Here is a 70,135-nt window from a genome sequence, read left to right on the forward strand (position 1 = left end):
GAATTCACTTCACCTTCGAGTCACTAAAAGCGAAGAAGATATACATGCACATTGGCCAACACAGCATACAGGGTGGAGCCAGGCTAGCCCAAGCCTGTCTAATGCAGTGCAATATGTTTGTGTTTGGGGCTACCCTGTCTAATGCAGTGCAATATGTTTGTGTTTGGTTGCTTGGTCAACCTAAGCTTGGCTAGTATAAGATTTTGTTTGGTTGGTTGTACATATTGTTATGATGACATTGTACAAGGCATAGGTGAAGTTACCATCCTATTTCATCCTCTCTTCTCCACCACCTTCGGCCACACCCTCTCGCTGACCTCCGGCCACACCCTCCTCATCACCACCGCCCTCTACCTCCCTCCTTTTCCTCCTCCCGCCCGACTTCTCCTGACAGGTGAGGCCCGCCCCGCCGCACGGCCGCTGCCAGCCACCGCGGGCAAGGTCCTCCACGTGGGACCGCTGTCGGCCGTTGCGGGCGAGCTCCTCCACGCGGGGCTACCGCCGGCCGTGCGGGCGAGGTCCACTGCGTGGGGCTGCCGTCGGATGTGCTGGCGAGGTCCGCCGCGTGGGGCCGTCGCCAGCCCCCTCAGGTGAGGTCCTCCGAGTGGGGCCGCCACCAGCCGCCGCGGGTGAGGTCCTCCGCGCGGGGCCGCCGCGGGTGAGCACCTCCGTGTGGGGCCGTCGCCGGCCGCCGTGGGTGAGCTCCGCCACGTGGGGCCACCATCGGCTGTGCGGGGGCGAGGTCGCCTCCTCCGTGCGGGTGACGGCGGAGTGAAGAGAACACCGGAGAAGAGAAGACCGGGAGGTGAGTCAACTTGAGGGGGTGCCTGCGCGGAGCCTGGCTCCGTGGAAACGTTGAATCTGGGCGGTCCTAGCAAGCCTAGCTAAGCCCCCCTCCTTGCATTTGTAGAGCCTACCTAAGAGGCTTATACAGGCAATCAAACATGAGCTGAGTTAGCCAGGCGACCAAACACACCCACAGTAGCACTGGAGCCAACTGAAACTATCATCATGTTGAAGACTAGCAAGATTCTTCACCAGGAAAATTTCGTCTCCTATTTGTTCATCGTGTCGTGTTTTCCATGAACACAAAAGCTACGAAAGAAGTGTATGTTCTTTAGCTCGATATATGTCAGGGTTTTCACGTCATCTCGATGTGTGTGGGGGTAGAGCACCCAAACGAATACAACTATATGGCAATGAGCCAAGATGTCAGCTGGTAAACGAGACTTCGTGTAGCACAATATGATTGCTGATAAGCGCTCTGGAGTACTCGTACGTGTTGGAGTTGCATGTGTTCGATCGTTTTTTTTGCAATATATTGTCTAGTGGGATTAGATGCAGGGGCAATAGATGAATACCATTCGATTGTTTAGTGTCAGCTAGTGCGAGATCTTTTGGTTGTGTCATATGATTATTGTATAAGCTGGTGTAAAGTTGCCACTTTGCTAGTCATGTGTATGCATGGTACGGTTCAGTTCGTCTTTTTGCGTAGTGCAACAGTTTTGCATTGTGTATGCGTGTGCTGTTGTTAAAGTGGCATGATGCAGATAAACAAGTGTCCTGGTTTAAAAAACCGAAGATTAAAAGAAACATCCGTATCTCGAAGAAGATCGATACAGGAGAAAAGCTACGGATTTCAGCGTAAATTTTGGAAGGACATTGTGAAGTTCAGCATCTTCTAGTATAGGCGTGGAATGCATGGATAGAAAAGGTATTGGAAGCTTTTTGACGAAGCCTTTCTTCTGACCGACAACTCCTCCAAACCGAGATTTTCCGTATAGAACATACTGTTATATTAAGAAACCTAATATTCCCAAACCCCAACACTTTGTGGAAGAGGTGAACAGCTAAGACATACTCCAGTAGTACGAGCATCTGATCCTCTGACCGCTGCAATTTCCATTTGGTTGTGTATCGATAGAAGTTGGTGTAGAAGGGAAAATTCGAGAAAGAGAAAAATGATAAAATACACACCGAATTAATTTTTTAAAAAACTTTTATTTATTATACTAGTTCATCAATACGTGCTCCTCCACAGGTAATATTTTTAAAAGTCAATGTATTTGAAAATTATTTAGAAATTAAACTCATAGCTAATAATTAAAATTGTTTGCCTACTACTCTCTCATTATTTCAATACTTCAACATAATACTCATATAGATATATACTTATCTTTATCAACTTATGATTAATTTTTAATTAGTAATTTTAACTCTATAGTTAGACCCTATAGATTGATTTTTAATTAGTAATTACCGTGAGGTTCAAGGAGTAAATCGTCCTACACTTGACACGACTTTAGACCAATAGTTAGACAATGGCTAAATATATAGTATTCTATAACCTTTCTCTCTTTCCCCGTACATAAACTCTCTATTTTTAAAAGCAATGAAATGACGTGGGGAACTCCCCCACAGTTTCACATAAAAAAAAGATTAAGATGAGGTGTTTACTTTAGATTATTTTTTATAATGGTAGCAATCGGTAATTCAGATATAGGTTTAGGGTTTATTTTAGAATATTTTGATAATGATAGTGGTGGGTAATATTTTAGAAAATATAATAGACTAATGACTATAATTATTAGAGTTTACATGATAGATGTTTGATGTTTCTGATTGTTGCCAGATTTTTTAGGATTTGTATTTTTTCTAGCGTGTCTTGTAAGAATCAATGTGGAGTCTCCTTTAAAAACAAAATGAGGTCTGCTACCTCTCATTCGTAAATATTCAAACTCAATACTTATATAGATATATATATACTTATTACATTCATTTGATTGTGATAGATTTTATTAGTAATTACTCTATAATGTTTTCATCCACATTTATAATCTTTAACTTTTCACTTCGCATCGCTAGGTATGCGCTTGAATTTATTTAATAGATCCTAAGTTTGAGCTATAATTTTAACATAGAAATCTATATTCTCATCAAATCCTCTATATCTTTATAAATGGTGAAATACATCATGCATTGTTGGTATTTCTTAACGTTATGAATAAATCAGCAAGCGCACGGATATACCGTTGTAGCATTTCACCCTGAGAGTATTCAAGGTATCATTATTTATATTTTTCCAAGGATGGCATTAGTGTAATGGGGCTTATCAGATACATATTTAGGACAATATGCTTAAGTTATAGACCAGAGTTCATACAGGGGTAAGTCATGATAAAGATACATGAGTAATGTGACACACACACAAACCAATTTCATGAATAAAGAATAAACAAATAAGCTTAAGATTAACAGGAGCAAGGCATTCAGGACGGACAGGGTTGTCACCACCTGCCACCTACCCCTACAGACCGTGGGGCATAGCCATATCCGAAGGTTGCCACCGTACCGAGCACCACGCTCGTGTATGTGATAACTACCCTAGCTCCCCAAGGACTCCGACCCTTTGGATCGACAAGCACATAGCTAGAGCAAGACTGAAGGCACAACGAACCGATGTTGTAACTTAGATAAACTAGCCTATCCACATACATTGCATAACTTGTGATAAAGCAAGACATGACATGATATACTATAGGAATAGCATAACAACCATACTCTATATTATGAATAAGATACCGATATGTTGAGTACAAATCCATACCGAGAGCCAGAGGTTACATCCCCTCCCGACCTGGAGAATAGCTTAGCACTAGAAGAGAGAAGCTTTAACCTAGCTCCACTAGCTTAAGGATTACAAGTCTAGCTTAAAAAGAGAGAGGCTTCAAGTGTGGTGTGTGTGAGAGGGAGCTCCTCCTCCTCTCTTTATAGGTGTGTAGGGGCGGTTTCCGAGAGGCATCTTTGAGGAATCTTCCTCCACCGCCATAGGGAGTCAACAGGGACTGCCACATGGAGGATGAGGATGAGGAGCGCTTGTCCAGGTTCAGCTGAAATTAGGGTTTGGCCGACCCTTGACTCTTGACTGGGCCACCTCTTCACTACCTTTGCATGGTGGGATGCCTAGTGAGCCTTGAACCTTTTCCTTGTGGACTCCCGCTGGATTGGGCTGGTTTTGCCGTATCATGTGGGCCCTTTGATATTTGTGCTTCGCGGAGAATGATCTTCGGCATGTTTCTCTGGCATTTGCGCACGTTTCTCTCCTTATGCAGAGTTGTATTTCTGAAATCACTTATTTGCCAATACATGTGGAACTAGGGTATTATAACTAAATATGTGAGTAAGAAAGGTTAGTTTTTCTTTATTCATTGAGTACACGGATTTTGAACTTAAGGACCGTCAACATGCATATATACCTTAATTATTATACAATATACCAATAGTGCAAGAAATAGACGATTTAGAATCACATATTAGTATATATTGTTAATTAAGGCGTTTTGGATTCAAATTTAGGGTTACCTCACATTATTTTTAATAATGGCATATGTGGGTAATATAGATGCAAATTTATGAGTTTACTTTTATGTTATTTTTTAAGTATAAGTGGTGGGCAATTTAGTTGCAAATTTAGGGGTTATTTTAAATTATTTTTATAATAGCATAAGTGGGTAATTTTGATGAAGATTAGGGGTTACTTTAGTTTATTTTATATAATGGTAGAGGTGGATAATTTAGATATAGATTTAGGGGATTACTTTAGGCTATTTTCATAATGGTATAGGTGGATAATTTTTTAGAAAATATAATAGATCCATGTTGACGCTCGTTATTGACACACTTTTAGTGCTATTAACTAGTGTTTTCATACTTAATCTTATACTAACATGCCACTTGAATCTGAAATAACCCCATTATTGCATATGCGTTGTATTTTGGAGTATATTGCATATGACAGGAAATACGACATAATCAAGGGGGTTTGCATAAAGAGCTTAATGGATATTTGGATATGGGTCGTCGAGGGAAGCCAGCATAAGGAAGGAGAGGACCAAAAAAGCCAGGAAGGGCCCAGACTGATCATCCTGGGACCCTCTGGGATAATCGGCCTGGCCAATTTCAGAGCCCGATCGACCTCCCATTTCTTCACTGTGAAGTCTACGATGATACCTAAAGTTTTTTTCATCGACATTGACCCAGAGCCGCCACCTATGGGAGACTATAAATACCCCCCCCCATGAACTTCAAGGAGAGAGTCGGGGAGTGAGAGGAGAAAACACCATCCACTGCCACCACAAGGAGGAAAAACGGAGAGAAGATTGGATCTACAAGAAGCTACGCAAAGAGGAGCACCAGAGGAGGGAGAAATCTCCCAAGCCGATCGGCTTGGAGGTGCCTAGGCCGATCGGCCTGGGGCTTTTCTGCCCCCGTTCGTCATCGACTTCGGTCCAGTTGATCTACAGGGTGATCTTTACCTAGAATTCTGTCAATGTGTAAAATTATGGGGTAAAGTCTCTGTTTGTTCTCAGGATTGCATGGAGATCTTGATTTGTAATCGTTGAACCTCTTGTTTAAGATCTGTTTGTTGTTTATCATATCTTGATGATCCTCTTTCATGTAATGGCTAGCCAGCGCTACTTTAGATTGCTTATTTGCTTACCTAGAATGATCATCAAGCCGTGTTCTTATCGTTCAATATTTGAGTACTCTCGTTTAGTGACAACATGCGAGAGGGAAAGTGTTGGGCATGGTTCACATCAACTCACAATAACACTTATATCCAATTTTTTTATGCATGGTGATTATATCTACAAGTGATCCTAGATCCCTAGGAAAATCATTTTATCTATCTTGTTTACATTTATATTCTCTATCTGCTTTAATTTAAATCACTAGTTCTTTTGTTAGATCAATCTTATCATATACAAAGAACCTTCGGTTACATAGATTAGTGCTTAGTTAAGCATGCAAATCCACTTGTTCCACGGATTTATAAACCTCGGGGATTACTCTAAGGGAAGAGCTACAACTGATCCGTACGCTTGTGGTTTATAAATTGACATGTTAACTGCCGTCAACAATCCAATGGTTATGGTCAACAATCTAATGGTTATGATAATTTGAGTCTACCAATTGATGACCAGATGTTTTGCTTTTTTTGAGAATTTTTAGGATTTCTCTCTTTTTTTTCTAGAGTGTCTACTTAGAATCCTATGTGGCTTCATCTGGAGGCTTCAAAAGGAGCTTTCAATTACGATAGCATCTTCTTAGTATATAAATGTAAAAAAAACGTTGTAGACACTTTATAAGGTTGATGAAAGATGTTCTTGTAACCGGCAGCTGCTCGAAAAAGTGAAATATGCCAGAATATAACAGTCCTAAGGAAATCAAATATGTATGCACGTTGTTCGCAATCCCACAAACTTTTGTAACAGGTAAACAGGCACCGGCTCAGTCGAAATACACAAAAGGCGTATCTTAGTTTTCAAAGAAGTCAAATTATATATGTTTCGTTAATCACCTCATATAACTATGATTATTATGTTGAGTATGTGAAGATTATGTGACTAGATTTACACAAATCGATGTTATGTTCTCGAATAAACAATAGGTAAAGCTTGAATCTGGAGTTCAACACAAAAGAGAGTCTCATTTAATTTTGAAGAGCAGATCGCGCATCAACTGCATTCTAGAACCGATGGGGCGCAATGTATATGAACACGTAAGCATGATTGGGGCAATTTTCTTAGTGATGATATTAATAATGTACAAAAGCAAAAGGGGATGCATGCAAGCTTAATAAGAATCCTAGCTAGACAAAAAACACGGAATTGCATGTGCTCGTATCACCGTGAGCCGACTAGAGCCTGACTGTCGGCGAGCGCGGCCGCGCGTCGTCGCTGGTACGGGCGCGGCATCTCAGCTCGCCCGGGTGGTGGTGCAGGGACGACACGGAATCCAGCTGCCGGTGCTGCGTAGCATAGCCGCCCAAGCTACCGAGGAAACCTCCTGGGAGCTGAGGCCTGATGTACCCCACCAGACAGCCAGACAGGCTCGGCGAATTGGAGCTAGGCTGCCGGGCTGGTAGCCGTTGGTTAGCACGACAGATCGATCGATCGATCAATGCAAGCACGCGGCGAGAAGTACAAGCGCATCCCACCGCTGCGCGTCAGGTCAGCGCCGGTGGACGCGCGCCGAGCACACGGATCCAGCTTGAATCCATCATCCATCCGCTCGGCCAACCCTCCACGACCCCGACCCCCTGGGCCGTCCGCTGGCACACATCGCCCGCGTGCCTGCGCGTGCTCGCCCCCGTTCGTTCGCTGCAGCTGATGAGAAGCAACCTCGCTAGTCAAACGATCGAGCGGCTGGTGACCGGCGGCCAGCGACGAGTCCGTGTGTGCGCGCTACCTGCTACGACCTCTCCGACTTCGACGTGCGCCAATGCAAAGACCAAAGCGTACATACATCTCGGTTTATCTATGCGCGATCCGTCCGTGCGTGCGTATGTATTACAACGGCTCCTGTCTCCGACTAATCTCCGCGATTGTTTTCGCCGCCCGTGGCTTCCTCCGACTAATCACGAGACCACCGCAAGACTAACAAACTAAGGTTGGTTTGCTAGTCTTGTGGTGGTCGCGTGATCGTTGGTCGATCCATTAGGTCTTGTTGCACTGTTGTTTGCTTGTCTGGATTTTATCTTTTTTTTAATATAATCGGTTGCTCTCCTGTCTAGTTCGTTTAAAAATAAAAAGCAAGTATGTAGGTGAAAATTTATTGACAGGACAGTCGTGTTTTGCAGGGTAATTAATTTGGTTCACAAGGAACGATAATTTTTTTGATAAATGCAAACCAAAATCATTGTTGCAGGTCTTGTTTAGGGACGTACTACAGTTGCAGCAGAGTGACGGCCGAAATGAGTTGTTGACTCAATCATGCCGCGTTCTTAATTCAGCGGCAATGCAGTTCTTCGTGCTCCCATAGATGGCATTTTATTATTAGAATTGGGCGTTAATTCTAAATGTTTTCTTTTGTGTATCCTGCAGTGTTTGTGAAGCACTAGCATTTACATCTAAGTATCTAACAATTTTGGAATGATTCCTCTCCATAAAAAAGTTGAAAGCGGAACTTTCTTCCATTACCTAAAAAGGGTATGTGGAAATGATCTGCATGTTCCGAGCTACGGAAATTAAGTATATATGGACACAAAATTTCTAGGGATTCTTTATATTTAGAGCCTGCTTGGTCGGGTTCCAATTCTTGCCAAGCCAAAATCAGGACATTATCTTGGTTGGGTTCCAATTTTAAGAAACTGAGTTGGTGTTCCAGCACTATGCAGTTCTCTGATGATATTGTGGGTGTAGAGAAAATTATCTTGTATGCTTCTTCGCTTGATGAATATAATGCACTTTGCGCTCTAGATACAATCTGATACAGGTTTCCCAGCCAATTTGTTGGTCATCAATTTGGAGACAATCTTAACAATGCTACGGGACAGACTGATTTTCCGATAATCACGTATGAGACTACACGTCCTGAAAATAAAGCTAATATATATGGTTTTAGATTTTTCTACGTAATATTTTACAGTCGATTTTCACTTAATCCAATTCAATAGTGACTTGATCAGCGATGCCACAATATTTCTGGCCACCGCAAACGTCTTTATAAGAATATCAATTAGACATATTACACAGGGTTTGAGCTCATTGGACCAAAATTGTTTGTACGGTATACTCAAAGTACGACGATCTAATTGATCATTGCTGCTTTTTTTTGAAAAAAAAAACAAAACAGGAGTGTTGCTACGCTGTTTAAGTAGGAAGTAAGAAGAAGCCAAGCGACTAGGAGGCTAGGATCATTGTTGTTCTAACTGCAGTTTTTCCATCCTCTACACCCAGTGTCGAATGACCCAATATACAACATGCTATCAATGGATATCACATCGAGAAATGCCATTTACCTAATTAGGGAAGGGTCTCTACTCTCTACTCTCTATCTTTTTAAAAGAGAGAGAGAAGAGAAGAAAATAAACCGGCAAATATTATCCTCATGAATTTTAGAATTAAATGTTGGCGAGTGGGTGCACTTAGATACATCATCTCTCAAATTATTTATTTAGGAACAACAACTTGGCAAGTGGGTGTGGATGAGTCACTCGGATGACACGTGGGTAAAAAAATACCACATATGCAGCTTTAGCGAATATTTTTTAAAAAAGTCCTTGCTAATCCTATCATTTATTTGAGTTACATTCCTTTCCAGGTTTCATACCATGCTTTCTTTTAACCTCGGAATGTTGTAAAACCTTAAAAAAGTCATATATTTCATGAAAAATAGCCAATTTTTGTGAGGTGAAATAAAATATTGTAAAGAATAAGGAATATGTTTTTGTTTACCACGTGCATTGTTTACCACGTGCATCGTATAAGCGCAAAATATTGATCTTTTGATTCGTTCCTCAAATGGACAGTTGGAAACTAGGCTGTGGAGTGTCACACCCTGAAATTTTTGGATTTCAGGATATGATTAAAAAGAAAAATAATTAAAAAATAATTTTCTCATAATTTTAAAAATTTTCCAACATTTATTTTCTTGAGTGGAAATTTATTATAGGAAAAATAATTGGTTGTTTTTCCAAATTAAATAGTATTGTTTTGTGTGTGTTGCATTCATGCCAATGCATCTTGGTGTTTCTTGAGTGCAAAATATTTTAATATGCATTTAGATGATGTCCAGACCCTTCTGAGAATTTTCTAGCTTTTTCTGGAATTCATTCTCATTTTTCCTAGAGCTAAATCTATTTATTAGAGGGCTCTAAATTTGCTTTCACGAGTTCCAAGTATTTTATTTGGACTTCTCACATCCCAATCTATCTCTAGGAATTTTCCTAAAATCTTAGGGATTTTATGGATATTTTTTGTGCTCTAAAAACATTTTCTAGAATTTTCTAGATTTGTTTTAAAAGTAATTTCGGAAAATGGTAAATCTATCCTATCTTTTTGGGCCGAGCTCATGGGCTCGATCCGCTCCAACCCGTTAGCCACTGGGTCCAATCTCTAGCCCAGCCTAGGCCCACCTGGGCTCGGCCACCAGCAGCCTTGGCCGAGCAGCTGCCTGGGCGCCTCCGCTGCCGCCGAACCTGGGTGTGTGCGCCAAGGCAGGCGCAGACCCACGCACCTATAAAAGGGTGAGTTCATGTGCCTGCGACTCCCTTGCACGCCTCTACCGTCCTCGCCCGCCGTCGCCTTGTCGCGGTGCGCCGCCGCTTGCGGGGACCGTCGAAGCAGGGCACCGCTGCCAGCCGCCCGTTTCGCTGCTCGTGGACGCCTTCGGACTAGCCGATGCCACCATGAGCTCCGCAAGGCCAAGTTGCACACCCACCGCCGCTCGTCGTCGGAGCGCCGCCACCGCATGGAGCCCCGTGCCAGCCACCGTTTGCTGTCCGCCGCCGGCTAAATTTCCGGCCGGACTCCACCTGTGAGCACCGGGGAGATCCCCTCAACCTCCTCTCTCGTTTCCCCTCCTCACCTTGGTCCCCAGCTTGCTGAAGCGTCAGCAAGCCGGCCGGCCAAAGCCGCCCTCGCGTGAGAGGAAGAATAAGCCCTGACCCTTATGCGTTTTGGCCCTTGGAAGATCCTCTAATGTTTAGAAGTTTTCTTGTGTCTTGCAAGTTTCCCATAAAAGCCCCTACATCTTTTGAATCCTTGCAAACCAGCCCCACCGGAGCACTTTAACAGATCTAACCCTAGGCTTTGACCTAATGGCAAGCACTATTCCATGTGTCTTGCCAATCTTCTCTGCTAGCCCCTGAGATCTATAGTTAATCCTGTTTCGGTCCTTAGAACCTTGTTTAATCCATAGATTTCACGTTTTAGCTTCGGCGTTAGATTCATATCAACTTAAATTACGCATTAGAAGCAGTGTTGATCATATTCTCTGTTTTGTAATTTATTCAAAAAATTAATATGATTAAGTACTTATATACTTGCTTTTTTCTAATTAAAATCTAATTAGAGTTCAACCCCGCGTTTTCATAACTAATGTAAATTTGGCTAATACTTATTTAAACAACTTTTCCAATTAAAAGCTAATTAGAGCTACCCCTCGGCATTTTCATAATTAAACTCATTTGATTAATGATTATTTGATTTGTTTTATGAATAGAAGCTACATAGGTTATATCTTGGGTTTTCCTTATTAAATGTTAATTTGACTAAAGTAAATATAAATGTGTTTTTATTATATTTGGTTAGTTCAACCTGAATCATAAAGCTATGCGCTTAGATGTTTACATATACTTTATTTTCAAATTAAATGTTTAATTTGCATAAATTGTACTTGAATGTTTATAAATAAAATTGGGCTAGGCTTTACATCGTCTTTTCATATGTAAATATGACTTGATTAGTTCCAATTAAGGGTATTTCTCTGAAATACCTTTACATTGTTTTTCTCAACTAAAATAAATGAAGCATGCAGCTCTTATATTTTCTTTTATAATTCAAATCGCTTGATAGCTATGCCTTTTCAACCTTAGTTCCGTTTTTTAAGTGTTTCATGCGTCCTCGCGATCCTAGAATCAAGCCTATCCTTTAATACGTTCTTTTAAAGCTTTTCTTTGATGGGTGTATTGTTCTTAGTTGTACTTGTTTGTTTGCTTGTATGTTTGTGCCGGTGATTGCTTCGAGTAGAAGGATCGCTGTTTGAAAGATTTGAAGATTAAGAGTTTTAAGAGAGTAAGAGCTGAATAGAAGTAAGAGTAACTTTTCTTTGGAGAAAGGCAAGTGTCCCAACCATCCATCTATCTATGCCTATTTTACAAGAATACCATGTATTAATTGGAACATGGAGTGACCATCTAGGAAAACAGTATAACCATAAGACCAACAAGCTATGATCTTAGCTTACTAATTTGAAACTCTGGTTTGTGGTGGTCTTACCGAAAGGGTAAGAGGGGGTCTTGTGATAGGGTATAGCTCGCCCCTTTGAGTGGTATTCTATTTGTAGATACTCACGTTAGGGGAGGATTATGCACACGCAATCGTTGAGACCTTAGCGGACTACTATCTACTAGGGAATCTTTGTAAAGGCTTCGTAGCATCCCTGTTCAGTCACACCTCGGTAGTGTGATAAGTGCCCACTTTTACATAGCATGGTTGGGTCTAAAGTTCTCTTGAACTTTTACACGACTTATGGTGAAAATGTACAACCTCTGCAGAGTGTAAAACTGATATATCAGCCGTGCTCACGATCAAGAGCGGCCGAGACTCTCACATGATTAACAAACTTGAAGATGAACTTCAATCGTTGTTTTGGTTATTTCTTGTGACCTTACTAAGTACCAACCATAAGTGTACTCACCCTTACTTACTGCTGCTCAGAAAAGGAAGGTGTGTGAAGTTTTTTGAAGATGATGCTGAGTTCTAGGCGTACACAGCCCCAAGTTGATTGCCTGTGAAGTTTGGAGCCTCCGTTTCCAGGATTAAGCTGTATATCTCTTATAGACTCGTAAGTCATAATTTATATTCCTTTACGTTATACTGTTACTATTCACTGATGATGTCATTATATGTATGAAACTTGATCTGGCATACATATAGATAGCACTTGGTTTTGCTTTAAAACTAGGTGTGACACGGAGAGCTCCTCGAATCTATTTCATTTGACTTTCTTTTTACTTGTAGTTTTGAACCTCAAATCATGAAGTTACATGTACGTAAAGTTTAGTTGGTAGAAATAATTTAAAACCTTATCCTCTCTCCTGATGCTTGACAGAAATAGAAGGGGAATGATTCCATCCCTCTTCTTCGACTTTCCCTATTTTATATTTATTCATGGCATACATCTTTCTTCTCACTCCAGTGCTGCTAATGGTGGCCAACAGCTCCTGATGTTGCTCTAGCCTCTGCCTGTTGCTGCTTGCCGCCCCTGATCCTGACTGCTACCGGTGTCCCTCCCTGTTCTCCGTTAAAACTTTTTCGGCAATAAAAACTACCTACGTGCCATCTACACACAATTCCAATTATAAAAGGAGTAAATAAACAAAAGACTAATTTGCACACGTAAGTGCTAATTGTGCGCATAAGCTACTTACGTGATATTTTTTTTGTCCATGTGTCGTCCTGGTGATCTATCCGCACCCACCTGTCAAGCTATTATTCCCAAATGAACAATTTAAGAGATGATGTATCTAAGCGCACCCGCTCGCTAAGTTTATATAATAACGACGCGTTTAACTCTGAATTTTACGTGGTAAAGTAGCAAAGCCCTGCACCCTCGCCGGCCGGTTTTTATCTGGGCCATTCCTGCCGCTATCCCGAATGTTCCTGTTGCCACAGGGGACGGGAACACCGCCGCGCGCTTGACATCTGATGTACGCCACCCTCCCTCACCCTGGAGCACGACTGGCGCCAGCCCCGCCACCACACGCGGCCGCCAGATTTTCCCCGGAAAAGTTGGGGGGCAGCCGTCAGGGAGCGCGCAACTCGCTCCGCCCGCCGCCGATATTTTTTCTTCCGCGCGCGCATCCCCCGCGGCAGCGGGTTCCTTTCCGCGTCCCATCCGGCGATCCCGGCCTCCAGGTTGTCCTAGTTGCGAAAGGCGACGACGCGAACAACAGCAATAGCGCGGCGTCGTCCCGCGCGCGTCGCTCACCTGCGCACGGCGCCACGGCCAGGATCAGGACTGCGGGATCCCACTTTTCTGGGGCCGGGGCGAGTGGCCTTGTTGGCTGCTGGCCCTTCCAAATATCGAAAGGGCGTAGCGTAGCTGCTGCTTCTTCTTCTTCTTTTTAATTTTTTTTGCGCAGATTCAGCAACGACACTCGACACGTAGGCTTGCTTAGCTGTGCTGTGCGGGGAAAAAAAAAGAGAGGAAAGATCTCAGGCGCCACGGAGGCCACTGGATTCTTCAGTTGTCTGGTTGATGATGCACTTGACGACGTGCGCTTCAACTCTTTGATCGTAGTTGTGTATACCTTGAAAATGCATAATTTTTAATGGGTTTGCACATGTACCACAATATTACTCCCTCCAGTTGTACATGTACTACATTGTTATGGGATTTATTAATTAACTTTACCTAAAACAAGAGATTGGTGCTAGTAGATTCAAAACTAAAAATGTGTTGACAACATATAGTTCTTTCAGTTATGAACGCCACACTTATATACAAATTGTAGGTGATTTTTTTTAACTTTGTGGAACACGTGCTACTGTTCAAATCAACATATATCCGACTGTGATCAGAGGGAGAACGGCATTTCTCGCAACTATAAATGTGGCATTGTGGAGAAGGCATCTTTGGAACCAGACCACTCCATTTCTTGAAAGTCAATATATTTTCTTCCATTCAAATAAGTATTAAACTATTTACCATCGACCTAATTATGCAATCTGTAATCATAACTTCACACTATAAATACAGAAAGCTAATGAAAGGAACAAGCAAAGGCGCCAGAACGGCACACACAAACAGCGTAGCAGAGTCGACCACTCCACCCTTTATATACCAAACACAAGCTCACCCTGTAAACCATACCGCCATCGCAGCAAGCGCACCAAAGCCAAAGAGGCGGCTTTGCCTTGCCCCTGAGGCCCTGACCCCCTGCCCGTTGCCTTGGTGCCGCGCGCCATGGCCGGCACCAAGAGCAAGTCGTCCTCCAAGGCCGGCTCGCCCCTCCTCGGCAAGTACGAGCTCGGCCGCCTCCTGGGCCGCGGCACCTTCGCCAAGGTCTACCACGCGCGCTGCCTCGCGGGGGGCGACCCCGTGGCCGTCAAGGTGCTCGACAAGCCCGAGCTGTCCGCCACGGGCATGGCGGTGCGCGTCCTGCGCGAGGTCTCCGCCATGCGCCGCCTCCGCCACCCCAACGTGCTCCGCCTCCACGAGGTGCTCGCCACGCGCTCCAAGGTGTACCTCGTCATGGAGCTCGCCCCCGGCGGGGACCTCCTGTCCCGGCTGGCCTCCCTGCCGACGCGCAGGCTCCCCGAGCAAGCGGCGCGGCGGGTGTTCCTGCAGCTGGTGTCGGCGCTCATCTACAGCCACGCGCGCGGGGTGTTCCACCGCGACGTCAAGCCGCAGAACGTGCTCATCGACGCCGACGGCAACCTCAAGGTCTCCGACTTCGGGCTCGCCGCGCTCCCGGACTCGCTCCGCGACGACGGCCACCTGCACACGGCCTGCGGCACCCCGGCTTTCACGGCCCCCGAGGTGCTCCGCCGCAAGGCCTACGACGGCGCCAAGGCCGACGCCTGGTCCTGCGGCGTCATCCTCTTCGTCCTCCTCGCCGGCCACCTCCCCTTCGACGACGCCAACATCGCCGACATGTGCCGCAAGGCGCACCGCCGCGAGTACGTCGTCCCGCGGTGGGTGTCGCAGCCGGCGCGCCGCCTCGTGTCCCGCCTGCTCGACCCGAACCCGGCGACGCGCCTCGCCGTGGCGGAGCTCGCCAGCCACCCCTGGTTCAAGCGCTCGCTCAGCGTCGACTCGCAGCTCGGCGGCCTCCTGGGCGGCCAGGCGGAGCGCGAGCTGGCGTTCCAGGCCCCGCCGGCGCTCAACGCCTTCGACATCATCTCCATGTCCCCGGGGCTCGACCTGTCCGGGCTGTTCGGCGACAACCGGCGGACCCGGGAGAAGCGGTTCATGACGACGGCGTCGCCGGAGCAGACGGTGGAGCGGCTCGGGCAGGCGGGCGCGAAGCTCGGCTACTTCATGGTGGGGAAGAAGGGGGCGGAGCGCCTGCCGCTGGGCGGCCTGTCGGGGCTGGTGGCGATGTCGATGGAGATGTTGGAGGTGTCGGCGGAGCTGATGCTCGTGGAGCTGAGGCTGGAGGCCGGCGACGGCGACGAGGCCGAGGCGTTCGGGTGGGAGGACCTCAGGGTGGAGCTCGGCGACGTGGTCACGGCGTGGCACGTCTGCGAAGAAGGTTGATTCGCAGGCGGAAATGGGAAGCTGCATGATCAGAATTCTTTCCTAGGATCGACGGAAAGTGTTTGTATAGCAAGTGTACAATGTGAAAATTGATTAGGACGCACTGTAATGCTGGAAATTAACTAGATTGGTAGTTCAATCTAAAGTGTGATGCTTGTCATGATTAAGTAGGTTGTCATATACCGTATATAGTAGATCTTCGTTCTGGGATTCTTGATTTGTTGAAGCAAGTCTCTCCATTCCGGTCCTTGTGCAGTTTTTCAACAGCATGCTCGCTAGAATTTGATAGGAAACAGTTGGATCCCAGAGCATTGGAGTAACAGGAAAATTTTCCGAAAGAAGACTGCCATGATGGCTACTCTACAGTAGGTATGCATAGCATATGCAAGCACCCCAAAAGTGGTATTAGCTTTGAGTCGATTGCAATACGAAGCAGGTTGCGGTGGTGTTTGGATACGAGGTACTAAAGTAGAAGGGTCACATAGGATGTTCAGACGCTAATTAGGAGGACTAAACATGAGCTAATTATAAAACTAACTGCAGAACCCATATACTAATTCGGGGGATGAATCTATTAAGTCTAATTACTCCATCATTAGCAAATGGTTACTGTAGCACCATATTGTCAAATCATGAACTAATTAGGTTTAATATATTCGTCTCGCGAATTAAACTCCATCTGTGCAAATAGTTTTATAATTAGACTATATTTAATACTCCTAATTAGTATCAAACATCCGATGTGATAGATACTAGGGTGTATTAATACCCCTGCAATTGCAAGAGTGCTGCTCCTGGCCCAGTCAACCACCAGACTTGACACTGCACATTCCCCTGCCCTCGCATTGGACTCATCGCCTTCCCCTGACAGGGGCAACCAAACCGCAGGAAAACCGTCCATTCTTACCCCTGTAGCCACCCAGCTAGGCAACAAGCCAGCAACACTCATCTCCCTTGTCACCTCCTCCTCCCCATCGTTGCCTATCAAGTCAATGCGTTCTTCCGTAACCATTTCAGTCCGTCCAAATTAATGTGCTGCTGAATCTTGTTGTGCTCAAGAAGATGCCATCCTAATTATTGTTAACGAAGAAAACCATGGCACAAAAGGTATGGTTTTAGCAGATAGGCCGACTAAAATACTGCGAAAATTCATTAGTGGAAGTCGTAGTCGGCATCGGCTCCAACTGAGATGAAATGGTGTGCAGGATCAAGTGGAAGGTACATGCATGGGAAACTTAAATGGGGGAAAATCTGAAATCACATCAATGGCATCATCTTCAGTGACTTTAATTTTGGCAGCACCGGATGCATGATGAGTAGAACTCGGTAGAAACCACGCCAGTCATCTTATTAAACACCTCGAATGCAGACCCACACACACAAGGCACGCAGTGCACAGCCTGCTGAGTTCATCAGCCACTTGAACTTGCTAACGATTGAACTATTGAAGTATCGGCAAATTGCGCCTACTAGCTAGCTAGAGTAGCGCGCAAGTGGATGCGTGCTCGATGCCGACGTCAGCGAGAATGGGTAAGATCTAGGAGGAGGAGAAAAGGGAGTAGTGATCTTGACATGATAAAAACCAGCTGTGTCACAGAATGACAATGCAAGTAGGTTGTATAGGCGGTCTTCTATACTCTGTACCATCTCGGTTGTTCTTCAGGATAATTGGTTCTTTATAAACAGCATGAGCTCCGCAGCTGCAATTTCTCCATTCTGACGTCCCCAACAACCTGTAAAGTGGTGAAAGTGAATTAAGTATGTTTTGAAGGTTTCGCTAGATGTCTTCAATTTGATTGCTGTGGGACATAGATTCAGGAAAAAGAAGATCCGATGGAACAACATGTGCAAGAAAAGTACGGAGTATATGTCAAACGACATTTGGTGTCCTCATCTCTTCGTCAGTAGACAGTAGGTCGGTTTTAAATTAAAGAGACCTTACGATAGGCAGAGTCGCATTGTTCTTCTCGACCTCACCATCTCTTACACTTCATCCCTGCCCTCAGAACACCATGATTGGAGCTAGCCAAAAGATGCGGCCAACACACATGTGACGATGATAAGTTCAGTTGGAGCATGCATGAATCTGCATATACGCACGAGGGCACACGCATCCTCTGAGAAGAATATTCCTATGAAAAGCATGCTTCGCGCCCAGCTAGCGAAGAAGTCTGACCCGGAGTCCGGAGATGCACTGCAACTTTACCAACTCTGTGGATGGAGGAGTTCCTGTTTCTTACAGTCAACGCCAAGGAATCCAGAACTAAAGATGAACGATACTCTACCTAACACCCCTGCACTGCATTACCCGCGGAACTTGCTGTCGTTTTGCTGCTACCATGTACTGGGTTAGTCTAACTGTGTCTAGGCGTCTCACCTCCCATTGGATGTCAAGAAGAAAAGGTTTATACTTCTTCCTTATTACAGCCAAAAGAAAGTGCAGGTGGTCACAATCAGAGATGAACAGTCCCGCATGCATGCTCTGGAATCTGATTGAAAGCGCGAATCAAAGGATTCAGGGTGGTAGAAGCAGCTAGAAATGCACACGCTTCTTCATCTTCATATTCCCCCCTTTAAGAAACATAATTGTAAACAACACGCTTCATGCAAGTCCTACACACCATAGCAGGAATTAGAAAATTACGAAATATATGCAAATATACAAAGCCCAACGTCAACTCTGCAAATTCACGATCTAGGCCTTTTGTAGGCCCAACCTCTGCAAGTCAGTATGGCTCGGCCCAAACGGACGTTAGCAGTGGCGGCCCACTTTGCATCCAACACGGGCTGCATCGTCGTTGTTACACGAGACGAAAACGTGTCAAAAAAGGTGGGGAGCCTGTCACATTACTGCTCCTCCGTCACCTCACCATAGAACGCTATCCCATCTCAGAGAAAAATATCCCTCCCACGACGAGCTCGAGCAGCAGCAGCCATGGGGATAGCCGTGGTGGCAACCGTCGCGGCGGCCTCCTCCTCCTCCTACCTCGGGGTGCCGCCGAGGGCCACCGCCGCGGCGAGGGCACCGGCCCGTGCCCACATCGCTGCGGCCGGGATGTCCTCGAGGGCGTCCTCGTTCGTCGGGGGCGGTGGAGGCGGGCTCGCGGTGGCGGCCGCCTCGATAGCCGCGCGGCCGAGGAGAGCCGGTTCGGGGGGAGGCGGCGCGCTCGGGTGCAAGTGCCTGTTCGGGTTGGGGGTTCCCGAGCTTGTGGTCATCGCCGGCGTCGCCGCGCTGGTGTTCGGGCCCAAGCAGCTCCCCGAGATCGGCCGCAACATCGGCAAGACCGTCAAGAGCTTCCAGCAGGTGAGGATTGGGGCTTAACTCTAACGGCGTTGTGAACAGAAGCTCCAAATTACCGGGGATGAGTGTGTGTGGTACACTGGTACTGGCAATTGTTGACTGGTGGTTAGCAGCTGCGGAAACAAGTGATCCACTTTTGCTCGAGATGCTAAAGCGTAGCTGCGTAGGTCTTGTTCGTAGTGCAGCTACCGTCTTTACCAATTTACAAGGATCTGCTTTGCTAGCACTTTCAGTTTTCGTAGAAATTCTGAAGATTTTGGTACTCTAGACTCTAGAGAATGTTCAATTTAGTACCCTGTGGCTTATAAAACATAGTGACGTTCAGGGGTGTTATCATGCGGTTTTGTGGGACAATACCAATGGAAGGAAATGTGGCCACATTGCTTTCTCATTTTGACTTAAGAGTCCTGTTGATTGTTATTGCAGCGTGATGAGTGACCTTGGGTTCAGGGATGTATCAATGTGTGATTGGAGTGATGAGGTTTTCTACAGCTCATGTTTTTTGAACTGCAAGGGGAAGTAGGACATAGTTTTCGTTTAGGTACCTTCTCCCAATTTAATTGTTTGTGATGTAACTGAAAGGGTATTGCCCGTTCTTGTGCATTTGCAGTTGGGCACTCTATCAGAGTCCTGCAGATTATGATAAGTTATTTTTGTTTCTGACAAAACATGTCATATAGAGAGGTTAGAGCTGTAGTATGCACGATACTTTCTGCAATCTTCAGGTGCCAGTGTGCTACCTATTGCATGAACTTACTTGATGAGACTGTTGAAATATACTTTCTTCTAATTTCTGTGGTCTTCAACAAACAGTTAAACAGAGATATAGCAATCATGATTGGATTTAGCTTCCTAAGTCAGATAGGCAAATAAACTGAACATTCAGACCATACCACCATAGCACTTACTGGAACATGCTGTATTCCTATTGGCTAAAGCACATGATATTACTTGTGTATTCATTGCTACCTTATCAGCTTTGTCACTTTGTCCTGTGCAAATGTGTATATGTTTTTGTCATCTGCTTTGCTACATTACATTATCTAGTATATAGTTGTGGTTGCCATCCAACATTTTTTGCCTCTGCATACTTGAACAATGAAACTACTGCCCATTTAGATTGACCTGACTATATATTTCTACATTTGTAAACTAGTAGCCCCAGCATGCTAAGTCTTTGTTGCTTTTAACAAAATCAGGAACAAACAGGTCTCTGGTCTAAAAGTTAAGGTGATTTGTGTGTTATGATCTATTTTTGGTTGTTGTTGGCTTGGCATGCTAAGGCTTATGGTTTACCCAATCTACTTGGTAGCAGATAAAAGCTGCAGAGAAGAAGTGATTTCAAGGCTTACAAAGGGCAGCTCACAAAAAGTTGAGAAGTGTTTTCATTTTGTAATGTCAACAGTTAGTTCAACTTGTTTTTAGGAGGCAGTGTGTGAAGAAGCTCACTAGAGCTTTGGCAACTATGTCAGCAGTAGTTTGATTATTCCTTAGTAACAAAAAGTTTGAACTTCCTTTTGGCCTCACTTGTAAGAATTTGATAAGACTGATCCATATTAGTGTGCGATATTGAGTTGCACTATTTGAAGGCTACCTGGGTGTGTGCAGTTTGTGTTCGGTTTTCTGAAGACAAACTACTGACCAAGCTCTCTAATCAGTCCATTCAATCTTTTTTTTTCATATTGTACAATTGTTTACTGACCCATTTGTCTAACTTCTCTCTCAGGCAGCTAAGGAGTTTGAGACTGAACTGAAGAAAGAGCCTGGGGAAGGTGGCGACCAGCCCCCACCTGCAACCCCCACGGCGGTAGGCGACGGGGAGGAGAAAAAGGGGCTTGAGGCATCGTCAAGTAGCAAGGAGAGCACATGAGGATCTATCAAGATTTGTTAGGGCTCTGTATGTACAACTGTATTCTGGGCTTCTGGAGTTACCAGCAAATTCCTGCCCATTTGTTTTGATCACCTTGCCAAGTAGCGATATTATTCGTAGTTTGTACCCGGGAAGAACAATTTTTCTGTGAAAAATGTCATGTTGTTCAATATGAGGCTTATCTTGAGCACCCCTCCGGCAAACGCGCCCCGCCACACCAGCCCTGTCCTTCACCCTCTCTGGCCCCGCGCCGCCATCACCCCTGCGGCCTCGCCGCCCAGTCGTCGTCCATCGGTACCGTGCTCGAGCTGCCCCATCACCGTCCGTCGACGTGCCGCCGTCATCCTCCGTCCGCGCCGCGCTGTTGCTGTCCGTCGGCGTGCCGCTGCTGTCCTCCGTTGGAGCCACGCCCGCGCCGCCCCGTCGCCGTCCGTCGGCGAGCCGCCACCGTCCTCCGTCGGTGAGCCTCGCTCGTGCCACCCTGTCGTCTCCCTCCGCCAACTTCTCTGGGGGCAAACCGGGAACTTTCACCCCGCGGATGAGATGGAGCCGCGGGGAGCCATTTTTTTTCTCCTGCTCCATTAAATCGCTCCAGAGAGCGGATTTTGTGGTGGCTCTCGTGGAGAAGCTGTTTTACTCAGCAGGGCTTCACCAGGGGCGTGATTGGTTGCCTTCCCTGGCGAGCCAGGTTCGCACCAGCGAACCAGGCTGGCCGGAGCCGGGCTCAGCTCGTGCAACATCACCATGATTGGTTGCTGAATCCCTCCAACCAAACTCTAAGGAGATATTGATTGGTTGCATGCATGTACATAAATTTTCAACAGCAGATGCACCGCCAGCGCTCGTCGTTGCATCCAGGGACTGGCTCCGGAGAAACGATGAATTTGGCCGCACCACGGGAGCCAGGCTTTGGGGCACCTTTTGCACCCTGCGGGCCAGGCCCAGGAGGGAGTCCAGGTAACCAATCATCCGGAGGTTGCACGCAGGATGCTAGCAACCAATCGCACCTCAGAAGCCGTCGGTGAAGTCGGTTGGGAAGCCTGCCAAGGGGGCAGTATTTCAAGAGACAGTAATTCCAGCCAAGGAGCATGGTTGTGACATGTGAGCTGAACACTGGAGGTCTGGAACAGCAATCCTGAAGAAAGGGCAATGTGGGGCCAGCATGACAGCCACGTCGGTAGCTTGTGGGGGTCCACGCGTCGGTCACCGCCGCCGCAGGTTCTGGGACCACTTGCAGTGATTGAAAAGACACCCACGCCACGCTGAAATAAGCTCACGAGCTCCCCCATCTCCGGCAGAGAAAGGCGAAAGCCCAAAAATATCACCATGGCTATCCTCGCCGTCGCCTCCCCGCTCAAAACCCTAAACCCTAGCCCCGCGGACCCCCGCCGCAGGCGCCTCTCATATTCCCTGCTCCGCCTCCCGCCGCCGGTGCCACGAGGGCGCCGCCTCTGGTGCTCCGCGCAGTACGGCGAGACCGCGGCACCGCCCACGACGACGCCGCGGCCGGCGGAGATACCCTGGAGCAGGGAGCTCTGCAACTCGGTGCGGCTCATCGGGACGGTGGGCACCGAAGTCGAGCTGCGGCAGCTGCCCAGCGGCTCCGCCGTCGCGCGGGGGCGCCTCGCCGTCTGGAAGTCGGCCACCGAGACTACATGGTATTCCTAATTTGATTGGTGCTACGCAATGCTAACTTTTCTTCCATTTATGGCGTCGCGTGTTTCTACCGTATTATTCGGGTCCGGCAGCGAGTTCGACCGTGTCTGGCGGTCACTCGTTGTAGGCATGTAGCTTAGTGTGTGTTTAGGGAGGAAGGGAGGGAGGGGTAGTTGGTGGATTTTAGCAATATGATTGTTGAGACCATGAGGTGAAGCTTGTTTTGCAGCTTATATACTGAGGTCAGGAGATTCTAACGAATTGTGGAACAGACCTTTATTGCTAAACAGGAACATTGTTCTGGAGTAGTGAAAATTTAAGCATAAGTTTCCTTAGGTGTTTAGTAAGAATGCATTTTTTTTACAACTTGACAATATTCAGTAACCTATTTTTGCTTTACTATGATGACAGACAAATGAGCTTTGATTTCTGAACACTTACCGTATAAACAGACTAAGCATTAAAGTGAGTTCTGAGCTCTCCATGGTGAATTGACATTCGAGTAATGAGTATATTTGTTTGCTAGACAAAAAAAACAAAAAATTAAGACTTAAGAGACAAACAGGCCCAGTTATATTTATAATGCAGATATATAATACTACCTTTTACATCCTCTCAGAGTAAAAAGTGACGGAATGTTTTGGTAATACATGCTTTGTAGTAATTACTGTTAAAAATTTATTGTTTAATGCGGGTGATTATACTACAGGGTGACTCTACAGTTTTGGGATGATCTCGCCCTTGTGGCCTCTGAGCATGTGAAGAAGGGTGACCGGATATTTGTTTCTGGACGGCTTGTGTCAGATACTGTTGATGAGGGGCCTGAGAAGCGGCATGTTTACTACAAGGTATCATCTTTGCTAGGTTGCTCTACATGCTATTATTATCCTACTTTTCTGTGATTATGGTGGATTGATGGGTACACTCTTTCTCAGGTTGCAGTTCAACAGTTGAATTTCATCGAGTCCATGCAGCCAGTTCGGTTGTATGAACCAGAGGCAAGCGATGATAACCCAGGTATGGATCTCAGTTAGGCTGTGAAGCCTTCTGTTGTTATCATGAAATTGCTGCATTTTCCATTCTTTCTGCTCATATTCCTGTGACTCTGTGAGATATATTGTCTCTGGTGATTTGTTCCAATTTTGTAAACATTAGTAAAGTTGTTTGGATTGCTGTTACTAATATTTTTGGGCTACCATTTGTTTCATGGCCAATCTTTGTTTTAGTTTTGCTAACTTCTTGATTGCTAGTGTTTGATTTGAATTTAGTATGTACTTTTAATTTTCTGCTAATTAGCAGTGAACTCATAATTGCATACATGGTTAATTAGTTTGAAGCTTAACCAAGTAATGAATTATAGCTTATGCAAGTTCCTAGACTAGCACATATCAATTACATCCACTGTGTGTACATTCAGTAGTACTTCATAGCGGTGATTAGCTGCTGATCATGCATGAGAGAGCCGTAGAGAACATAAGTATAGTGAGGATGAGGGACAATTCTTCCATTGGCTTGCCAAAGTTTGGTGGTAATCCCAATGGCAGCCAAATTGCAAGGGCATGAACCAAATGCCTTATGTGAACAACCTGGTGCCTCCCTGTTGGTCATGTGTCCCCTCTGTTTTTAAATATATGATGTTAGGACAATCTAATTGGTTCAAAATGAACTAATTAGCTTGTCCTAAACGCCATCTATTTAAAAAAGGAAGGAGTATGTACAAATGAACCCAAGTTTCTTTTAGTATCATGGCTACTATTTTCCTGTAATAATTTTATATGCTGTTAATGTTGCCACTATGCCCCCTCATTTATATGTATGTGAAAATAAACATCACTTATGATAGGTCCCTATTAGATGGCATGTTTCTCGAAAATATTTGCCTAAGTTTCAAAATATAATTTTCTTTGCACATTCTGCAGTGTAGGTAGTCACCTCTAGAAGATCACAAAAACAGATTATTATATGTGTACTGACATGTTGTAGAATGTGCAACATGCTATAAATTTCTTTCGAGGTGAATCTTATTTTTAGGAAAATAGCAAGGTGTTCAAGTAGTCTTACCTGAATCATTCTTGCAGAAACAGTTGATTAATGTAGCTGACTTTTTTTTCAATTTTTATAAAATGTTTCACTACCCAATGGTGCACATAACTAGTTTCTAGATAGCAGTTTATTAATGCAATGAAAATTCATAAAAAGGTAAGATTAACTCTCCTTTTTCGTTGAACCGAAGGTGGAAGCCGTGGTGGTTATTTTGATTCTACCTCTAGTTCATCTGAGGATAAGAATAGGGATAATATCAGTTCGTCCTCTCGATCAACTGAAGAGCTGTGGCAAGCCTTCTTTGCTAATCCACTTGACTGGTGGGATAACAGGACAAATAAGGTTAGATGTCTTCTTTATCTTGTTCATTGGGATTGTTTAAAACTGTATCAATTTATCCTTCTACAGCCTACAGGTAACAGCTATCTTGTATGTAACCGACTTAAACCTTTTTTTTAGTGTGTACCAATTTTCAAATGGAAATAGAAAATACCAGAGGACACATGAGAAGTCTAGAACCAATCAAAATAAGTTCAAATATTTACTGAAGGAGAGGGATAAGTGGTTTGTGGACTGTGGATGAACATTGAAACAAAAATGATAAGCAGCCAAACGTGGTTAGGAAAGATATTTCTTTTGTTTTTTACTAGTGAGTTAATGCTTAAGTTCAGATCTTCCTAAGCCACAGCTTAATCAACGTACTGGCCATACTACTGTCTAACTCATGTAATTATTTCTTTAGTGGTTCAATGCCAGTCCTATATGCCAATCAGAATTAGAAAGTCACTCATCCAGAGTGATAAGCAAATTTAGCACCAATAGCAAATATAATTCAATTTGGCATCAAGAGTTCAAAAACCTGTTGTGTCTCACATAACACTAATATACTTGCGTTCAGCGTTTGCTTTATAATTCGAACTTGAACTTATTGCAAGGAAGTGTGTATCTATGTATTGTATACCTTGCGACATATATTTTAAACTACTACCTAGATGTAATCATGCAACTACTTGTGTCAGGGCTCCAACAACACAAAAGGTCAAGACAGGATTTAGGATGTAGTCTACAGAATGCTGTGCATTTTAAAAACACAAAAGATCAAAAAAGATTTAGGATATAGTCTAGAGAATGCCGTGCACTTTATATGCCTTTTATATAGAGGTGGACTAAATCAAGTACTATTTCAGACTTTAATGGTCTTTCTTACTGATGCCTATATATACAAATATCATCTATATATTCAAAAACAAATATTATCGCTATTTCAGACTTCACCCAGATCATTAAAGATTATCACATTTCTTATTGATGCATTTATTTATTTGCTTCAATAATTTGTCTATCTTATGGTATGTTTGCTGGTTTGTTTGATGATGTCAAATACATCTGGCTTATGACTTCAACAGAAGAACCCAAGGTATCCAGACTTCAAGCATAAGCACACTGGAGAAGCACTGTGGGTTGATGGGAGGAACAACCCCAACTGGGTTATATCTCAGCTGGCAGTTCTGGACTCAAGAATGGGTTCTCTGCAAGACAATGAGAGAAAACCAGTCTCCTATATGTACGCTGACGACTTCATGACACTGGATGGCAGCCGATAGTCTCCATGGAGGAGGAAGCCTCGCACACTCCATTCTACAGTTCGGCTAACTGTTATGTCGAAAGCGTGTTATCGGGGTAGTCCATGAGTGCTGTCACAGTTTTGTACTTTTGATGTACATATCTGGGCTCTGGAAGGTTTATCACGGATGTGGACGTGCGGTGGTCCGTAGTATTTTGTAGTAGCCTCTAGTGTAGTTATGGCAAACATATAAACAGAAGTCGTTTGGCACATCGTAAAACGTAGGTTGGTTGAGTGTGATCTTGTTTGTGACATGATCTTTTACCTCCGACGGTGAAACTATACTGTTGCACTGAGTTGACTTGTGAGTTGTGACCACTCGTGAAGAAGTAAACTGGGGGCACTTATATTTTACCACCCATGTTTGTCTGTGAGGCAGAGGCAGGTATCCTAACTACAGCGGATCCAAAGCTTTCGAATACCTTTGAATGCTTTCATTCCTGGATCTGGATGATGTGATGAACCGAAGCCACAGCCATGATTCACAAATATCATGATACGTAGATGAGCGATGTGCTGTCCATGCTGCAGCAAAGATAAACGAGCGCCATAGTTTACAAGTTGGACTTCAAGAACACGTGTCATTGACTGTTTCATCACGTTGCCGGATGTTGCAACAGGGTCGATTGAGGTTGCTAATGGTGACGCTGCTGTGATTTGCACAAGATCAGAGAGACGGTGCGCCGGTGGCCACTGCAGTGTCGCAGCACGATGGCCGCCGAGGCATACAAACCAGGGATTTGCATAGCTTAGCATTTAGCAAGCCGGCAACGGAAGAATTTTGCGCACGGCACGTCCGGGACACCGGATGAAATCAAGGGCTGCGATGGGATTGGCCACCAGGTGGAGGTGGGGTCAGTTTAGCCAGCTCCAGCCTCCAGGGCAACACATCACACCCGTGTATCAGATCTCTGTGGCCATGCGATCGAAAGCTTCCACGCTGATTTTAAAGTGGTTAACGGGAAACTGTTTGTGCTTGCTCCTGCGGGGAAAGGTGGTGGGTGTTTTGAGGAGCTCTCCGTAGATTATGAAGTGATTCTTCGCAGATTGTTTGCGGTTCTACCTGAGAGGCATGAGCTGGTAATCCCAAATATTGAATTCATATGTAGCCGTTATATCTGAGTCTGGAATACCCACCAACCCTGAATACCTATTTAGGTGTACGGTGCTATGTATCCTTATGCGTACAATTGCCAAAAGTTGTCCTTTTCCTAAGAAATGCATACGTTAGACTTGGTTATGACTCCCACTCCCACTGTTACTCAAGTAGAGCCTTCCGTCCGGTACTAACGCGCGGTCGTCACGTACGGTTTGAGCCTCAGCAGGTACTAAATGGCGGCACGTGAACCGCGTGGTCGACAGCTAGATTCCTCAGAAAACCATTTAGTACTGGCTGATGGCTTCAGCCGGTACTAAATGGTGAGAATGCCACTTGCTGGTTGAAGCTACCAGCTGGTACTAATGTCATCCACTTGCTCTATGTATAAATAAGCTGCTTCCTTAGCTTCCTCCCCAAGCAAGCTCAACCATTTGCTCGGACTTTGTTTTTCTTCACTCGACTAGCTTCTTCACTAGACCGGTTAGCAACTTCATTCTCCCTTCTCTGGTCATAGTATTCTAGTTTTTTTTGAATGAGCTATTACAAATCGAGTACTTGTTACTTTATTAGAGTGAGAAGAATGGAGAGTTTTTTAGAATGAGTTTTATGTTACAAATGGAGTACTTGTTGATCTTTTAGAAGGAGGAGAATGGAGAGTTTTTTATAGTGAGGAGAATGGAGAGTTCTTTAGAATGAGTTTTATGTTACAAATGGAGTACTGGTTGATCTTTTAGAACGAGGAGAATGGAGAGTTTTTTAGAGTGAGGTGAATAGGGAGTTTTTTAAAATAAGTTTTATGTTACAAATGGAGTACTATCTTGTTGATCTTTTAGAACGAGGATAATGGAGAGTTTTTTACAGTGAGGAGAATGGAGAGTTTTTTAGAATGAATTTTATGTTACAAATAGAGTACTTATTGATCTTTTAGAACAAGAAGAATGGAAAGGTTTTTAGAGTGAGGACTAAATATTATAAACACATTTACTCTATCTTTCCCATACCTAATCTTGATCAAGTTATTTATCTAATACGAAGTTCTATGTCCATTTTTCACGTAATACGATGCAAATGGATCGACAATGGATGTAACACCTTCGCTCCTCCAATACCACATAACAGAAGAACTTCGAGTCCACAAACTCTGGCTGAACAAATAAAAGTATCTTGAAATAGTTTTCAAACACCTTTTGGAACCAGATTTTCATAATAGAAGTATGGTGGCCAATAGCTGGTTCAGGTAGACATTTGCTCACTGACCTTGACCCGTCGACTTATGGTTGGTTTTGGATTGCAAAAATGAGCCATACTCAGTGAACAGGTCTTTTGCCTGGACAGACTATTGGGCCACCATACTTCTATTATGAAAATGTGGCAGTTGCTTCCAAAGACATTTGGACAATTATTTCAAGATTCCTTTATGATATTCAACTAGAATAGGTGGACTCGTAGATCTCATGTTGTACCATTATTTTAGGATTGGTATATCTTTTTATCTCCCAAATTAACGGTTGTGATGGGGACGATCCTATGTTATAAATATCTCATTTATGTAGGACTTAATATGTATGATGAATTTTTATCTCTACTATTCATATATATAATTTACTCTAGTTAATACTCTACATATGTCATGAGGACTCGTAGTTAATACTCTGGTATCTTCAACCAGTACTAACATGGCTTCATGCACACCAACGAAGGTCTAAAAGAAGTCCTACACCGGATCAAGTACGTGGTGGTTTGGCAAGCTGACATTACCTTATCATCATCCATGACTTCGGTGAGAATATTGGAGAGACATTCCACCTGCCCTACAAGGCTAGGGATAGTGCATACATATATGCACTAGATTATGTCGATAGGTTCTTAGGAATCGATATTATCGATATAAATCGTAGTTTGTATGTTGCGATGATTTATGGCCATGACGTGGACGATCCTAGGTTCTAATTATCTCATTTATGTAAGATTTAATATTATGAATTTTGTATGTAATGTACTCTAGTTAATATTTGTGATGAATTTTTATCTCTACTATTTCATATAAATACATATATATATATATATATGTGTGTGTGTGTGTGTGTGACAACCTTGTCATAATGATTGAAACATTTTATTAGAATTAAGACAGTGTGCGTGGGAAAGAAAACTATGAGAGGCGGATAATTTCAGGTCCTGCTCATTTGGCAACTTTAGTACCAGTTGGAAGCATACCCGATACTAAATGGAGGAATTTAGTATCGGGCAAAGGCTGAAACCGGTACTAAATGCCCCTAATTTCAGATCTCACCATTTAGCAACTTTAGTACCGGTTGGGAGCCCTTCCCGGTACTAAATGGAGGAATTTAGTACTAGGCAAAGGCTAGCACCGGTACTAAAGTGTCCCACCTACAAACACTTCGTCTTCTCAAAACACTTAGCAGTTTTCTAAAATTAGCAATTCCTCCCTCTGCGCTGCGCCGGCCCCATCCCCGTCACCCTCGCCCATTGCCGCCGCCACGTCCCCGTCACTGTCACCGTCGCCCACCGCCGCCACGCCGGTCCTGTCCCCATCCGCATCCCTATCTCCATCGCCGTCACCCCATCCCAGACTGCCACCACCCCGTCCCCAGCCACCGTCCCCGTCGCCGTCGCCCGTCGCCCCGTCCCCGGCTCTATCGCTGTCGTCGTGGCCCCGTCCCCGGCTCTATCGCCATCACCGTGGCCCCGTCCCCGGCTCCATCGCCCGTCATCCCCATTGCCGTCATCGTTGCCCTGTCCCTGACCACCGCTACCCCATCCCCGACCACCGCCACCCCATCCCCGGCCACCGTCCCCGTCGCCGCGCCTCTCCCTTCCCCGCCTCCCCCGCGGGCTGCCGCCGCGTCTCTCCCACTCCCGCCTCCCCCGCGCCGTCGCGCCTCCCCCACGCACCCTCCCTAGTTAGGTTTTCTTTTTTTTTTGATAATTTTGATTTTGATGCATTAAAATGATTTTGTTATCCGTATTGGATTAAAATGGCTATGATTTTGCTTGAAATGGATACCAATTTGTATCGGATGCTAAGTAATTATTTTTTGTGATACAATTATGGTATAAAGCTATATCTCTTAGAGGATATGTAGATATTCACGGGTAGCATTGTGATAGAATTGTGGATGGTTTTGAAATGATTGTTTAGATTTATTTCAATGTATATGATGCGTATATGACAATGTATTATTGGTGGTAAAGTTGACTAGTTAAGAAAAATGGTGGTAAATTATCTTATCACAATTTTATTTGGACAGTTTGGACTAACTATAGCAAGTGGAAGTTCTCCTTGCCGTGGTGGTGGCGGCCGCGGAGGTGGCCGCCGTGGTGGTGGTGGTGGTCGTGGACACTATATTTTCAAGGAGCCACCGTTGGCTCATCCTCTAGAAATTCACTTCTCTAATCGCGTCATTGACATGCCAAAAGATGATCGAAGCAGAGGAATAATTCCCAACATAGTAGTATTCTTTCCTTCTTGTAATTAGTTTTTTTTACTACACATGAATAATTCCTAAATTTACTTACATAAATGTAGCTTATAGACAATATTAGATGGCTGAAAGATGTTATCAAAACTCTAGGTGGTACTTCTCCTTCAGTGCAATCCGAGATAGTTGGTCCATGGAATTTTAAAAGAGTAAAAATCTCTTTTCATGTACTTGTTCGAGAAACACAGGCCAACCGGATGAGAGTACCAGTTAGCCCATCCCGATGGTTTCAATTGCCGCATGGGGTCAATTAGCATCAAGTAGGGTAACCTTTGAAAGGATCGCCGTGAAGTTCTGCCTACAACAGCTTAACGATCATGGTTACTTTGTGCCAGAATGCTCATATTTTCAAAAGGTGCTCCAGGAGGGAGAAAGCAATGTGATTAGAACTACTGAGAGATTTTGTCAGCTGAATCAACATGACATGGTACGGAACATATTTAATCATCCTTTTATCTTTAATTATATTACATCTTTTAAATTTCATCATATTATTCTCTTCTTTTAGGATGTCTTTGGTCAAATCTTGGTGGCAATGAGCTTTCATGCGATTCAGGCTCAAGTCTTGGATGTGTTGAATTATAGTTACACCAATGGAAATCTGATACGCACAAGAGATTTCAAGCTCCAGGCTCATCTCACTTTCTACAGGCCATTTCAATTGACGTCGTCTCCATTGTTCGAGATTTATGGTAGTGCCTGTGACCGTCCTTGTGAAATGCTAGAGGGTGCACTAATTCATGCTCTAGCATATATTGATGAAGTTCTAGACTTTATGATTGGAGACTTAAGCTATGTGGAATATCTACATAAGCGAAGCAAATTATTAAATATGTTGCATGCATGGATGTACTCCTATCGTACCCTTTTCTTATGGATTTGAACTTGTTTTCTCTAAGACCTTATGTATTGATGTACGAACTATTGAGTATAATGATTTAAATGGATTGATACTTGTGATACTTGGATTTGAATAGGTTGATATATTAACGTAATATTATTAGCAAAAGCTGCGTTTGATACGAATACAAATTAAAACAAAAGGGTAAACAAAAAAAAGAAAAGGAATAAACTTTAAAACCAACCGGTACTAAAATGTCATCCGCAACAGCGCGACGTGGCTCGCAGTTTAGTACCGATTGTTGTTACCGACCAGTACTAAATGGCGTATTTAGTACCGATTGGGCTGACCGGTATTAAATGGCGTGGCATTTAGTACCGACCAAGCGATACCGGTCGCGCGCCCGGTACTGAAGGAGGGTTACTGATCGGTACTAGAAGTCGATCCTCGAGTAGTAGTAATTAGTGAATATGTGATAAGAAATAATAAATGAAATTTGCAAAAGACATTGGAGGGGGCGAAGATTCGTTGTTGAAAATGATGTCATTCCTTTCCTTCAAATGTGCCTTCTCCAAAAAAATTTTCCATGGGCTTCCTTTTGCACCTTAAATTTGATTTCATTGTCGTGATTTGCAACATATTCGTTCGTGGAGAGAATAAATCCTTGTTGCTCTGATTTGTGTAAATTTTCGGTGGTCTAAACTGTCAAAATTTGAATTTGTTCACAAACATTCCTGGTGATGCTTGAGATTTATATAGATTGGATGCTTCAAATTTACACCGTGTTGAAATTTACTATATATTTTATGCTGACGTTTACCCTTTTCCCCAATAAAACTACAAGAAGAATTGTCAATTAATTGGATGGCATTTTTTTGGTGGTAGGATACTTTTTTCACAAAATGTCATGAGGAACATGGGTGAAAAAGGACTACAATGCGCAAAAACTGAAAAATGGTACATGTGAAAAATAAATTTTTCAAAGTACTGATAACAATACTGTTCATGGCACAATATAATGTGAAAAAACAAATAAATAGTACATGTGAAAAGGTGTGTTATAGAACCATCGAGAACTTTGAGCACTGTCACAAAATATATCCTAGTCTTCTCTCACACCTCACAGGACCTTGGTCCTTCACTCCTCTTTCACTAATCTATGTTTAATTAGGCTTGAGTAGACTTAAAATTATGCTTCTGCATTATACTCCTCCGGTGTCAGACTCTGGAAATCATAGCTCCAACGAAAAAACCTCAGAATTGCCTCGTCCCTCATGAACTCCAAAGAAGTCAACACATGCTACACAAAAGCTGCGGGATTATGCGATGTACAAACATAAACTAGGAACCATACAAAACTCTCACACCTCTACAGGTCTATGTTGAAAGAAATCATAAAACTACAACAAACCCGATACTTTTCCACAAAAAAGAAAAATAACTTAAATTGAACTAATAAGTGAGCTTCAATTTTTGTGAAACATAGAAGACAAGTGGACATTAGTTCATAGACCATTGCCAAATAAGAACCAACACGGATCATGAGAAACTTTAAAGCTTTTATTATAAATTCATGTTTACTAGGTGAGATAAAAAAGGATCATGCCAAGATGGTCATTTTTTCTCTTGAACACGCACGAGAACAATGTGCCATTTTTTAAGAAGAAGAAACATAGTTTTAATTTTGCATTCATGTCCGTTATGAATATTAAACTAACATCTACCTAGACTACTTCCTAGCTACCTCAAGCCCTTGGTTTGAAGACGATGTCGTTCCTTTGCTTCCAAATGATCCAAGAGCATGGAGCACAATAAATCACCCATGAAATTGATTGGAACAAGTCTTCCTAAAAGTTCAAGTCCGAAAACATACAACACCCAATGGAAACCTTGTAAAGGATGTGGGTATATTTTGTATTTTGCTTCTCATGTTAGTCACATTTTGCTTATAATGGTACTTCAGAGAGCCACAAGTTTGAAAGTTGAATGATATTTTGGAAATTCAGATATATCATAATGGCACCTGGCGATTTTCCAAAATAGTATTTTGTCAATGTGTATAGTATTCGAGTTTTTATAAGAAAAAAAGGAAAGATACAATGTGCAAGCTAAAAAAGGTACATGAAAGTTCCATAATTCTTTAATTGTCAACCAAGCTCTTGAATTGAATAATAGAAAATAAAGTGAGGAGCAGATTTAATGTCATATTTGTTTGAAGAGAATGATAGTCGCATGGGATCATATGTCAACTGCTCTAGAAAGCGTAGAAGATTGATGGGCCCCTGCCACCATTGGATCATGCTAATCTTAGCATCAAGATCTTGCACATGTTGCTTCTGCCACTCTATCTGTTGTTACCACACTGGGACAACCAATAAACCACAAACCTCTTATCTGACCGCCTTCATTTGTAGGTTGGAAGTCCAACACGTGAGGCTACAAGCACGTCACGCAGTTCTGCCAGCATTGCTCACCACATGGCTGAGGACCGTGGCACCATTATGGCATACATGATGTTTGTTGTTGAAACATGCTGAGACCCTTCCCGATGTGTTTCCGGTTCATGTGTTTCCCAATTCGATTGTAGAGATAGATACGGTTGTTGACGGCAGTCAGCACGTCAATTTATGAACCGCAAGTGTACGGATCAGTTGTACCTATTCCCTTAGAGTATCCCTAAGGTTTATCAATCCGTGAAACAAGTGAATTTGCACGCTTAACTAAGCACTAATCTATGTAACCGAAGGTTCTTTGTATACGATAAGATTGATCTAACAAAAGAACTAGTGACTTAGATTAAACCGGATAGAGTGTATGGATGTAAACAAGATAGATAAAATGCTTGTCCAGGGATCTAGGATCATTTGTAGATGTAATCGCCATGCATGAAAGAACTAGATCTAAGTATTATCATGAGTGGATGTGAACCATGCACAATACTTTCCCTCTCACACGTTATCACTACACGAGGGTACTCAAATATTGAACGATAAGAACATGGCTTGATGATCATTCTAGGTAAGCAAATAAGCAACCTAAAGTAGCGGGCAGCCATAACATAAAGGAACATCATCAAGATATGATAAATAATAAACAGATCTTAAACAAAAGGTTCAACGATTATAAATCAAGGTCTCTATACAACTCCGAGGACAAATAGAGACTCTACCCCATGATCTCACACATGTTGACAAAATTATGGGTAAAGATCGCCATGTAGATTAACTGCTCCCGAAGGGAACGACGAACGGGGGCAGAAAAACCCCAAGCCGATTGGCCTGGGCATCTCCAAGCCGATCGGCTTGGGAGGTTCCTTCCTCCTCTGGTGCTCTGCTTCGTGTGACTTCTCGTAGATCCAATCTTTTCTCCATTTTTCCTCCTTGTGGCGGCGGTGGATGGTGTTTGCGTGGTGTTTTCTTCTCTCTATCCAACTCTCCCTCCTTGTAGTCCATGAGGGGATATTTATAGTCTCCCATAGGAGATGGTTCTGGGTCAATGTCCGTGAAAAAAACCTAGAGATCATCATAGACTTTACACTGAAGAAACGGGAGGTCGACTGGACTCTGAAATGGGCTAGCCGATTGGCCCAGAGGGTCCCAGGCCGATCAGCGTGGGACCTTCCTATCTCTTCTGATCCTCTCCTTTCTCGTGCTAGCTTCCCTTGATGACCCATGTCCAAATATCCATTAAACTTTTTATGCAAACCCCCTTGATAATGTCGTATTTCCTGTCATAATGCAATATACTTCAAAATACAACACATATGTAATAATGAGGTTATTTCAGGTGCCAAGTGGTGGGTTAGTATAAGATTAAGCATGAAAATATTAGTTAAATTGTACTAAAAGTATGTCAATAACAAGCGTTAACAATGGTCAGGGTAGGAAAAGAGGACAACAAATGGTATCCTCAGGTTTGCATGCCAATACCATATTATTATTGCTTGATTTGGACTAACTAGTAAAATGCACTATTATTGCTTGATTTGGACTAACTAGTAAAATGCACGTGCAGCACGCACGTGTTTTGGAGAAACCTTCGCTCCATTTTCACATTAACCTATGTATAGACACAGCTATCAGCACATCAGACAGCCGGGCCTTCATTTGCTTCGAAAACGAGAATGGTTACAACTATATCAAAGCGACTGTTTCGGTCCCAGACTTCTTCATGCGGGTCAATTTGGTCCTTTGTCCTATGTGTCATGTCATGTTGGCGCGCCACACCAGGATCTAGTCATTTCAGGTTTTTAATTCAGTTATGTACACAAGTAAAATCCCGTTTCTACCCTCTACATGCTGCAAATATCCTTCGTTCATGTCTATCTTGTGTCTTGCTTATATAATCGAACTATTAAATGATCCACTAATGTTGTTATGAACATATTTACAATTAGATGACTAAACGTTCCATTCCATACCTTCCGTGTAATTTTTCAGTAGCCTACCCCCATCCTCAAGTTGACATATACATCGTTCAGGGACGAATTGAGAAAGTTTAAGAGCAAAAATAGCTATTACACCTTAGTATTATATGGGTAGCATGAAAATAAAGAAATAGAAAAAAGAAAAGGGAAAACACACATCCCACTTGCAATTCACGCATGAATATAAGCGATCGAACAGATAAAATCTGCGTAGGTATAAAAGAACTTACCTATGTAACCATCTCTGTTGTATTAAGAAGGAAAATGATATTACACACATCTATAATGAAAACAATTGAAAACCTTTCTCACCCAAATTAGACCCACCGTACCCCTCATGTTGGACCCACCTGTCAGGGTCAAGTGGCGCGGGAGGGGGTGTAGACCCATAGAAATTGCGAGTTAGGGACTGTTTCTCATAGGTGGGTCCAACGTGAGGGGTATGATGAGCCTAAATTGGGTGAGAAAGATTTTCAATTATTTTCTTTTTTAAAGTATATGTATGAGTTTCGATCCGTTCCCTATCTACGTTGAGTTGATAATATTTCACATCTATTATCTTAATACAATAGTATTAAAAGAAGCCACCACGTTCGCCGAGAGGGTCTAGAAATTCCCACGTTAATCTAAAAAAATAAGAATATACACCATTGGATTTTATGATGATCTAATGGTCTACACTAGCCCAAGGAGTCAATATCCAATACAAGCAATATATATATATATATATGTATATATATATATATTATATCAAAAAAGTCATTAACACCTCTTGCCTGAAGTCCATATCAGTTACGACTATAATCTTTCTAATTGTGTTGGATCCGGACTTTAGGTGCTCACTTATTTAATTTAATCCTTAAGCTAGCAATGCATAATATTTTTATACCATATTGAATATACGTTAGGTAACCTGAAGGACATAGTCTTCGTGTACCCTGTGCTTCTCTTCTTCTGCTAGCAACATGTATTGAATATGGACTTTCAACTATCCAATACTTCTCTCTTTAAGCGATTTCGAAAAAGAATAGCAATTATGTGATTTTTATCCCTCCATATTGAATACACGTTATGTAACCTGAAGGACATAGTCTTCGTGTACCCTGTGCTTCTCTTCTATCTACTAGCTATTTTAAGTAATTTATTTTATTCTTTTGCTAGCAACATGTATTGAATATGGATTTTCAACTATCCAATACTTCTCTCTTTAAGTGATTTCAAAAAAGAATAGCAATTATGTGATTTTTTATCCCTCCGCTAGCAATTCGGAATAGAAACTATTTTTTTAGAAACATACTACACATGCAGGTACTCACATACACACATGTAACACCTTCGAGAAACCGAGCTGGAAACTCTTGATATTAAAAAAGCCACCAAAGGTGTCTTGAACCTAGAAATTACCACATTAATCTAAAAAAAGAAAAATATATATTTTTGGATTTATGAAGATCTAACGGTCTAGACTAGCTCAAAGAGTTCATGCAAAATACGACTGACAAACATATAAACGTAAAACTAAAAAAAGAGTCCATATAAAATAAAGCTGATAAATTAAACATATAATATATAATTTTTGGAATAAAAAAGGCAATAAAATTATTTACAAGATATGGTATGCGATGAAGATAAGAATGTGTTTGAACCTTCCATGGACTATGCTATCTGTATGGCATGGAAATAAAAATTTCATTGGAAATACATCTTTACTCAATATAGGAGAAGACAATCGTTCCAAAAACTCACCTAATAAACTATTTCCGTACCATACCAAAGTATTGCTCCTTGATGGACTTCAGTCAGCAGCTCTGCGAGACAGAAGAGCAGAGGTGCACACACAAGATGCCGAAAGGGGTGGTGCACACACAAGATGCCGAAAGGGGCAGCGCGTGCATTGAACATTGGTTGTGTTATGAGTGTGAGCCAGCTTCATGCAATGTTGGGGGCTAGAAAATGCGAGCTATTTTGCAAATGATTGCAAAGGTAAAATAATCTTGAAAGAGGGCTAGGCGAGCCAACACTAGGCGATGGTGAGGTGGTGACCATGACCATAGGAACACACGAGGAGGATATATAACACTAGGGACAAATCTTAAAAAGCACCATGGCAGCCGCCCGATGATTAGTAGGCTGCCGGCGCCTACCACGCCCATATTAAAATGATTCCAAGCACGAATGCCATCACCATCACAGACAGTTCCATTGTGCACACCTTGACTAGCACAACAATCACAGTACCCTCGATCCTAATTTAATCTGTAAAAGATTTTGTTGGAAAAACATCAACACAGAAGAGTTTAGGTTGGCAGAGACAACAAAAGAGACACACTACCCGTGTGCTATGATATATTTAGTTAAAACGTCATTTCTAGAAGAAATTGGAGAGAGAGGGAGACGCCTCGGTCTTGACGTCGGCGGAGTACGAAATTGACTATTGCTGTTTGTTCCCATGTGGCAAGTAGTTGAGGAAGCAGTTGGAGTCAAACCAGGGATGAAAATATGTATCCATTCCTGTGGTAATGTGTCCCACAAAACCCACACCAGGGGACCAGCCAGCAACGCGAGAAAGAGAGAGTGTTGATTGGATGGCGTAGCAGTTGGATCAAGTAACAGAGCAATCAGTCCAGCGGTGGAGCAACTTGAGGGCCGTAGCTTCAGTCACATTGTGGCGATTCGAAAGTTGGAGAGGAATACGGATGGCAGCGGGAGCGAGCTGGCCAGCGTCTACGAGGGTTTGGGAGGTATTCTCGCAGCTGGGATGTAGTAGCCAATGGCATCATGGATATGTGACACCAAAGGGAGAGGTCGTGTGCAATGACATACATCGATGGCAAGATGAGATGGATACATAGCTGTATGGCTGAATTTTGCCGCAAGATGCGGTGAAAAGCATCAAGGTTGCGATTTTCATTTGTTCAGCATAAATCAATCAAAAACTAACCTAACAAGCAAAAGCTAGCATGCAAAAGGTAGACATTACTTACTACGGTAGAAGCCATGATAAGAATGCAAATTTAGGTTGGATACTATAGAGCTACGGGCAAGTAAAAAAGAATGGTAATGTTGGCAATGCAAGCATCCAATGATACGTTAATCAAGGCCTAGCTAGATTAAGCATCATGATTGGATCCATGACTAGGGTATGGATGAAGATGTGGTTTTAGATATACTATAAACATAGTTGCTAGTGGTGGATCAATGACAAGATCATGGATGAAACTATTGATAGACATGGCTGAATGTAGGCTGGAAGAGAGTAATGGTGATAGGGAGGCCAACTTGTGGCCACGACGTATACGAGGAACCGACATGCTTATAATATTTCTTTAAAGTATTTTTAATAAAATAACATATTCATGGAAAAGTACATTTGAATTTAGTTTGTATAGTTTTTTTAGAAAAATAAAGATCGTGTAAACAAAAATGCATTGAGTCCAACATTTGATGTACATAGATGTTGCACATGTAGCATATCTAAAACCAATGTTGGAAACAGAAAACAAAAGGTAATAGAAGTCCACTAAAAGAGATTATAGTAATGTCAGGTAGAAATTCTTCACTGGCTCGCTCGTCAGACTATAATAGTGTCGTCCTGCTCTTCAAGTCCCAGCGCTGCATTCTCAATGTTCATCCATTTAATAAGGTATTATTGTCTAATTTGGTCAAGTCATCTGAATATTCAACAGTGATTGTTGTTGTTGAAGGCACGGGGAAATAGTTGCTTGCACTTAGATGAGGGCATTCATTGCTACAAACTCCTCACTGCTGCTGAACTACCCTTTTATCCATTTGCAATGCAATCAAATAATTGATAGTTTTGTTCAGAAATTTGTCTTTTGGAAAGTAGCATGTGTAAGCTTTGATGGTTCTGCATGGCCCTGTCCTCTTATGTTTACATCCTCTGTGTTTGCTTTTTTTATTTGAGTGACCATCCTCTGTGTTTGTTGTTTAGCTCGTACGGAACTGTTCAGATATTGATTTCGTAACAGGATCAATGTAGTACATTGGTGAATTTTAAATGGTGTTATAGGTATGCAATTAGTCAAATAAACATGACTTTTGAATCTCTGATATTATGGCCTCGACCCTAGTGTGTGCGTGTGTTCATTGACTACCTCTCTACTGTATACTTTACTCCAGGTCTCAAAATAGTATAATGTTGTGCTATTTTATTTTAATTGATCTTCTTTGTTTTCTCAAGAGTTTAAACCATGCATTTTTACCATTGGTTCTCATCCAACTCTGCCATTTCTCTTTCAAGACCAATGACAAGGCAAAGATGGTGAAATTGGGACTCTAAGCATCTGTTAATTGTTAGGGAAACTTCTTACTCCCGGTCCCTTTTTCTGTTTTGAAAAGGATGGGCAAAATAAGTCATTTTGTATTCGTCTTGTTTGTTTGGTCTAGAAAAGCCATCTTAAGTAGTCTCTTTCCCCTTTATGTTTTTTTGTTTGGCATTTACGGGTCACAAATGATCCCAAAAATGAAGAAACCTTTTCAGATGATTTTTTAGGAAATTAACCTAAAAGGTTTTGTAGAGGAAGTTTAAGAAAAAGCACAACCTTCCAAAAAAAAATTTACAAATAAACTTCTCTGAAAAAATCAAAACCATTTTAAACATAGTTTTGCAGAAGTTTTTCAACAATTAGGGAAACTTATGCGAATACATGTCTTTCTAAAACAAAAAAACTGTTTGATAAAAACTTTTTCAGAAAGCTTGAAAGAGAACACTTTTTTTACTTTCAAGAAAAGGACTCAGAAAAAATAATACAAAGAAAACTCAAGGGGAGCCCGCCAACAGCATGGTCCCCATAGAGTAGTCACAGTAATACTATTTTTATTTTTCCTTTTTTTCTACATAAATTCTCATATCTACATCTAGTTTTCTTTACTTGTCACATTTAGCACCCACAAAGACACTAATATCTATAACATGGAACCGGAGCAGGATGTTATCTTTAACTTCTTTCTAAAGATCAAACTATATAGATTTCTATAAGTTGGAACAGAGGCGAATCTAGTGGTGGGCGGGTGGGGCTCTAGCCCCCTTACCATCGCTCGGATGGAGCCCCCTTTAAGCCCCTCCATGATTTTTAGGAAGTAGGAAGAAAAAGAGAAGGGAAGGAAGGAGGAGGAATAAGAGGGAGCCTCTTCTAGGCTCACGGGCCACATCCGCCACTGAGTTAGAAAAATGTTTGAAATATTGGTTACTTATAGATGATTGTATGTTTTATGTGGCGGAGTCAAGAAGCCCGATACGGGTAGTGATTCTAGCCGATGTTGTAGTCCTCCTAGTATTGGGCATGGCTCCTCTTGTCAAAGAAATATTGGTGTTCGTAAAAATGAAGGAAGAGTTGGAGTTGTATGGTACTCCATGTCTGAATGATCTAGCTGCTTCCATAACTCAGATTATTTAATTTTTAGAGCATTATATTGTAATACCTAAAATCTAAAAAACAGAACACATGGGAAGAGGAAGGGAGACAAACAATATCCTTGAACTAGTAGGCACATATATAATTCTAAACTTAGGTTTCTGTAGCGAAGTTTAGAGCAAGAAAACCAAAGGGACAAGGACTAGATGCAACCGAAAGTTTGCTAGATATTTATGGGTAAAGATAAATTTTGCTAGATATCCCTGAACCAGAGAGGAGGTTCTGACGCGTTGAGTCTACATCCAAATCATGCACCTTGTGTGTCTCATTGGTCATGCCGCACAGCAAAGGTATGCGTTGATATATCTCGTACAGTATCATGGTACCCCCCTTGCCTTGTTGGACGTGGTCTGAAGAATCCGCGCTGAAGCATTTTCTTTGCCAGCAGCAGATGGACCTGCCGTATCTCCAGGCGTCATGTACGCCAGCAACCATACAACCCGCAGCATCCCAGAAGGTACACAAGATCCTGCTAAGTGCAAAGACTCCCAAATTTCTATTGTATTTCAGGGGAGGGTATTGACTTTGCTATATTTTCTTTTTCCTTCTGATGATGGGCCGGATAAAGACGTGGCAACCAATAATCAACTACTACTACAGAGTACAGATGGACTAGCTAGTTTCCCTGATGCCAATGGATGCTTCCTCGATGCAGCTCTCATGTGCACCCACATGCCTCGTGTCCGCCGGCGCCTCGACCGGTGCATGTGTTGACAACAAAACGCAGGCAGGCCGTCGGCGTTGTGTCTCCGCCACTGTACGTGCTTCCTTTGACCGATCTCGGTGATAACCTTCTTTTTTCTCGTTTGACTGATGGGCTCGGTCACATTGGTTTTGGATCTTGGCATCAGCCAACATCGAATTTTAATCCGCGGGTTGCGCATGGGCATGGCACCGATGGATTTGGATCCAAGATTCAAAGCTTTTTCATATCAAGTCAATTTGTTCTAGAACGTGCAGGGGGTGGAAGGTTAAGGTACTGCAACAAGAACAAGTTGCCCTTTTCTTTTGTTGTGAATCTAATGACCTGTTTAATAATTCCAAGTGTTGTGAGCAAACTAACATAGGAGGAATTGATTTGCATATTCGCAGACTTTGCGCTATATCTTTGTTTAAATGCGATTTCTCTTCTGTATAATCTTCCTCAAAAAAGATAATTTTCCTTCGAGTCACCCTGAAGAATGATTATGACATCCAAACACAACTACCAAGATTAATGGTCTAACGCCATGGACTGAATTGGCATCCAAATACGAAAACGAAGGCGCCAGAGCAACAAAAGGCTGGGAAAAGCTCACGAGGACCAGAGCTTTTCCCTCTGGCTGCCCGGCCGGCAACATGATATCAAGTAATAATCAACGATCAATATAACTGTGTTTCGTTTGTACAAACACATGGAGAGTTAACTGAAACAACCTCAGCACATCTCCTTTGTGCTGCTAAAAGACCTAATTGTCTTACAGAATCAAAGCTGCACACATCCATGTATGCGCTTTGACGCACCCAAGCTCATCCTTTGGCTTGGGGATCCAACCAGTAGAACAAAAATAATAAAAAGAAGAAAAAAAAAAAGAAGCTCATGACATGCTGTCTGGCCCTCAGATAGATCTTCTCATTGTCTCGCTGAACCCAGGCCTGTGGCTTCAGATCTCTTCATGATCCTCAGCTTCTTGCAAGTGCTAGTGAACATCCTGCAAAAAAGTACAAGAGACCATCAGCACTCTTGTTGATAACATCAAAAAAAGATCTTAAGTTGCATCTAAAAAGATGAAGGACTTTGGTACTTAGTACTTACTCGAACGGCACGTCTCCGACGAGCATGAGGTCGCCGTCCTTGTCCTCGTAGGTGACGGCGAACTCGGACAGGTTGGCACCGCCGCTGTTGGAGGAGACGAACATGGCCTCCAGGGCCTCGCGGAGCTCCCTGTAGCCCTTGTACATCCTCAGGTCCACCTTCCTCAGGTAGGGGGCGCCGTCCATGCTCACTTTCACGAAGGAGCCGGTGGTGGTGCTTGCGGCCGCGGACGGTGCGGCGGCGTTGCTGCTGGCCGGCGCCGCCTCCTCTTTGGTCGCCTTGCTGATCTGCTTGCTGCTCGCCTTGAAGCAGCTCTTCCGGTAGGACCTCACCGGTGGCCAACCTACGACGGGGGCCCTGCAAGAGTAGACATGTAGCTTGTAAGAACCGGAGCTCCAAGAGACAGTTCTTAGCATGTGAACTGAGAGCCTGATGAAGGCTACTACTCACTTGGCTGCAGGAGGTGCTGCCTCGGCATCATGCTTGCTGGCCTCCTCGGCGGCGGCGGCGTCCTCCACAGCGTCGGTGGTGGTGCGCTTCTTGCCCCTAGGCGTCGACGGCGCCGACGGCACCGCCGCCTTCATCATCTGGGGCTGGCTGTCGTCGGCTGTGCCCGGCAGGCCAAGCCTGAGCTCGGTGGCCATGAGGTCTCCCACGACGGTTTCCATCTCCCAACTTTTGAGTAAGCTAGCCCGGCAACGACGACGGCGAGGTAGTCTTTCTCCGGTTGCGGCTGCCTCTGCGTCTCTAACACGTCTGTCACGAGTTGGAGGAGTTGCTCGCTGATGAGAATGAGATGAGATGAGGTGGTGTGTTTTGCCTTGGGGATGGAATGGATGGCCTGGGTGCGCGTGTTTTATAGGAGCTTGGACAGCCGGGACGGAGAGGGGGAGAGGCGACACGGACACATGCATGCAGCGACGTCGGGGGCGTGGGCTAGGCTGTGCTGCGAGGGTGACGGGGGCGCAGCCACGAGCGGCCTGCCGGGCCGGCCGGCGACATGGATTCCTCGGTCGACGGGGTCACACGGCGCGCCGGCCGGGGCCGTAGGACCCGGCGGCAGCCCATGTGGGCGGGGCCCGCCACCCGGCTGGAGGATATATATATATATATACACATATATGATATCTATAGTGTATAGTCTACATATGTTTATACACCTTTAATCTGACCTTCAATCATGATACGCACACATATCTAATTTCCTCCATTAGTTGGACCAAATGGGGTGGCTGGATACGCGGTTTTCCGGGTCCCGGGTTGATTTTGAATTCAAGGGGGCACATGGCGTGTTAACGGGTTGTCGATCGAAACGGTTTCGGTTCTTAGGACCCATGATCCGATTTCGGTCGGATTAGTAGTTGGGTGCATTGATCTGAACTGAAACTCGATCAGGTTAGATGCATGTGTAACATTTCTGAGGTATGCTTATCGGTTTGAAACTGCGAAACCGGGTGTTGAGCCGATAAGCCGGTTCTATAGATGAACAATAGGATGATCAAGGGGTAATAGAAAAACAGGTGTGGAATGATTACTACGATGCTATGGTTGGAGATATTGGGGGAGCATCTCTTGCGCATTATGAGCTGTTCCCTCTCGGCCCTGTCGATCGCATGGAGCATTATCTAATATGTATCACGGAATATAGGGGCACTGTCCATCACGCCACAAAAAATTTGTACTGGCGACCAAAATGTATCTGGCGGATTGGATAGTAACCTTGAGCCAGCATATATCGTCATTTGCTCTGACGGGTGTTGCACCGGCGGTGTCTTCTATCACCCGTCAGCACTGATAGTTGTACGACACAAAAAAAAAATAGTGCTGCCAGTGGCCATAGCCACCAGCAGCCTGCCCCACCACAGCCGCACGGCCAGTTCTGCTCGACCGCCAACGGCGCCGGCTGCTGCTCGTCGTCGTCAGCGTCGGCACCCGCTCCTCCATCAGCTGGCCACTGCTCGCCGTCACGCGTATCGGCAATTGCTCCTCCGCTGCTCAGCTGATGCTTGCCGCTCCTCCACCAGCCAGTGCTGCTCGTCGTTGCTTGGGCCGGCCGGAGGACAGAGATAAGCAAGAGAGATAGGAGAGGAGAGGATGCAGATGAGGAAGGGCTGGCCGGCTCGTACCAGCTGTGCAAAACCATAACGCATCAATAAATCACCAAAAATCACAAAACAAAATCTCACGCCAGAAGGAAGAATCAAAACAAGCAAGGGAAGGAAGAAAACCACTCACCTTGGCAGCTGGAACGCAGCAACAGAGATCGATACGGGGAAACCAACGAGGATTTCCTCTTGACCACCCACGCTAGCCGCAGCTTGCGGTCACCTGCACCGGCCGCTGCTCGCCGTCGCCGTGGCCCGCGCTGGCTGTAGCCCCTTTGCCCGCACTACCCGTGGTTCCTTCGCCCGCGCTTGTAGCGGATCCCCGCCCGTGCCAACTGTAGGTCCGTTGCTGGCTCGCGATGGCCACGGTTCCTCCGACCCACATTGGCCCCACCTCTGCCAGCTGCTGCTCTAGCCACTCGCGCCGATCGCTGCTCGCATCAGCCGCGGCTTCTCATCCGCTTCCGCCGCCGTGAACGGGAGGAAGGAAGGAGATAAGGGGGAGAGAGAGGAAAGAGATGTGAGGATAGGAGAGATTGAGAGCATTTGAGATAGAAAAGGAGAGAGGGAGTGTGTTTCGCTCGCGCTCACGGATGAAAATTTTTGTTTCCCGCACCACATTTATGCTATTTGCGCTGGTGGGTACAAATGTGTGTTGGCAGGTGACATACACACCCGCCAACAGAAATCCTTTTAAACTTTTTATTTTCTTTTTAATATTTTTAAACCAAGTCAATGTGTTCAAAATTATTGAAACTCGTACAAAAGAATGTATATATGTAGTCTAATATATGTACAAATATTATTGAGATTTATAGGGTGATTTTTTTTACAAGTTAGTTCACAAGTTTGAGCGTTTTAGTTGAGTCCTATGAAACATTATAAGTAATGTAACCATTTGTTAACAATATATAGTCCAATTTTCTTAAAACATGTTGGAACTTTTGTATCAAGGCTGTGCGCTCATAAAATGATTCTTTACCAATTTATAAGACTTTCAGATCAAATTTAGATATTTTTAGAATTTGGTTTCACCAAAAATTTAAATACAAATGATAAATTCACCTAATATATTTTGTGAACCTTTCGTTACTTTCATAATTTGAGCTAAAATGGAACATTGGTCCTTAACATCATTTTCTGAAATTTTTTGTATCTTATATGTGGAAGATTTAGTTCAAATATGAATTAATTCAATAAGTATGCTTATAATCATTTAAATCTTATAAAATAGTAAATGACTTCTAAAATTTTTGAAGCTCCTACATGGTAACACATATGTCTTCTAATATATAACAAAAATATATTCTAATATGTAAGATAAAGTTTTGTGACTAGTTAAACACGTTTTGTCCTTACCAACAATGCAAATTGAAAAATCATTTGTGCTGGTGACCCGCTAGCACAAATTGTTTTTTGGCATAGTGGTCCGTTGCTTTTGGGTGCATACACGCATCTCTTTCTCCGCTTCCCACAGATCTTTGAGTAAACTACACCCAATGCTTATCATTGCGCATCACCTTGTTGGCACTTAGACTTTAAGGTTAGACAGCATGAAGGAATTTTTCACAATTCAAATACATGCAATTGACGATCACCGGAAAAATGATGGTCGATGACTCAACGTACTTAAATTGGCACCGCTGTTTTGGTCAGACCAGCATTTAAATGGCGTTTCGAAAGAGAAATTTAGGCGTTCTAAAACTAGCTAGCAGGCAAATAAAAGAGAAACATCACTTTTAAGAAACAACCATGAGACGTGAAAATTAAAGCTCGACCATCCATGGTTCATAATTGTATCCTGTTAGTAGTTTCGTCAACTTCACTTCCCCCACCATCGTATTTCTTTAACCACTAATGAGATACTGTTATTCAGCAAATCTCTCTTGCTGTTGCTGTTGCACCTTTTGGTTTGCTAAAGGTCCAACAAAGCCAAGTGGGAGAGTTGTTTGTTTGAAAATCTTCACACAAATCATACTGTTGGGCTGTGCTATTCCCTAAATAAAGTGCACTCTCCTTAATTTGATGATGAGAACCGAATGGTCCCCCTGCCTAAAAGATTTGGCTCATAATACGGTATCATGGGAGTTGGGACTAGTTGAATCAAACTACATACCTTTTGGAAACCGCACTTAACGGGCACTTCTAGAAAAAGCAAAAGGTTAGTGCTTTCGGGAGCAGGCTTGTCTTGTACGATGCAGGTAAAATCATGTCCTCCAGTATTTAAGGGCTTGTTTCCAATGCCTTCTAGACAATGGTGAAGAAATTAGTTTTTTGTCATCAGTTTGAAGAGTACTAATCCCCACTCATACAAACAAGCAACAATCCATCTGATTACTTACTAATCAACATAAGATGATTTGTAAATGTCTTTAGAAACTGTATGAATGCTGCTCCTAGCTTCCATAACTCACCGTCACAACGGGTGCAAAAACCCAGATCCTGTGCAGGGATAACTACTGCTACAGTAGTGATAAAACAAAAAAGAAGGATATTCAAGTTTCAGAGTTCAAACCTTTGGAATCGGAAATCAATAGAATTTAAATTTAAAAATGTATTCGGTGTATAAAGCGTATGCAAAATCATCTAAAACTTTTTTTCCAAGAATATAATATACAAGTGCACATATTTTATTAATTAAGAAAACGGGAATAACAACATTACAACAGTAATCTTTATGCAAACTTGGCCCGAACGCCAAACAGCAGCACCAAGATGAAAGGCTACTGCTCATGGTGTAGAAATTCATCTATAGATTAATTACGCAGATATAATAGCTGTTCCTTAGCAACTTTTAATTTTCTCTCCACACAGAAGGACACTTGGCTGGCAGGGGCATCCGGCCATGGTACCCCTCATGTCTCAATTTTTTCTATTAGACCTCTTTGAGATTAATAGGAATCTTAGTGTATCTTATAGGATTTGGCTCATGTTTATATGAAGAAAATCACATGAATTATATAACCCATGTATGGAAATCTTCTGAAGAAAATCCGATGCATGTAATAGCACCCGCCAGGACATGAGAATCTTTTCATGGTAGTCGCGTGCTTCAAAACCATATCAAGATTAACTCCTTTTTAAGTGGGAAACATCTCCTAGAGCTTGTATTTTTCATAATATCTACATATTGACATCAACCTCATGTTGATCATGTAAGCCCGGGGGATACCGGAGCCCTAATCTGGCAGAACTGTGACAGATATATAGATTGGCAAGCCAGGTCTAACCATACGCACATGTGACAGACGAACATCATGCCAAGGACAGGCGCCAAACAAAAGGTAACAAACGTCTCGGGCGATTGATAGCCGTAACGTACGGTCCAAAAACTAATCAAAGTAAAACAAATATTGGTACAACTAAGTTAAATAGGTCGACACCTAGTAGCGCTACCCAGCTTATAGCTAATCTGACTCTTCCTTGTGTTCTTTAGGCGCCGAGAACTTGAGATCATGCTCCTGATGTCGACACATGCGCAGTGCTCCATGATGCAGGACACGATTTCTTTTTGCAGCTAGCAAGGTCGATCGTGTGTGCTATCCCATGCTGCTGCATATGATATGCTCCTTTTGTCAGCATTAATCGATCCAAATGCAATCTATCGAAGCTAGCTATGATGATGACCGGTTTGTTGGTGGTAACTGCCTTGAAATGATGAAGCTCCTCACCTAATTATATAACGCGCAAGAATCAATCCCTGATTCCCTGTCATATGATTGGGTGCACGCATTCATTTAGATCAAAGCCCTCCCAGTACCATTTGACTGTTGGCGATGCCTTCTGTTCCTGCAACCTCTTGCAGGCACAAGCAGAAACCGTAGCAAGAGCTAACGCTTCTGATAATTGGGCTCCTAAACTATGTGCGTTTCAACCGTACTACACGATTAGAAGTTTAATTAATGCTATATTCTCGATCAAGCTGTGATGTGTGTACCTGGCCGGCCTGCTGTTGATGTCGCCCGGCCAACAGAGAAGAAAATTCCTTGGATTCGAGGCGGTCTGCTGCATATGCATTGCATATGATTCTGACAGCTGCACCGACTAAAGTGTTGGCACTGATCGATGCAGTGCAATTGGACTTGTTCCGCTCGATGTATTGAATACTGCAGCTGGGTTCCCACGATTAGAGCAAAAGGTTCATGTTCAGTTAGTTTTCTGTTTGGAAGAGATGCCATGTGTCGCAATAACCTCCCGCATCGAGCGTATAAACAAATGCATTTGCCGGTGTGTGAACCATGTATGGAGATCTTTCTTCTTTGCTACTGTAATGAATCATGTACTGGTCAGTTATTCATATTCTCTCCCTTGTCCAGTGTGTTCAACTTTCTTCAGTCTCTGTTCAATGCGTCTGCGCATCCCGTTTTCAGAAACTGCTTCTCGAAGGAAGTAACGGCCGGTCCCCACTACTAAAGTAGGTACCTACTAGATGGCAACTAAACCTTTCTCCTTGTTTTTGCCAATTGTATGCTTCATTGACCATAGATTAAGTTCCCATTGACCATGGATTAAGTACCACTATATTCTGCATCACGTCAAAAGTGTAAAAAAAATAAAAAAATATATTAATGTAGCAGACTTCTATAGGATCATATATATTCTACATATATGCCCCCTGCGTAGTTTGTTGCACACTCCTCGGAATAATTATACTTGTTTCGTTCGAAACGCCAGGAGGCATGGGGTAAATTGCTCGGCGCCAAGCTTGGCGCCAAGATCCACGGTGCCAAGGCTTGGCGCCAAGCCCCCGCCACGTCGGCATCCGCGTCAGCAGCTGCACATGGACCTTGGCGCCAGGATGGCTGGCGCCGAGACGTGTAAGCTTGGCGCCAGCGTGGATGGCGCCAAGCTAAGGGTCCATTTTTAGAATTAGTTCCACCAGGAACGTATTTGTGAGAATCTTTCGAAAAAAGGCTAAAAAATAAAAAAGACGGATCATATATATTCTACATATATGCCCCCTTCTTTTTGAACAGAGGATGCCACTGCCATGGCCCTCTAGACGCCTAAACCGCAATGCTAATCCATTGATCCCGCAACTTGCAAATGTAATTTTTGTAACTTTCATCCTAATATCCAAGCATTGATTGAAACTTTTAAGTTGATGGTGACTCAAACGTTGAACACGGCATGAATTAGGAAGAAAGTGCGGATCAATATCAAATAGTGGCGGCACACCGTCTTTCTCCATGCTGGAGCTGATCGAAACGTTGCCTGCTAAATAGCGTTTTCAGAACAAGAATTTCAAAGATCAAACTATACGACTATAACTGTCGGATAGTTACACTTGGACGACTGCAAACCCTCGTGGGATGGTTATGGAGACAGGCGAATATGAACAGTGTCCATGTCACGATCATCAAACCCACACATTAAGATGGGGTGTGGGCAATGGTGCTAGATCGAGCAAGTGAGATGTCTGGGATGGGATCATTGAGATGTACGTAGACTCACATTGTGTAGCACCACCTATGTGTGTCTGCAATCTTGGGGAAAAGGACGAAGACGACAGCAAGATACACTCATTGTGTCAGCACTCAGCACAACAAATCGATACTGAAGGTGCCTAGCCTCAATCAAAACTTGTAGCAAAGAATGGAGATCGATTGGTATGGGTTATGCTTGAGACTATTATTGTGGCTCACTAAGAGCAAATGTGCACACACGACTGCCCATTACTGGAAGATAAAGCTTGGTTGGTCCTAACATGTTCTTACCTTGTTCCTAAGCTGTACAAACTAAGGTTGTTTAATTGTTTGTTACAGTAAGTTGCACTTTGGACTAGATAAGAAGCTAACCATTTTGGTACTTAGTACTAGGTAGTACGTGAAAATGTGCAATGTTCACTACTTCAAACACGAGTGATCAGCATCTAGGGTGCACCTTAATTTGCACAAGTCCATGAACCCATGCTCCACACGGGCTAGTAATTTTGGTAAACATAAGCATTAGAAATTCGTTAACAAATTAGGTCTCAAAGCTAATAATCAAAATTTATTATCTTGGTCTCTCTCATTTATTGAATATTCTAACATAATACTCATATACATGTATTTGTTCATACCTTAGTTCACTTGAATTGTGATAGAATTTAGTTAGCAATTACTCTATGCATTATTTTGTCATTCACATTCATAATTTTTTTCACATCGCATCACACATCCATATGTGTTTACTTGAATCCTTAGTTTGAGCTATGTGTTTAACAATGAAATTGGTACTCTCATCACTTGCTGCATACATTTATACATGATCTACATGGTGAGATACGTTATGCCTGAAGAGTATTATATATATTATAATGATAGAAATAGGTGATTTGGAATCATATATTGGTGTAGATAGGAATATTTGTTTTATTATGACATATGCAGATAATTTTGATGCAGATTCATGTCACTTTAGGTTATTTAATAATAATAAATGTCGGTAACTTAGATGCAAATTTAGGGGATTGCTTTAGATTACTTTCATGATGGTATTAGTGAGTAATTTAGATAAATATTAGGAGTTACTTTATGTTATTTTTCAAAATGGTCAGGGTTACTTTAGATAATTTTAATAATATTAGAGGCGGGTAATGTTTCAGAAAAGATATGATAAAAATATATTTTATCAATGATAATTCAAGGTTACCGGATTGATGGCTGGATGTTTCTGAGTTTTGTGAGAATTTATTTAATTTATCTTTTTCTAATATCTCGTGAGATTAACATGGAGATTTCGAAACGAGCCTCCATTGGTATAAGTAAGATTCCGAGGCAAGATAGTGAGGATGCCCATAGGATCTTTTTTGTTTGGAAGGATTAGATTGTGTTTAGAAAAGTAAAGATGTTTTCATATGAGGTATATATGTTCTTGGATTTCCAAATATGCATCGCCGTGTTATCATTAACGAGTCCTAGACATTTTGCAGTTCAAAGTTATAATAAATTAGTCCGTGACAGTCCTAGACACGTCGCCGTGTTATTTATTAACGAGTCACACATGGCGCGTCAAACGTGATATTTGATCCCTGGTGAGTAGGGTACAGCCACCTCCGCTAATCACTTAATTAAGCTTTTGCTTGGTTCATGTTAGGATCCGATCGACGAATGCTATCGAGTGTAGAGACGAAACTACGAGAGAGAGGAAGCAATACATACATATAGACATGCTGGCAGGCAAAAGTAAGTAACGCTGTTGCAAAAGGCTGACACGCCCGAATGTGCATGAATGTGAAGATGCTCTAAAAATATGCTACACACACGTGCACGTGAAGGTGAAGCGACAGTCGGGCGCACAGGCTTGTTGGCTTTTGGATGGCAAACGTATAGGCAGCGTGGCAGACATGACATTACATCAGCGTACGTCGTGACTCCAAGGGCCGTACACGCAAGAGTGTGCAAGTTTTCAAGCGAGATGAACACAAAACTCTCTCTCTCTCTCGCTACACGCGCAGTTGCATATGGCATGAACAGATGAGACGGGAGGGGGAGGAGGCACGGCGCAAACAGCAATCGATCACGAGGCAGGCTAGGGGCAGGGGCGTCCGTACGTACCTTGGCGGTGGTGTGCGTGTGCGCCACATGCGCAGGCGCCCGTGCTCGGGTTGGTACGGGCACGGGCAGGGGAGGGGACGCGCGTGCGGCGACAAGGTACACATCAACTGATTGCACCCGACAGTGCATTAGTTCACCTCAGTACAGGCTCGTGCCAACGCCAAAAGCTAGCCTAAGTTGCTTTCGTGCTGATAGTGATAAGGGCCGGCCGGGTTAGGCTCCGGCCAGCTTATTAGAATCAATTCGATAATGTTATTATTAAGTCGAATCCGGTTTAGCTTGAAAAGCTGAGCAGCTACACCCTTCAAAAATAAAATAAAATATTGTTTGAGTTAGGCTCAGCTACACCCTTCAAAATAAGCTGGAGAACGAGCTCGTTAGGCACGAGTACCTCGCGCTAGCTACACATTAACAAAACAGAGAGATAGAGAGAGAAATGCCATGCATCTATATGTCGGCAGATTTTTCTTTTTTTTTTTGTTTTGGACGAAAGTTTGGCAAGTTTGCAATAGTGTCTCATTCTAAGCAAAGTTGTCCCAAGTGAATATAATGGTCCAGATGGAGACTGGCATGTTTTTTCTTTCGTCATTTCACTGACTTTCCTGCCATTAGCAAAAGGAGAGCTGGGTGAATATGAGCAGTTAGTTCTCAATTCAGTAGTTAGAAAAATTAACGATTGCGGAACAAAAGTTAGTCCAGAAACAATAGATACTCCCCAAAAATTAAAATAGAAGGATGCTTGGAGATAAAAAAAATTAAAGAATATCATGGTTTGTGTTTTCACTATTGCTTATAGGTAGGTAGAGGTTGCAAATTCATATTTTCTAACTCAAGCTGCTTATAAGCAATGGCAAAACTAAATTAATTTCACATCGCTTTACCAATGCACTATCATTGTCTATATGTTTCTACAGTTCACCAACTAACGCATGTTTTTTGATAAAATGAGATGGAAATTAAAATAGTCTTGGATGAAGTGGATTTGGATCGCCGCCTTAAAACTAAACGTGATGTTTAGCCAAAACGAAATAATTAATCATCTCTTTTTTCCAAAGTTAGACAAAAAGGACTGCTATTATCCAAGCGGGCCCTTCTTCTAAGGCCATTCTCATTGCAATGTTTCATGTATGTCATGTAAGCAAAAGTGTATTTAATTTATGGATGAAATATAGATCACACAATGCATTGTTTCATACTTTTTGTTTCCAAGACTATATGCAAGACACAAACATCTTGGAAATAGTGTATACATGGTTTCATCCTCATGAAACTAGTATCTTCTCTCACCTCATAAATAGTGTGGCATGTCACCGTAATTGCCTACATGACAGCTCATTTATTGTCCATAAAATTACCGTTGAGAATGACCTAACCTTTGCTCATCCAGAAATACCACAGCACTACGTTCTGTGTCCAAAGTTTGGGCGCAAAAGCAAAAATACGGCATTTTTTGCATTATGGATGACACGATGATGGCCCTGGTATTATATACGCCGCCCCGGAAAGAGGGAACCGAGCCTCTTTAACCACCCACCTGCCATTATCATCTCGCTCGCTCCCCTTCACTTCTCTCCTTCTTGCATCTTGCCAGCCAGGCCTTCTGCTCTCTGTCTCGGCGTGCGCCCACAGACCAAAAGCCAGAGCCTTCCATTCTACACACACAAGCCAACGAGAGCTGCGCGCATTGGAGCGGCGCCGGGAGAAATACTTGATGGCGGGCCTCGGGTTCGAGGAGACCGAGCTCCGGCTCGGCCTGCCCGGCGGCGGGAACGACGCCGGGGAGGCCGCGGCGGCGAGGAAGAGGGGATTCGAGGAGACCATCGACCTCAAGCTGAAGCTGAGGCAGCCGGCGGCGTCGCCCGCGGCGCGCGTGGAGGAGGAAGCAGAGGAGGATGAGGCAGCGGCGGCGGCCGACGTTGTCGCCGCCGCCGCGTCGCCGGCAGCAGCCGCCACCGGCGGTGCAAACATGAAGAGGTCGCCGAGCCAGAGCAGCGTGGTCACCACCGACGCGCAGCCGGACGCCGACAAGCCTCGCGCGCCCAAGTATGTCACGTCGCCCTCCTCCATTACTTCTGCATGTCTCTTCTCCTTCTGGCTAGCCTCTGAAATGTCAAGCGCGAATCTAAATTGCAGCGAATTTTATCCATTTCGTTTGTGACGCCGCGCTATATATGAATTCGTAGCTATAAAATTTATGCATTCCACACACAAAAAAGTCTCCTTTTGGGTCTGCGTCTTTTGGGGTCATTTGGATCTTGACATCAAGCAAGACGGGACACACTCGTAACACCCATACAGTGACGGACTGACGGCCTGATGGATGAACAGCAAGAACAGCGCAGAGAATAAGACAGGCGGGCACCATGTGGGTCCGCACGGTCCAGGACACCCCAGCTTAGCTATTGCTGCCGACATGAATTTTCCTTTTTTTTTTCTTTTTAAATAGAAGAGCCTTTCAGTTCCTGCAAAATGTTTCTGTTTTTCACTACCCGGTCATCATCAGCAGAAGCTGTGCGTGGATCATAAATAATGTTGAATTGTGTCTGTGATCTGAACGGATTTCGTCTGATGGCACCTCAGGGCGCAGGCGGTGGGCTGGCCGCCCGTCCGGTCGTTCCGCAAGAACATCCTCTCCGTCCAGTCGTGCCAGAAAGGGGGCGGCGACATGGACGACGGCAAGTCCGGCGCGGCGGCGTTCGTGAAGGTGAGCATGGACGGCGCGCCGTACCTGCGCAAGGTGGACCTGAGGATGTACGGGAGCTACCAGGAGCTGTCCAAGGCGCTCGAGAAGATGTTCAGCTCCTTCACCATCGGTACGTACACATACATCCTCCGTACGGTTCCGGCCTGATTCTGATTGCAAGCATGTTCAGCTGCCTTTTGCTTGTACGGTGGTTGCTTGGTCCTTAGCTATCTTCTGTCCTTGCTTGCCATGGCTGGCACTGTCCCACCCACCCACGAGCACGTATACGTACGGTGTCGGCATGTACGTATATCCGATCCAGCTGTACGGTGGGATACGGCTTGACCTGACCATACATGCTGTATGATTGATCCGTTCAGTTGCTTAATCGACAGATACGTTCATACCAAGATAAGGTTTTCATATAGTTCAACTGTTAGCAACTTGATCCATGATTTGCAACTTGCAATCTCCAGATTTCGTTTCTTTCACTGGCAGTACTCTGGCACTGCAATAATGTTGTTGTCACAATGTCTTGTTCAGCAGGCAGCTGCGGCGGGTCTCAGGGGATGAAGGGCATGAACGAGACCAAGCTGGCAGACCTGCTCAGCGGCTCCGAGTACGTGCCCACCTACGAGGACAAGGACGGCGACTGGATGCTCGTCGGCGACGTGCCCTGGGAGTAAGCGCCGCCGCTTAATTGATATTCTCTGGTTGATCAGAGATAGTAGTACAACCGAGGATGTTCTTACCATCAGAATCTCTGTTGGGAAACTGCAGGATGTTCGTGGAGTCGTGCAAGCGCCTCCGGATCATGAAAGGATCCGAAGCCGTCGGCCTCGGTCAGTCACATAAACGAGATGTTTCTCACTCACTTGAGAGCTTCTAGCTGATATGCTAACGAAATGCTTCCATTTTTGTTGTCTGGCCTGTTAACATTTTCAGCTCCCAGGGCGATGGAGAAGTGCAAGAACAGTTGCTGAGGAAGGCATCGCGAGCGTCCAGTATTAACTGCAAGGACGGATACGCGTCCGCTCCTCTCTGTATCATAATGTTGTTGAGTTTTACTACCCTGAAAGCCTGTGTCGTCGTCTCGGTTAAGGCGTGTTGTTCATGTACTAGTGTGTTCTTCTCTTCTTCTCTTTTAATTTAGGGACTCCACGCATGTATAATTGTGGTTAAGTTTCATCTTGTTATATGAAGTATATATATACACGTAACAAAGATGGTGTGATCGATCGATATGCGCCTCTTCTATCAACTTTATTTTTAAACTGAAAAATGCGATTATCGCTGTCGATACCTCATCTTCAGGGATGCTGTCACCTTCTTAGCACAACAACAACAGGAGGAAGAAGAAGAAGAAGAACGAAGGGATCTTGCTGTTTGTCTAGCAGCGACGTTCAATTACCGCAATGCTTGTGTTGAGCAAATGATAATTGCACAGCAGGAATGCTCAATTATCAAGCTGTTATCTGCCTAACTGGTGCTAGGATCCAATAATGAGAGGCATTATATTCTTCAGGGCTTTCTGCGTGACTGCATCCGCAAGAAACAGGGTCAATGCTTGTGGTGCACACAAAGCCCGCGCATCTCCATGATTTGTATTTATATGCCTGCGCCAACTAAAGGAAGGAGCATGCCATGTGCATCCAGATACATGGATATAGTGGATCATGTATTTTAAAATGCTAGGTACGTTTCAGTTGTTTAGAACTTGCTTTGTTCATAATTTGCTTTCGTTTGTACGAAAGTGCAAGGTTGGCAGAAGACCCAGTGTTGGAATGGAAGGTGGTACCATTGTATACGGACTTTGCCTGCGGTTTTCAGGCCGTCAGAACATTGTATTCACACATGTCCATGCCTGTTTGATAAAGCTATGTTAAATTATGCAAAACATATTTGCCTTTGGGGATCTTGTGCCCCCTTGCAATGATGGCAGGTTCATTCCCAGGCAGCAAGCAATCGGCTGGTTTTTATACGCACCCAGCAACTTACAAAGAGGATACTAAATATATATAAGTCCATCTAAATATGTCTTAAATCAAAATATTCAACTTCTAAACTTTTATATAGATTACTAACTACGAGATAATATCAATGTCCTAAAGGACTTGTATTTACGACAAGAGAAAGTACACAGGTAAAAATGGAATACCACGTGCAGATAGTTGTGAAATCATGTTACAGCCCACTAATAAAAGAGTAAACTGCACCCACCATACAACAACTTAGCAAGTGGGTACAGATTAGTCCAACAACTTGTAAAATGCTCAATCTAGTACAATAACTGTAAGGGTGCGGATTGGTCCAACAACTTGTAAAATGCTCAATTTTGTGCAATAACTTGACAAATTGGTCCATCTGCACTCCAAATGTTATAACGGCAACATATTTGCAAATGTCGGGTCAGAGTATATTATGTTGGAACAATTGTTGAGCATTATTTGACTATTAATATTCACATCGCAATGACAATGTACCTGGCCAAGATTAAAACCTTCAATGTTTAGGAAATTAATTGTTATGTCTTCATATTAATTATTTTTTATATAGTGATTTAACTTTGATTAGAAATATTTAATTCCATATTCAATATTGATAACACCCTCACTATTTCTTACATATTTGACCATATGCATTGTTCATCTGCACAAAAAAAATCAATATGTTAATACATGCTAACAATACCTTTTAGGAGTTTGTTATAAATATTTTTTAAAGCATCATGTACTTGTTTAGAAAGGGAAAATGAGTTAAAAGAATAGAGACAAACGTGCAGCAGAAGCGAAGAAAAAAACCTGAGGTTCCAGAGTCTCTCTTAGAGACTTTAGTCTTTCGGTAATACCAATGGTATAATTCTAAAATATTGTCTAATTTTAACTAATGAAAAAAGGAGTTATGTACACAGTTAAGAAGCAGCCGCTTGGACACAATCAACAACTTTCATTGATAAAAATTAAGAATTATTGGTTGGAAGAAAATTCACATGTCCATCTACTTTGCTTAATACGTTGTCATCGTAATGATTAGATTGTATGTGCACCAATTTGCCAAGTTATTACTAAATTAAGCATTTTACAAGTTGTTGGACCAACCCGTCCCACATGATAAGTTATTGTACTAAAATTAAGCATTTTACAAGTTGTTGGACTAATTTGCACCCACTTGATAAGTTATTGTGTGGCTCCTAATAAACTAAGAATTAACTGTAAATATAAGTGGGTATATATATATATATATATATATATATATATATATATATATATATATATATATATGCGCTTTTCCATAGCGTTTCTCTTTACTGATCACATTGGTAGCTACAGAGGGCGAGAGTTAGCAAGAGAGAGAAGTAGGATCCCCCTCCCCTCCATCTTAATGTAAGAGGATTGGCAAAAATCAAAGTTCAAGGCTTGCGACTTGCAATCCAGCTTGACTCGAGTACCAAGTTTGGCTCAATTCAGTTCGATTTGGTTTTTCAAACAAATTTAGCCAATGCGAGCTTCGTTCTACCTCACATTTTCTTAACGTCAGCTCGTGAGCCACCCAACAACAAAGCTGCTCAACTAGTTTAAAATATCGTTAAATATGTCAATCAGAAACTCAATTCTAATGTTATAGTGATATTAGTCTATTTGGTCAAGGTCAGCATGCTATAAAACAAAAGTCCAGTCTCATCTGTGCAAAATGTATGTTTATTAGTACCACAACTGCTATGTTATTTGTATTATTGTCTTATTGGTATATATTAGAAGATGCTCGCAACATAAACACGAGTTGTCATTTTTTATTGATATCGGTTTTTTATCAGAGTCAAGCGCTATTGATAAGATTCTGATAGCCGATGGAGGAGAGAGAATAGGGACCCTCGATGATTCCGCGTTGACCAAAACCAGCCGCAGGAGACTAGGGTTCCAGAAGCCGATAGAACACCGGACGAAGCCCGATCCGAAGCGCAATCGACTCCACCAAATAAGTGAAAGCGTGGACATTTATCTTTAGTAGTTTTTAGAAATAGTTGTGATAGTCATGTCATAATCGACTAGGATTTTAGCTTGCTCCAGGGGTATAAATATAAATCCATGAGCTTTGTAACGAATAATCATCAATCAATCAATACAACCTTTCGGTGCCATGCCGCCAAAACCCTAGGAGTACGAGCAGAGTAGTTTCGACGAGTTTCTTCGTGCGCGCATGGCTGCATCGGCTTCAATCTCAAGCGAGTATGTAAATACCGTCACCCGATCATTATGGCCTCTACCACAACTTTCTAAGTTATATTGTGATATTTAGTTGTGTGGCTGGTTATCGAGTTATCTTAGATTGTGAGTAGAACTTTTCAGATTTTGTCCAATATTCTGCTTGTTTTCGACATTGCTCACAATTATAGAGTTGTTTGATTTTATTAAGTTGCATCGTATCGATCTCTTAGTTTTATCAAGCGCTCAAAGTTATCGAACGGCTTAGATCTGGTTAGGTTGTCTTCATCGGCTCCTTGATCTTGTTTAAGCATTCACCAGTTATCTGATCGTATCAGGCTGGCTAGATATCACATTCTTTTATTGCTTACGTATGCTAGGTCCGATAGATCTTTACCCCTGCCCCTCGTATTGCTAGCCGTCGAGCCTTTGACATCCGCATGCTATTGTTGAGAGCCGATGTCGGCTGGGTATCATCCACATCTCATAGAATCGTGATGACGTCATTAAGCCGATAGGTCTGCGTACGAGGCCTTGCTACCGCAAGCTTGTTTAGTTAATCCTCTCACCATGTTATCTTGTCTAAGTTCAATTACACAGTCATGACATTGATTAGATTCTGTTAGCTTAATTAGCTCGTAAGCAGTAGGCAAGAGATCCTTGTTGCCGTGTTCTAATCTTTTAGGTTAATAGATTTATGTCAATGCGCTCTCATTCGTGTTACCTTATCTAAGTTCAATTACACTTATCAAATCATTGAGTGAATCCGTTAATCTATCTGATGTGCATATGGTTGGCAAGTGCTCCTTTTATGGCTGTTGTTTTATAATGTTTAATCTTAGCCCATCGGCTCCTACAGCCGATGGCACATGCCATTAATGCTTTATTTTATTTACACCACATGATTACATTGAATATATGTCTGTTTTGGTGTTTATTCTAAGAACGCCTACCCATGAGTTCGAAAGGCTTCGCCGCCGATCGGCTCAGGAATTTAATGTTTACCTTGTCAATTTTCAGATCAATTTGACTGGCACGCCTTGCACCTTCGCGAGCCGATTTGGAGCCTACACTGGTGTAAGCAGATCTCCAAGGTCCTCCATGTTGTTCAATGCAGAAGACTGAAGTCCAGATTTTGCGTCAACATTTAGATATCATTAACATACTCAAATATTATTGAAGAGCTTAAATATACTTGTTTTTTTGGAAACTGGAGCTTAAATGAAATTGTGTTCTAAACGAGCCACTCAAGCTTAGCTTTTTAACAAAAAGCAAAGCTTATTTGAGCTTTAAATATTAACTAGCCCAGCTATATATATAAAATAAATTGCATCTTAACGAGCCAAGTGCCGAACTGGTTCTTTATTCTCATCCCATGGTTTTTTTTTGAGAGGCTCATTCACAATAAAAGGCAATGTGGAACTGTACTATTGGGCCTAACTGTCCTATAGAGGTGGTTTAGATATTGACGCATATGGCCATTTAGATGGGCTATAAATGGGCATTAAACCACAACATGAATATGGCATAGATAGTGGGGGTTGGTGTGGTGGGGACAATCAATATGCAGGACACATGCATAATTTGATTATTAAGGGAGAAGGTTTGGTGTTTAATTAGTTTATTTGATGTAAAACTTTAATAAATTGTTCTCTCAAAATGTGGGTCCATTTTTTAATTCATTTAAACCACCATTTTCTTTTGAATAAATGAAAAAACAATTTGAGTATTAATTATTTTTTAAATTTTTGTTTTTAATGAACATTGGAATATACTATTTATTAAGTGTTGAAATTAGTTTTTACAAAATGTTGAATCTAAGTGTCAAAAATGTTGAATTTAGACATGGTCTAAAAGAAAAGGTGTCTGTCGTGATTTAATCTAATATCCACATTCAGATCAACCTAAACGGTGGCATTCAGACTTACAGACTGAGCCATTTCGTGCTAGCGAATGAAGTTGTTAGAGCATCCTCTCAAAAAATATTTCCCAATAACTAGTTTATGAGAATATCTCAATATACATTTCATTGTTATTGGGATAGTTATTTTTGCAGTCTCCCATAATCTCATCCCAATCCAACTACTGTATTGGGAGAGTCACAACTCCTCCTTTATTTAAGGAGAGTTGGGGTGAATTATCGGATTGGAGCACTTATTTTTTTAACCAGCTCTCACAATACGGTAGTTGAATTGGGAATTGGAAATTGGGGAACTGTGGGAAATACTCTTAGAAAAATATAAACCACAGCACTACTATTTGTGGAGTTCCGGAGCACGGACATGCTAAAAGAAAAACGCTTTTTGTTAATGCCATCCTGGTTTCCCTCCGGAAATCTGGATTTATTAGCGAGCAAGGGAGTGATTAAGGAGGTGATCCTGGTTTCCCTCCAAAAATCTGGATTTATTAGAGCATCTTGCGGCCCCGAATAAATATTTTTCAATAACTACCGTTACTAGAAGAGTTGTTTTAGCAGTCTTATAATCTCATTCCAATCCAAGTCACAACTTCTCCTTTATTTAGGAAGTTGAGGTGAATTATTGGGTTATTTCAATAATTATTTGCAAAAGGAAAAGGTAAAGGGAGACTACTGAAGCTCTATTTTTCTGAAATAAAGGAGCATTATTTTCTTATAAACTCTTCCAATATAGTAGTTGTATTGGGGAATGGGGATCTGCTGGACATAGAGGTTGTAAAGGGTCCTTTAATTTAGCCTAGCAAATTTAAGGATCAGGTTCAATAAGGACCGGGCTAAAATACTATATGATTTGGAGCTAAATAAATATAGAGCTGAGTTGGATTGTGAAGGAGATATGAGAGCCATGATCCATGATAACCTCTATCTGAACATGCTCGAGATCTGGAGGACTATTTCTTCGTTCAGTCCCCTCCCCCCCCCCCCTCCCCTCCATTTGGTTCAATTTACCACTTAACACAATTTATCTTTTTTTTTCTCTCCATTTGGTTCAATTTACCACTTAACACAATTTATCTTTTTTTTTCTCTATGCTAAAGTGGAGTCTTGAGTTCAAATTTTGCAAGATGATAGCGTACATTATAAGACATGTTTAAAAAAATATATGAAAAATTTTTTATCATTATTTTGATAGGGTAGGATATTTGATAATAGATTCTATCCTTGAGATTCAAAATTATACAAAAAATAATGATAAATAAATCATAAATTTTTTTTAATATAGATTATGATGTCCACTACCACCCTACAACGTCTCAAATAAAAATTCAAGTATGGAGAAATAAAAAGACTAAATTGCATTATGAAGCAAGTTTAGTATAGTTTACGGGGTAAATTGAACCAAAATATATTTTTGGGAGTATATTTGAAGGGAGTAATTTGAAAAAAAAAATTCATAAAAATGAACAGAGTTTGAAACTCTGAGCAGACAATTACATACCCTGCAAATCAAACTACGTCCCAGTCCCAGCTTAAGGTGGGGCGACGGTAGTTGAGCTACTACCGCCATCAGCGGTGCACATCTAAACTGTTGTGTAAGTTGATCGATGTACCTGTATTGGAGTTCCTTGTCGGCTATAATCCCTTGCGCCTTGAGGGCATTTGCTACCAAGACCCCTCTGGTTTCTTCCTCTAGCATGACGGCGCGCACTGCGCTCACGATGCCATGGCAGTCGAACGACCCGTCGTTCTCATCCCTCTTCACCTGCAATCCGACCTTCTTCCCCTCCATGAGGCGTGCGTTCGGCCCTTGATCCCCCCTGATCGGCAGCATGATGAGAGGGCGCCAGAACAGAAACCCTTCCGTGAGGGATCTCTGCCCGCAGTGCGTCAAGAATCCGCCCACGGCGCCGTGCGCCAGCAAGCTGACCTGGGGAACCCACCCCATGGAGACGAACCCCTGTCCCTGGGTGCGCTCATAGAAACCGGGAGGAAGGATGCCGGCGTCGTCGTCCGAGACGCCGCTGGGCTTCCTCAGAGCCCAGAGGAAGCGCGTCCCGGCGAGCTCCAGCCCGAGGGCCAGCTCGTGCACCTGCTCCACGCGCAGCGGCACCTCGCTCCCCAGCGCCACGTACACGACGGAGCTCGGCGGCTGCGCGTCCAGCCAGCGCACGGCGGCGTCCTCGCCGTTCACCCGGCCTCCGTCGTCGGGTGACGGCGGCAGGAGGCCGAGAGGGAGAACCGGCTTTCGGAGGAGCGACGCCACCTGCGGGAGGAACTCGGGCTCCCACTCGATGCAGCTCCGGATGACCGCGAACGTGCACCTCTCCAGAGTCAAGAAGAAGCGCTGGGCGATGGACATGTCGCCGCCATGGTTGGAAAGATGCTGCGGGCTCCGCTTCGACTCGTGAAGGTTCTGACTCGTAGCCAAATACGCGGCGCTGGGGAGAAGCATCGCCGATGGCACCTATAGGAAAGCCCCGGTTAACAGGATCTGAGATGTGGAATCCAAAGCAAGTAGCAAGTCAACGTTGAGTAGCAATCGTGTGAGCGAGGTGGAACCTTGTGCTCCACAGCTAGCGGCGGCGGCGGCCCAGTGCTGGAGGCAATCGACGATGATACAGTCGGGCCTCTGTCACTCGTCGGCGCAAGCGGCGCCCAGGAACTCGGCGAAGTGTGCGGCGAGGCCGTCGAATGCCTGCAAGAGGAGGTCGAACTTTCGACGCGCGGCGCCGCGGCGGGGCGCAGCGGCGGGAGGCGGGCGATGTTGCCCGGCGTGGAGATGAATGACACGCGGTGGTCCCGGGACGCAAGGAGCTCGGCGAGCTCCAGGTACGGGAGCAGGTGGCCGAAAGCGAGCCACGGGAAGATGACGATGCGCAGCGGCGGCGGGGATGAGGACCCGGCAGCCATGGCGTGGGAGCGTGCCGAGGAGGTCGGCTTCCCAGTGTTTGTGAATCGAGGTGCACGGAGCTTCACGTGTCCTTGTTTTCTATTTCTGAGCTGCCTGAAGGACGAAGCGTGTGGGATCATCTTTTTAAATGCATTCAGTTGTTACCAAGAACTTGAATTGTTCAGATTTTTTGCAATCATTTGTATATATTGTGCCAAAACGCCCAAGTCTTTGACAAACTCAAAGTTGCTTCCTAAACAAATTCATTTTTCATACAAGTCATTCGACTAACATTTTAATGCTTCAAGCAATACCCAAAAAACTTGTACAATCATTCTGAGGCAACAAGCAATGCAGCAATAATTACAAACAAAAGTAGCAATGATTCACATATATAATTTGTTGTGTACAATTGCCCTGAAGTGGTGACATTAAAATGTACTCCCTCCGTTCCATAAAGACTTTTCTCCTCCGTTCCATAAAGATTTTTCGTTTAGAAAATTTGAGACAAGATAGTAGCAATGCTAAAAGTCCAAAGTGTCTCTAATAACTCTTCTTAATCGGATGGATTACCGAGTAGAATTAATTATGCATGCACGATTACAATAATTGTCGGACCTATTAGCCTTCCTTATTTAACGAATCTGGCTCGAACATCAATGATGGTAGTAAATGGTTGATTCGTTAACTAGGTCAGAAGGTATTACGAGGGTTTTTATTAGATGGTATGAAAGTTATATAAACAGTCGACAAGTTTTTGAGGCTAAACAAACAGGTCTTTTTGATGGATGGAGTACGGTGCAGTGGGTCCAGCTCGATCCAAACAATTTGTCCTCCTCTCACGCCGCACCTGACAAAAATACAAGAGTTATTACACAATGCCATAAGAATTGAGACAATTGTTAGGGACTAAGGGGGCGTTTTCTTCCCGTGTCTTATTTTTAGCACGTGTCACATCGAATGTTTAGATACTAATTAGGAGTAGTAAACGTAGACTATTTACAAAACCAATTACATAAGTGGAATCTAAACGGCGAGACGAATCTATTAAGCCTAATTAAGCCTAATTAATCCATCATTAGCAAATATTTACTGTAGCAACACATTGTCAAATCATGGACTAATTAGGCTTAATAGATTCATCTCGCCGTTTAGATTCGTCTTATGTAATGGGTTTTGTAAATAGTCTACGTTTAATACTCCTAATTAGTATCTAAACATTCGATGTGACGGGTGCTAAAGTTTAGCAAGTGGAAGAAAACAGGCCCTAAAGGGACCGACACCACACTCTCACGATTTTTATTTGAGATAATTCATGACTGCTTTATACACCCGTCTAAAATATTAAACAGTTACAAACAGTTCCCGCATCACAGTGTCTGATATATCAGAAACAAATGTAGACTTCTTCAAACTTGTATCTCAAATACTCATGTATCATGTGGATTTGCCTAAATATCTAATAGTATTGTATTGGTCAGTTAGAATTAAGTGTGTTCATGACACCTAAGCATACATGGTCGATCCCTTATTAGAGCAAAATTTGGTAAAAAGGAAAGGATGAAAATGATGGAGCTCACCTTGCCATGGACGCCGGTGACTGAGTTCACACCACCGAACTTAGGGTTTAGGGTTTGTGGTTGGGGATTGTGGCCTCTAGCTCTAGAGGAATTGTCGGAAAGCTCGTTGGACAAGCGATGGAGGTGGTCGCGGGGGCGGCAAAGGACCGTGGTTGGATAGGGGGCATTGAGGCTGTGATGGTTAGCAACATTCAAGGGTAGGGATGGTGGCGGTGGCACGAAAAATATGTGGAGAGAAGATGACCAGAGAATCTAGCGGTGATGGTGCCACTGCGGCCAAGCTGGGTGGTGGGGGAGGGGGAATAACGATATGTACAGCTAGCTATGACGTAGAGAGTGGACTAACCACTATTTTTAAAATAAAAAAAAGGACTAGCTACTGGATAAATATTAGATCGTTATATTAGAGCCACTTTCCTAATGGAAACATATCGTAATCTTATGTTGGTATAAGTAATGATCCTATCTTTCTTTTAAAAATGCATAATAAAACTCAAAATAATTCTTTGAGATTTTCTGCCACAGATAAAGCCCATCACAACCACCACACTACAAGCACAGAGTTTCTTATTCGACTCACATGACATTACTTCATTTGTGTATCCATTTTGTCGGGGAACTAAGCCTCAGCTTGAGGTGGGACAGCAGCAGTGGAGTTGGCATCAGCGGTATGCGATCTCAGTTGCTGTACAAATTCGTCGATGTATCTCTCATGAAGCTCCTTATTGGCTACAATCTCTTGCGCCTTGAGTGCGTTTGCTACATAGACACCCCTTGTTTCTTCCTCCACCATGACGGCACGGACGGCGCTCGCGACGGCATGGCGGTCGAAGGATCCGTCGTCCTCATCTCTCGCCACCTGCAATCCCACCTTCTTCCCCTCCAAGAGGCGCGCATTCGACCCTTGGTCTCCGAAGATGGGCAACAAGACCAGAGGGCGCCCAAACAGGAGCCCTTCGACGAACGAGCTCTGCCCGCAGTGCGTCAAGAAGGCGCCCACGGCGCCATGCCCCAGTATGTTGACCTGAGGAACCCACCCCGTGGTCACGAGCCCCTGCCCCTGGGTGCGCTCCTGGAAACCGGGAGGGAGGAGGTCGCCGTCGTCGGGGACGCCGCTGGGCTTCCTCAGAGCCCAGAGGAAGCGCGTCCCGGCGAGCTCCAGCCCGAGGGCCAGCTCGTGCACCTGCTCCACGGGCAGCGGCGCCTCGCTCCCCAGCGCGACGTACACCACCGAGCTCGGCGGCTGCACGTCCAGCCAGCGCACGGTGACGGCGTCCTCGGCGCCGTTCGCTCGGGGTGACGGTGGCAGGAGCCCCAGTGGGACGACCGGCTTGCGGAGGCGCGGCGCCACCTGCGGGAAGAACTCGGGCTCCCACTCGACGCAGCTCCTCAACGCCGCGAGCGTGCACCGCTCGAGGGTGGAGAAGAAGCGCTGGGACATGGACATGCCGCCATGGTCGGAATTATACTGCTTGTTCCCCTGCTCCGACTCGAAGCGCGGCACGACGGCGGCCGGGTTTCTGACCAGAGCCGCGGCGGCTGGGAGGTACACCGCCAATGGCACCTGGAAGAAAGCCCCAGCAAGCAGGATCTGAGATCCGGAATCGAGAGTGATGGAGTAGCAATAGTCGTGTGGGGGGAGTGGAATAACGTACCTTGTGCTCCAGAGCGGCGGCAGCGGCCCAGTGGTGGAAGATGTCGACGATGATCCAGTCGGGCCTCTGGCGCTCGTCGGCGCACGCGGCGGCCAGGAACTCGGCGAAGGGCGCGGCGAGGCCGTCGAAGGCCTGGAAGAGTACCGAGTGCTTGTCGTGGGGGATGCTGTTGGTGGACTCGGCGCCGTCGGGGAGCCCGTCGACGCGCGGCAGCGGCAGCGCCACGAAGTCGACGCCCAGCGCCGGCGGGAGGCGGGCGACGTTGCCCGGCGTGGAGACCAAGGTCGCGCGGTGGCCCCGCGACGCCAGGCGCTCGGCGAGCTCCAGGTGCGGGAGCAGGTGTCCGAACGCGAGCCACGGGAAGAGCACGACGCGCAGCGGCCGCTGCGGCGGCCCGGCAGCCATGGCCTGCGAGCGTGCCGAGGACGTCGGCTTTGCCGCTGCTGCCTAGCTGAGAATCAGCATAGGATTTGTGGTTTGTGGTGGAAAATGCCTCCCGGCGACGAGTGGGTTTGTGAACCCCGATGATTCATATTTGTTATGGTCGTTTGTGTTTCGAAAGCGAAACGATGCTGGCTTCATACAGGACAACTTGTCTATGACAAACTCAAAGTTGCCAGTTAAACAAATCAATAACGAAAGCAGAATACTATGCATATGGAGTATAGGTCCCCCGTACTACCTCCGTCCAAAGTTTTGGTTTTCTAAGTTCTTAGATATTTGTGTGCATATAAATATAGTATATGTCTAGATACATACAAACACATACGAACCTATAAAACCAAAACGCTCTACAATTTGAAACAGGCTAAAACAACCTACAATTTGGAACGGGGAAGTAGAAGCAATGGAGGTCATTTTACCTTTTTCATTCTTCAGCCAAGTTCCAATTATCTTGGCAAAAAGTTTGCGGATGGTTCTATAAGCCTTTTTCCCATAACAGTATTCATAACAAAAACAGAATAGTAGACGGTTTAGAGGATCTAGGGACCAGGATCATTATTATTCCCAAGAGAATACAAGCTCATCGTTACAAATTATTGCTCTACAATATAAACACAAAAGGATGGAATTCATAGAAGTCCGTGGCAGCAAATAGCAACTTATACAACAAGCACTATAGGTTCTGAGGCAATGCAACAATTACACAAAGAATTAATAATGTCATGCGGTTCATGATCCACATAATTGGGTGTGTACAATTGTTCAGTTAACTGGCTCTGGTGATGTGAAGATGCACGGTGCACTGGGTCCGGCTCGACTCAAACAATTTGTCATCCTCCGGCGGCTGGTAAAAAAAAAAAGAGGTACTAGATAATGCCTTGCGAGTTGCGACCAATGTTAAGAGACTTGGGGGGACAGGCATAGCTCTGAAAGAAGGGAGTTTTACCTGATGTTGTTGGAACTGGGGAAGTTGAACCCGTTTTGAGCCGTCTGCTAGCAGCTTGCATGGAAGAGATGATTCAGCTGCGGTGAACTCATTCAGAACCTGGCGAAAATTTGGCAATATATTGGAAAAAACGGAAGACAGAGGGCCCAGTCTATGCTGGTAATGAAAATATAGCTCACGTGAAGACTAGACGAAGCAAATTGGTTAAGTTTCATAACTGTCAGTTGATTTTTGTGAATGCAATAAATAGGAGTCCTCCCTTTCTTTAGGAGGCGGGCATTGTAGCTTCTAGGTTTAGTTGCTTTCTCTCTTTGTTTGAAACTTTGAAATTACTGAACCACACTACAACTTGGTTCAAGTTTCCTGTTATATAAGCACCAACAAATTTCAATCTGTAACCAAATCTATCTCTATCATCAACATTATGCTCTCTTAAAGAGCAATTCTGGTAAAAAGCATCTTTATGGTCTCAATTTCAGTTTACAAGAAGAGGCTTCTCCATTTACAAATGCTCAATTCAAACATTTTTAAGAGCATTTGACAGAAAAACAAACCAAATATTTTACTTTTCATGTTTAACAGTTCGACAAAGTATATACCAGCAGTAATGTCCACATCCATGGATGGCAGAGCCACCTGATCACAAGTGCAGCTGGCCCTGAGGTGACTCATGGCCACGCACAAACATGGGTCTGAAAGATAGCAATGCCTGGGTGATAACAAGATGTCACAAAAGGTAGATAGCACCGCTCGCAGTAGATCAAGGCATCTAGCACAAACAAAACAGGAGAAATAACTCAAAAGTGT

The 70,135-nt window shown here is 43.6% G+C and overlaps 7 protein-coding genes across 14 annotated transcripts in view; 3 read left to right on the forward strand and 4 right to left on the reverse strand.

The window, feature by feature from the left end:
- The first annotated feature begins 14,307 nt into the window (after positions 1-14,307).
- On the forward strand, positions 14,308-21,114 carry LOC101768777 (CBL-interacting protein kinase 7). Its single transcript, XM_004982316.3, has 3 exons — positions 14,308-15,766; positions 18,915-19,075; positions 20,799-21,114. Exons 1-3 carry the CDS (start codon positions 14,476-14,478, stop codon positions 20,940-20,942), a joined length of 1,596 nt encoding a protein of 531 aa, XP_004982373.2. The 5' UTR covers positions 14,308-14,475; the 3' UTR covers positions 20,943-21,114.
- A 1,106-nt stretch (positions 21,115-22,220) lies between these two features.
- LOC101769188 (protein OSB2, chloroplastic) lies at positions 22,221-26,619 on the forward strand. Its single transcript, XM_004982317.2, has 5 exons — positions 22,221-22,600; positions 23,308-23,446; positions 23,534-23,615; positions 24,832-24,983; positions 26,048-26,619. The coding sequence occupies exons 1-5, from the start codon at positions 22,269-22,271 to the stop codon at positions 26,243-26,245; spliced, it is 903 nt and encodes a 300-aa protein (XP_004982374.1). The 5' UTR covers positions 22,221-22,268; the 3' UTR covers positions 26,246-26,619.
- A 16,294-nt stretch (positions 26,620-42,913) lies between these two features.
- On the reverse strand, positions 42,914-44,205 carry LOC101769597 (auxin-responsive protein IAA12). Its single transcript, XM_004982318.2, has 3 exons — positions 43,815-44,205; positions 43,365-43,721; positions 42,914-43,260 (listed from the first exon to the last, which is right to left on the reverse strand). Exons 1-3 carry the CDS (start codon positions 44,030-44,032, stop codon positions 43,182-43,184), a joined length of 654 nt encoding a protein of 217 aa, XP_004982375.1. The 5' UTR covers positions 44,033-44,205; the 3' UTR covers positions 42,914-43,181.
- Positions 44,206-54,521: 10,316 nt separating this feature from the next.
- Positions 54,522-56,937, forward strand: LOC101770000 (auxin-responsive protein IAA30). 2 transcript variants are annotated; one of them, XM_004982319.4, is made up of 5 exons: positions 54,522-55,053; positions 55,591-55,823; positions 56,237-56,375; positions 56,474-56,535; positions 56,639-56,937. In XM_004982319.4, the coding sequence occupies exons 1-5, from the start codon at positions 54,722-54,724 to the stop codon at positions 56,674-56,676; spliced, it is 804 nt and encodes a 267-aa protein (XP_004982376.1). In that variant the 5' UTR covers positions 54,522-54,721; the 3' UTR covers positions 56,677-56,937. The 2 variants fall into 2 exon arrangements, with proteins under 2 accessions (XP_004982376.1, XP_004982377.1); XM_004982320.4 differs by having other exon boundaries at positions 56,240-56,375.
- A 4,025-nt stretch (positions 56,938-60,962) lies between these two features.
- LOC111258428 (UDP-glycosyltransferase 91A1-like) lies at positions 60,963-64,751 on the reverse strand. The gene is made up of 3 exons (XM_022829663.1): positions 64,373-64,751; positions 63,375-64,277; positions 60,963-61,016 (listed from the first exon to the last, which is right to left on the reverse strand). Exons 1-3 carry the CDS (start codon positions 64,721-64,723, stop codon positions 60,963-60,965), a joined length of 1,308 nt encoding a protein of 435 aa, XP_022685398.1. The 5' UTR covers positions 64,724-64,751.
- Positions 64,752-66,717: 1,966 nt separating this feature from the next.
- Positions 66,718-68,487, reverse strand: LOC101770941 (UDP-glycosyltransferase 91C1). The gene is made up of 2 exons (XM_004982322.4): positions 67,939-68,487; positions 66,718-67,847 (listed from the first exon to the last, which is right to left on the reverse strand). Exons 1-2 carry the CDS (start codon positions 68,341-68,343, stop codon positions 66,903-66,905), a joined length of 1,350 nt encoding a protein of 449 aa, XP_004982379.1. The 5' UTR covers positions 68,344-68,487; the 3' UTR covers positions 66,718-66,902.
- A 424-nt stretch (positions 68,488-68,911) lies between these two features.
- The window catches only part of LOC101785797 (F-box/LRR-repeat protein 17), a 6,293-nt gene continuing 5,069 nt past the window's right edge, over positions 68,912-70,135 (reverse strand). For 2 of the 7 annotated variants that reach the window (XR_001163078.2, XR_001163080.2), the window contains 3 exons: positions 69,928-70,037; positions 69,329-69,427; positions 68,912-69,226 (listed from right to left, as the gene is read on the reverse strand). Coding sequence is in view for 1 of the 7 variants with exons in the window: in XM_012843017.2 (XP_012698471.1) it covers positions 69,149-69,226; positions 69,329-69,427 (177 nt within the window). In the remaining 6 variants the exon portion in view is untranslated. Of the gene's footprint in view, positions 69,227-69,328; positions 69,428-69,927 lie in introns of all 7 variants that reach the window. The other 5 variants (XR_002675617.1, XR_002675615.1, XR_002675614.1 and 2 more) reach the window with 4 other exon arrangements.

The sequence above is a fragment of the Setaria italica genome, chromosome IX (genome assembly GCF_000263155.2).
Source record: "Setaria italica strain Yugu1 chromosome IX, Setaria_italica_v2.0, whole genome shotgun sequence".
In the NCBI taxonomy this organism is placed as follows: Eukaryota; Viridiplantae; Streptophyta; class Magnoliopsida; order Poales; family Poaceae; genus Setaria; species Setaria italica.

Excerpts from the sequence above, each read along its gene's own strand:
- LOC101768777 (XM_004982316.3), top strand. The coding sequence starts at position 14,476 with ATGGCCGGCACCAAGAGCAAGTCGTCCTCCAAGGCCGGCTCGCCCCTC. Across the intron at positions 15,767-18,914 it reads GTGGCACGTCTGCGAAGAAG|CCGGTTCGGGGGGAGGCGGC; the intron begins GTTGATTCGCAG and ends GGCCGAGGAGAG. Across the intron at positions 19,076-20,798 it reads CCGTCAAGAGCTTCCAGCAG|GCAGCTAAGGAGTTTGAGAC; the intron begins GTGAGGATTGGG and ends CTTCTCTCTCAG.
- LOC101769188 (XM_004982317.2), top strand. The coding sequence starts at position 22,269 with ATGGCTATCCTCGCCGTCGCCTCCCCGCTCAAAACCCTAAACCCTAGC. Across the intron at positions 22,601-23,307 it reads TCGGCCACCGAGACTACATG|GGTGACTCTACAGTTTTGGG; the intron begins GTATTCCTAATT and ends ATTATACTACAG. Across the intron at positions 23,447-23,533 it reads AGCGGCATGTTTACTACAAG|GTTGCAGTTCAACAGTTGAA; the intron begins GTATCATCTTTG and ends ACTCTTTCTCAG.
- LOC101769597 (XM_004982318.2), bottom strand. The coding sequence starts at position 44,032 with ATGGAAACCGTCGTGGGAGACCTCATGGCCACCGAGCTCAGGCTTGGC. Across the intron at positions 43,722-43,814 it reads GCAGCACCTCCTGCAGCCAA|GGCCCCCGTCGTAGGTTGGC; the intron begins GTGAGTAGTAGC and ends CTACTCTTGCAG. Across the intron at positions 43,261-43,364 it reads GTCGGAGACGTGCCGTTCGA|GATGTTCACTAGCACTTGCA; the intron begins GTAAGTACTAAG and ends ACTTTTTTGCAG.
- LOC101770000 (XM_004982319.4), top strand. The coding sequence starts at position 54,722 with ATGGCGGGCCTCGGGTTCGAGGAGACCGAGCTCCGGCTCGGCCTGCCC. Across the intron at positions 55,824-56,236 it reads GTTCAGCTCCTTCACCATCG|CAGGCAGCTGCGGCGGGTCT; the intron begins GTACGTACACAT and ends TGTCTTGTTCAG. Across the intron at positions 56,536-56,638 it reads ATCCGAAGCCGTCGGCCTCG|CTCCCAGGGCGATGGAGAAG; the intron begins GTCAGTCACATA and ends TAACATTTTCAG.
- LOC111258428 (XM_022829663.1), bottom strand. The coding sequence starts at position 64,723 with ATGGCTGCCGGGTCCTCATCCCCGCCGCCGCTGCGCATCGTCATCTTC. Across the intron at positions 64,278-64,372 it reads CGCTAGCTGTGGAGCACAAG|GTGCCATCGGCGATGCTTCT; the intron begins GTTCCACCTCGC and ends GCTTTCCTATAG. Across the intron at positions 61,017-63,374 it reads GATGTGCACCGCTGATGGCG|TCTTCTGCATTGAACAACAT; the intron begins GTAGTAGCTCAA and ends TCTGGACTTCAG.
- LOC101770941 (XM_004982322.4), bottom strand. The coding sequence starts at position 68,343 with ATGGCTGCCGGGCCGCCGCAGCGGCCGCTGCGCGTCGTGCTCTTCCCG. Across the intron at positions 67,848-67,938 it reads CCGCCGCTCTGGAGCACAAG|GTGCCATTGGCGGTGTACCT; the intron begins GTACGTTATTCC and ends GCTTTCTTCCAG.